General features: G+C 25.4%; 1 protein-coding gene across 1 annotated transcript; it reads right to left on the reverse strand.

Annotated features, from left to right (window-relative positions):
- Window positions 1–10,556: 10,556 nt before the first annotated feature.
- On the reverse strand, window positions 10,557–54,991 carry LOC111623141 (homeobox protein abdominal-A homolog). The gene is made up of 3 exons (XM_023365627.1): window positions 54,069–54,991; window positions 26,485–26,535; window positions 10,557–13,592 (listed from the first exon to the last, which is right to left on the reverse strand). The coding sequence occupies exons 1-3, from the start codon at window positions 54,493–54,495 to the stop codon at window positions 13,126–13,128; spliced, it is 945 nt and encodes a 314-aa protein (XP_023221395.1). The 5' UTR covers window positions 54,496–54,991; the 3' UTR covers window positions 10,557–13,125.
- Window positions 54,992–56,873: the final 1,882 nt, after the last annotated feature.

Consider the following 56,873-nt stretch of genomic DNA (forward strand, 5'->3'; position numbering starts at 1 on the left):
ATATGTCTTATAACAAAGTTATTTTCCTCTTCTGCACATGAATAAATTTAAAAATTTTTTTAGTAGGAAAAATGTATTCAATTTTAAAATGAATTTTCTCATATATTTTTAGAAGATAAATTGCAAAAATATTTATTATTTTTAAATAAAAATAACTTATTTAACATATATTATATTATTTAAAGCAATTTAATTTGGATATTTATATTAAAGCTTTCTAAAAATGTATTTGCTAATAAGCTAGTCCATTTTTTGTATTGTGCATGGATCATATTTATATTGTAGATTTTGTATTATGTATTTTTATAATAAGAAGACTAAAATAAATAAAATAAAAATAAATAAATAATTTAAATTCATATAATAATAATAATAATAATAATAATGAAATTGTCTAGAATAAAAGATTTGCTCGGATTTTTATCTAGTTTGTTAAGTAAATCAATAAAAGTAAATTATAATAATGCCGTTTATAAATATATTATACAGTACTACTACAGTTTATAAATTATAGTCCACTTGTTAAGAATGTTAATTCTATCGTTTATTCTATAGATTATTATGCGCTAATATGTTTCTATTTGTATAATTGTTATAAATGTATTTACTTATTTTTATTCTCTAAAATTTGTTCAGTAAATAACAAAATGATTTATGCTAGAATTGCGAGTAAAAACTTCTATAAAATTCGCTAATTTAGGCCTATATATAAAAATTAATGGGTTAGGTTTATTTTCAATGAGAATTTCACAACTTTCCTGAAAGGAACATTAAAAAGTCCCTAACAAAATTATTACAAATGATTACTTCTACACGAATTACTTATAAGTATTTTGAGATAAATTTACATATTTAAAAAGTATGTAACTAATATTTCATATTATTTAAATTTCACAATAAATCTTTATTTAAAAGTATACTGATATTGAGTGAATAAATAAACGTATATAAAATTGAAAATATTTTTAAACTTATAATATTAATAGCATTTTAAATGGCAAAATTCATTAGCTTATGAAGTAAATTCGCAATTCAATTAATATATAATTAGTGAACTTATTAAAATTGCGCCGTAAAAATAGTGTAAAAATTCAAAACTCCAATCGTTATCTTTTGTTTAATATTGTTTATATTGATGCTAAACTTTTCCCGTTATTTTTTCCTTATTTTTTAATGTATTAATTTGCATTTGATCATAACGGCTTACACAAATTGCCATCTTGAATTCGAAACAAATATCTTCATGAATTACTTAAAACGATTTTATCTAAATCGAAATTAATTGCTTTATTTCATGAATTAATGAAGTGGTATGGGAATAAAAGTAAAATATATGAGTTAAACCGGCAACATTTCGGTATTCTTGACAGAGAAAAATGAATAAAACGACAATAATAACAAAGAGAAATCAGAAGTTATGAAACTGTACAGATTCATTTGCTGCGAAACCAGAACTCAAAGATTCACTGGACCATCCTGTAAATATACCGTCGGACTAGACATATTTATACGCACGCGTCGCCCAGTTAGAGCACTCTGACGCTGTCCGTATATCTCCACTAACGGTCAGAGTATCTGGCAGTTCACTTAGTTCCTGCAGAACCACTTCGCGGTTCGCTCCTAACGAGCCACAAATTTCCCCTTTTTGTATCCACCCCCTTCTTCCATTGCTGGCTCTCTACACGCATGAGAAAATACACGCAACTATTCGAATTTGGATAGAAAAGGGGGGTTAGAAAATTCTTCCCTCCAAACCGTGAAAGAGAGTTTGAGGTTAGAATAATATTCTCCCCTCTTAAAAATGCTTTTTATGTGTATAAATTTTATTCAAATTTATTTCTTTAGTGTTAAAGATTAATTATACAGTTATATTAAAATTAGGGATTTTATATTAAGGGAAATAAATTATTATTTTTTTAAAAATAATTTTCGTTATAAAATCTTTTTATAGTGACAATTAAATTTAAATTTAAATTTTTATTTTTAATTAAGTTTTAACAGCTTATCAATGAAATAAACATATATATATATAAGAAATTTTCTCGAATATTTTAGAGTTTTGAGGGACATTTTAACCAGTTGTGTACTTCAGTGTAATGTGTAATAATAGTTTATCTGTCTCCATTAGCTAATTAATATTCTAAAAATCACACATATTTACTAAAAATTCAAGTTTGTTCTAGTTTAATACATAAAAACATAAACTAATTGCAAAGATTCCTATGTCACTCGCATAGTTTACAAGTAAGTTGTATACACTGCATCGGTTTACAAGCTGAAGAACACTACGAATTGCGTATTTTATAATTAGTTAGTGTGACGAATTGTAACATGAACTGTAAACAGTCACACGCTTTTTATGATATTTCATTTGATTTATTAAATATTATATTTAGGACATCTTGTTAATTAAGTAACCATAGTAGCATTACTCAATTCCTGCATGTAACATGATATATGACTAATTTCGTACAACGTAACAGATAGGCCAAACAGCATTAAATTATTTTTAAATACTCAACCTTCAGATATTTTTTTACATATTAAGAAATACTCTTTCTCGTAAATCAAGCTTTCAAATTAAATTATACAAAAATAATTCAACTAAATACAGATTTATGGAGTAAATTTTTAAAAATTATTTATAAAAAAGCGAATAAATAAGATTGTAAATATCTTATAAGTTCTCGGTTAAGAAATCGAATTCATTCTAGAGAAACTCGTACACTCATTTATTATAACGTATAATAATTATTTTCTTAACATTCTGAAAGATTTTTCTTTCATTTTGTGAGATAATTCAATTCCTGATTCAGTTTCTTATATTTCGGAATTTAGAAAAACATCTTAAATATGTGTTTTGCTTAAACATAACTCAGCATTTTTCTCTAAGTATGGAACCAATATATAACGGATTGAGAAAGTATTTCATTGGATTGGTTGAATAAATATTGATTTTCTGATCAGATCCCTACATAAGTATGAATTCAGCATTGGTTGTTGGATAAGAAACTAAGATGGCTGCTTTTAGAGGAAAATCGATCCATTCCAAATTTAATGGCGCCAAGGAAGAAACGTTACATTCACACCAAATACAGTTTTTCAATTTCCATATTTTTATGTATAAATACTGAAATTTTGTTATTTAAATTTAAAACCGTTAATTCCTACAGATAAATTAACAGAAGGCAAACATTTAAAATTTTAAATAATATTTTAAAGCTTTATAAAATTACTTATCAAATATTTTTTTGTAAATTTTGAGAAAAGTTTTATTTTGAAACTTAAAATTTAAACGNAAACGGCAACTTCAACGTAAATCATATGCAAATTGTTCGAAAATTTACTTTATTTTTTCAATCATTTTATGAATTTTAAGGTTTATTTATTTTTTAAGACATTCTAAGACAGCACAAGTCTTTATTATCAAAAATTCATAGACAATCTTCTATCTTGTTATTTAGCTTAAACAACAATTTAGACGATCCTTGTTAATAGTTCAGAAGGATGGTGTTAAATTTTTGATGATCGGAAAAAACATGATTACAAACTAAAGTTTCTCAAAAAAGAATCCATATTTATTGTTATCTATTGCTAAAAAGTAAATGAATTTACTAAGAAACAAAGTAAAATAATTATTGTTCAATTGTTTGACTTTTCACTTTATATTTTATTGTATCGCAGCATATTTTAACAAAATTCTTGTAAAGGAATTCTGAATTTTATAAATACAGTATATCGAATTTTTTTAAAATTGATAAATTAAAAAAAATCAAAATTATTAAAGAACAAACTGAATACTATAACATTATTATTGAAATTTACTACAGAATTTTATAGGCCTAATACTGAATAGATAGTTGCATGAGAAAACTTTGAATACTTGGGTTATTGTTGGGTTGCTTTGAATTAAACATCTTTCATATATGCTTTTAGTGGCACATAAAGTTTCGATAGTCGATCAAGCGACGACTAGAACCATTAGATCCGTAAAGAATCCTGCGACTCCATTACTCGACTCTGGTATTCCGACACCTCATTCCCTGCTCTTAGTCACTCTGAGCACGAAGAAGACTTATCGGTATTACACCGTCTTTGCTAACATAGCTTGAGGCAATCAGACCAGATTCCACGACTGCCTGTATTACACAGCCTAACGTGTCAGACAAGATCACCTTTCAGTGAACTCGGCCTAATGACTGCCCTGCCTAAGCCGTCTATGATGCTGTAAGGCCATGCATTGGAGACCATTTCGTTCTTCTCTCCTCTCAATTTCTCGTCAAACTTACGAAATGACCTCATCGACTTTAGGATGTTCATCTAGATCAAGATAGCTTCTTGTACCAAAAAATCATAGGCCGTCTGTAGTAGGCAATTCGGTTAACAAACTGCCCTACTATACCTGTCTCCCAAAATGGCAATGCTCGAGTTACTAAGATAGAAATTCGCTTTTTATTTTATATTATATTAGAAAATATTAAGTAATATTTCAGATTTTTTACATAATATATAATCTAATAATTCTTTTATAAATTAAAATTAATATTTAGGTTTATATTGTGAACTTTTAATTGGAGAATTAATTAGTTCTGTTAGCTTATTGACTTTTTAGATTAAGTCACTAAAAATTAATTATAATAGAATGACATTAAACTTAATCTTAATTATAAAAACAACTGAAGTGATCATTCGCTAAGCATAACAGTTAATTACCGACTTAAGAATAAGAGAATATTTTCTTTGGGGTGGTGTGCTATTTATGAAAATGTCTTTTGTCTCATCTCACTCTATTTGTGAATCCGAAGGGGATGTCTTATATTTATTATAGGGATCCTATTAGTCTTTGGAGTGAAAAGAATAAGTAATTTACACAGGCATCCTGACCAAGTCAGATAAGTTTATTATGTCATAAATTTCTACTCCTTATGTAATATGCAGGTTCTCAATGATATATTTGACCGTACTGTTCTCATGATTTAAAGTTTAATTACTCCATACCAATATTTTTTATTGTTATTATTATCCGCAGATATAAGTCGAGAGTTATATCCAAATTGTGTTATTTTTAATTCGTAGTAAAATATAAAAATAATCAAAATTTTTCGAGTATTTACTTTATTCTGTTAATAAACACTTTTAATTCTAATATATATATATATATATAAGCTATTTATTTTTAGGCAATTTAAGCGTTAAAGAAAACATTAATATGTATTTTAATAAAAAAAAATATTCGTATTTATAATGAAAATTTTAAATTAATAGAAACTTTCAAACGTTATTTATATATTAAAAAGGCGAAAAGAATTAAAAGAATTAATATAAGATAAAGAAAGCATTCTTCTATAAGTTAATCTTCTGATAGAGCAGTAGAACACGAATCCCTTACAGGATGCACTAGATTAACTTATTTTGGTAAGACTCTTTTCTCCTTATGGAGTGTCGTAATGGATCAATTTTAAATTAAGAGTGATGCACCCTTACATATATTACTGACGTCTTTCTTAACTCCATTTATTGTGCACAAAGCAGGCTGTGAAGGCCGATCTTTCATTAAATTAGGAAAGTCCCGGAGGCCATCCGGGACAATTTGTAAAGTCTTCTTTATTCTGTCTCTTTTATTTTCTCCTTTAGGGTCACCGCCTTCCTAGGGACAGGATTCTGGTTGGGCTGTATTGGAGGAAACGCTTGTTACGTAAAGAAAGAAGGTGGTCGCCTGGCAGGTGAGCTCTTCCTCTTGAAAGAAATCTCATTTCTTCACAAACCAGCTTCTGGCGAGGAGTCATACAGCCTTGAAACACGGTTGTTAAATATTCAGTTTCATTTGTTTATTTATTTATTTATTTTTTTATTATCTTTTTCCTAGTCTCTAACATTTTCTTTTTATGGTTGTCTTATTATTTATAACTTAATTTTAAAATAAACTTACAATATTGGATTTAGTTTACTTTAGTTTACAAAATTTATTTTATTTGATTGGTTTACGTTATTTTAGTCTATTTGAATTAATAATGATGTTAATGAAATGCATATACAGTTGCAATTGTGTTAAACTTTGTTAAAATAAAACTTAAAAGAAGTATTGCATAGAACTTAATAAAATGAATTTTTGAATACTTATGAATAAATAAAAATTAAAATTTGAAAGTTCAGAAAATATTCAAATTTAATCATTAATTTGTAAAAATTTGGATTGCAGGAAAACAAAACAAATTCATTTATTTATAAGAAACTCATTTATATTTTATAGTTACATCTTGTATCTTGCTTTAGATATAACCTGAGTTTATATCTCGCTTCTGTAACTTTTTACTTTAATAAAATTTAAATTTATTTTCTCTCTTGATACGTTTCTTTCTTCTTTTTATCTAATAATAATATGAAAAACAAGAAAATAAAAGTATGTTTTAACAAATAAATAAATCATAAAGATGGATATTAATGAACAAATTAAAAACAAATAGGCCTATAAGCCCTACACTTTAAATAAATCAATAAGAAGAATTTGACGATTAAATTTCAGAGTATTTTTTAAAGCTTGTTGCACGTTTGATTCTTCGTGTATTCATCATTTTCTATAACGAATTAAATTTTTGATTTTCAAATTAAATTTATGATTGATTGTTTCCACGTAACTATTTTTTCTTTTGTATTTTTTTAAAGTTAAATCTAACAAAGGTATTTTATCGATCGCTTTAACACACACAAAGCTCGCAAGTTACTAACAGTTTTGCCATAAAAAAATGAGATAACACCAATGCCATAAAATTAAAATAACGTTTCTTTTTATAAAGAAGGATATTTTATAATAGGCCTATAAATGTTACTTTTAGTAAGCTATAAAAGAAAGCTCTCTTTATTTTTAAAGTGATATACGAGAAAGATTATCCTGATTATTCTCACATCGTAAAAAGGCATTATAAATCGAATAATAATTTTTAAATGGACATAAGCTAATTATTATATCATACAAATGAGCTGGAATTTCTGTCCAATTTTAAATAGTCTATGCACTGTAATATCCAGATTCGATGTAAATCTACAATAAAGAACTATTATAGATCATATAGGCCCTATATTCTGCGTGTTCTGTTTATGATTACCTTTAGATTTATATATGTGTAAAATAAATAAACGAGGAAAGAGTTTAATTAATTAATTATAACGTTATATTAAACTATTTTAAATATTTGAAGCCTAAATGTCTAGTATGACCTATGCCTACTATGTAGAGGTTTACATAGGTATACAGTAGTTCTATAGGCCTACATTTATAAGCAGGAAAACTTTTCTGTTGGAAGGTTGTCTCTACTTTTGCTACATCGACAAGAGGTAACATGGCGATCATTCGGACTGTAGCCTCGTTTCGGTTTCTTTCCAACTATTGGTTGATTTTCTACGTGACAGTATTGGTCGGTTGATCGCTTGAATATTTATCACGTGAATTCTCACACGTTTCCAGTAGGGTCTGAAAAGTAATTTTTGTAGTCGACAGCTGTCGAAGTTGTATCTGGTTGGGCGAGCTCGTAAAGCATAGACAGACAAAGAAAATGTTGTACAGAAGTCATCTTACGGAATAACATACTGTCCGTTTCCAAGCCTAGGGCGGTGTCTTTTGTATTACACTTCGACCAAATTGTAATGCGGATGTCAACGTATACGTGAAATATCGCTTCACTTCGCTAATGGCTCTAACAACTACCGCACTATTGTTTCCAGTTCACAGTAATTGTATCCCGACCTTCATTTTTTTCTGGAATATTCTGTTATCACAGATTGTCCTAAAATTTGTTATAGTATACATAGCTAAACTAATATTTATATTATTCAACTATGTTATTTAGTCTAATTTGTTTCGAGTATTAAAGAAATTATGGAAAATCTTTATACTGTACTTCCAGCGAATTGTGACTAAATCTGACTCTCAAAATTTAAATATATAATATTTTGAATTTAGGAATATGTCATCTTCGTGAAAGCGTACTCGAATTAGACTATTTTATTGCATTATAATAATATAAAGTGTAGTAATAAAAATAAAGAAACACTTTAAAAAGATCTAAATTTTTATAAATTCTTCCAAAAAAAATCCAGTTTTAAAATAAATTAATTTAAAGAAAATATTTTATATCTGAATCAGCACGTTTGCTATTCAGTAATGGATATATTAAACAAAATATAGCATTAATAAAAATTTTTAAAAATTTTATATTTTATTTTTCATAATAATTTAGAATAAAACAAATATCTTATACACATTTAATAATTTTTTTTCAAATTAATAAGTCAAGTTTTTACATAAAATATATATTAAATAAAGTCTTGAAGCATTTAAATTTAATTTTAAAGAGAAACCTTTCAAATATAACTGTTGCGATGTTGAGAATGTTAAATTAATTCACATGTTTAAAAAGTGTTTTGGTTGGCTTGAAGTTAGGCTTTTGTCCCTTGTTTTGGTGCTCGGGAAGTGTCGCCCCCTATACCTCCCATCAATGGGCTAAAAATCTTATTTTTATGAGCAGAAACTCAAAATTATTTATTTAATATTTGATCTTGTTTTCATAGTTCGAATTAAAGTGATAAGCTCTTTTGTAATGATCGATTCTATCGAATTGGAAACTTTTCTTAGATAAACTACATTACTGTATATAGAGCATTATTAAAAACAATATTATTTTCTATTATTTAGAATTTTATAATTTATAATTATTTATTAAATTTGCTTATTAATTAATACAACGACGATTGTAAATAACCAAATTTATCTCACTTTTTCAATAATTGTATATATCGGTATTTTATATGTTAAATCCTATATAAATTGAATTCAGATAAAATTCAGTCCAATGAAATAAAGATAAAAAGTATTCGACAATTATTTAACTAAAAATTTAATTATTGTTTTATTTTTAAATTTTATAAAATTATTTTTAAAATATTTTGTAGGACTTGTAATTTATTCTGGTGTTATAAAGGTATACGCCTACTCAAGGCTGCAAAGAATCTAAGTATAATCTTTCGCGTATAGACTTATAATAAATTCAAAACTTGACAGGTTTTTTCTTTTCTTTTCTTTTTACTTGAAATTTATAAATGCTAAAATTAATTGTAATGCTACTTCGCATTACGAAACACGTTTTAAAGTAATTTATGAATAAACCAACGAAAAAAATTGGTTGTAAAATATTTCGGAATTTATTTTAAAATTTAAGATTAAAAAATAAATTTATACAATTTTTGAAACGCAATTTTAGCGTAATTTATAGAATTTTTTAAATATAAATTTGGTTTATTAACTTAACGTGCTCGATTACTATACGGTTAATAAATTGAGAAAATTCATTATTAGAAAACTTTATTCTGAATTCATTTTTTGCAAGTTATAGAAAGCCTAATTATAGAATTAATTTTTAATCAATTAATTTTTTAGATTATTTATATCAGAAATTTAAATATTGACAACTAGTCTCAATACTACTCATTCAATTTACTTTCGAACAAATTCTATTCATTAAATTTAATAAGTTTTTTATGTTATGTAAATTTTTGCTAAATATAAATTTAATTTTAACTTGATATTTTAATATTAGTAAAATATTCCAAAAAAATTTTTAAATCTAAATGTAATTAAGAAAATTTCTGTTTTGCTGATTTAGAAATGATTCTTGTAATTAAAATTAATATTACAACGCCATAAAAACGTTGAATATAAAAATAAAACGTTAAAAAAATTTCCTTTAAACTAATTTGAACTTATCAGTTATGTCCTCGGGCCTACTAGTTGGTTAATTGCACAACCTAATAGACGGAATATCAGTTCTCTCCTTAGGCCTACTTAGCTATATCTAAATAGCCATCATAAAAAATATATTATCTAATCTGTAGACCCGTCTGTCCTGTAGGTCTGAAAGATTTTTTCTTCCTTTTTTTTTTGTAAAAAGACGTTAAAATTTTACGTGTTAGGTTGTTTAAAGTGAAAGAAATGATATTAATGCTTTAAGTTTGTTATTTAAACGTCTTTTATTATAGTGTAAAACTAGACTACTGTGTCATTTTTATTTTTTGTTTTGAATCTTATGAGGGAATAAAATCTTTTATTTTTTAATATCTAATATGGGAAAATATGAATAGAAAGCTGTTACTATTTGTTCGTGTAAATCTAATGTTAAGGCCTATATATAATTTTAAGTCATATAAAACAAGTTCATAGACTGATAAAATTTATTTATAAACAATATTTATCATCAATTTTTCATAAAGGCTTATAATTATAAATGTAGACCGATAATTTTAGTATTCAAGCATAAGGCATTAATTAATTAAGCACTAAAAATGGCTCTACTCTGTATTTTAAATGAAAATTTTTATTATTTCAAACTTATTTTCACATAAGAAAATCGTAAATTGCTATGTTTATATTAAATCTAACTTCTTTTTTTTCCTTTAGATTTTAACATTTATCGACACATTTATAAAGCGAAAATTTAAATAAATTTCACGTTTATCGGAATGTAATGTAATGATTTGATACAAGAAAACAAACTAGACACACATTCTATTCTCACAGCATGTTTATTCAGCACATCATGTATATCCGGCAATCTGACGTATAATTATAACGTATTTGACTATGACTTCGAAGTCTCGGTATTCGAGTGATCTTCTAGTCACATATCTGGCTACTTAAAGCCAAAAGCTACAGCTCGGCTCAAGTAGTACCGAAAGAGGTATAGTACATGAACATACACCACCAATGGGGCGCTCGGATTGACAAAATCACTATTATCTAATCGACAAAGACACGAAATTAGCGTGAGAACTTTTAGATGTATTTAACCTGTAAGAGATTGTACAGGAGTTTTGAGCAGAGGAGGGATTACTGGTGAATTAGACATGTCACCGTGCAAGAGTAAAAGCACCTAACTATTTCAATTTTTACAGTCACCATACAACAACTGACGTGATTGGGTGCTGTGTTATGACGTCACGTTACCAATTTTACATTAATACTATAGCCGAGAACATAAATTAAAAAGGACCATTTCCTCTAAAACGTGGTTAAAATGTCAAAACTTTCATTCCATTGCACTCTTATATAAATAGATTAAATTGTAATTTATTGCATAAAATTTCATATTTTGATGCTTTATACGTGGTTTAAAACCTTCATACCATAACTAAGAAATTTAAACATAAACAAAATCTTACCCAACCAAACTCTATATTTGGAAAGTTATGATTTTTAGTTAGAAGAAAAACATTCCTCAAATTTTAAAAATCTTCTAACCGAGTCAAAGCTTATGAAAAAAATGAAATTGGAAGATAAATCACATCATCTGAAATAATCGCAACGTTGATCAATGAGATATTTAAAGATGAAATAAATTATAGTGGAACTTGTACTGCTTCGACCTAACATCAGTTTGGAGCCCGTGACGTCAGATCACATCAAACGCTTTCATAGTACGAATTCTGGATACATTTAGCCTACTGTACGTCTGGGCAAAATACAATACCCCGTTTGCAGTAGTAATTTTTTTTTTTTATTTAAGAAACGTCTATTTGCTTACGATTTTATGACATTGAACTCGATCTACAGCGGACGATGACACCAGACATTCTTTTTCGGATTAGATTAGGGCGAGGATGAACATTCACGCTATGGAATATATATTGTACGTGTATTTACGTGTTAGGCATACATATCCATATATACATCTATATATGCATATGTACACATACATGTATAATAAGAGATTAAGAGAGAGACAGATACACGTGCACTTTATATGGATACTAAGTTTTTCTTTGTTTAGAGAGGAAACGGCAACTTCAACGTAAATCATATGCAAATTGTTCGAAAACTGATATGATTTATTGCACATAACAAAGTTTCTTTTTTATATTTCATTTGAGTTTGAATAAAAATCAAATAAAACAATGCCCTATTAGATCTATAATCAGAAGTTAATATCCTATCTTTAGTAAGAAGCAACAAAGATTGTTGTAATGTTAAGAAATACTTGCAGGTATGGCACAATTGACTCGAATCATGTTGGCTCAACATACTATATGGCACCATTTAGGCCTATATTTGGCAATGATTTCGGAAGACCTATTGCCAATTTTCCAAATATTAACATTATAGAATAACCAACAAGCATACATTTTCTATTAAACTCATAGAATATGTTGCAAAACAAAACAAAAACATGATTATTATCCTTATTACTTTATTAATCTTTATTTTAATTTCGAAGCAATTCGAAATATATTTTCATTAACGAGAATGATGATTGCCGTTTTCCCATATTAAAAACATGAAACAAAACACAAAGCAAAAATATTCAAGTCCTTCAGACCATTAAAAGTTAAATCCAAAACCTTCTCTAACCATAACAATTAGAATTATTTATTTTATCACAAGAAAAGCGAAAATATAAAAGGAAAAAACAGTTTAAAAACAACTAATTTTAAAATAAGAAAAAAAGACCCTGTGCGTAAACAGCAAACAAGCATACGCCATATTAAAAACCCTGATTTTTCTTTGAAAAAAAAACAAACAAAAGGCTATCGTTACCATCAGATATAGCCAAAATATTAAAATCAAAGGGGAAAAATATATATACTAGTTCTTAATTACATAACGAAGGATTATACAGAACAACACACATTTGTATATTTGTACAAAACATGAGGATGAGACGATTTTAGATTCAATCGCCTAATTAACAGATGGGAAGCCCCAAACTGGAATAACATAATTTGAGTTACAAATGGAATTAATGATTTTAAAAATTAAAAGACTTTTAAATTAAAAATATAATTTCCTAAATAACTGCGATTAATTACAATACTGCTATCGACGTAAGTAAAATTAAAAAAAAACAAAAAACTTTCAAAAATGAAAGTAGGTTGATCAATTTCCCTGTATTATAATATAAAAGACCCATTCTTGGGGTCAGTTGAGGAGAACCAAATAAACGATTTTCAAACAAAAGTCAGCACAAATTCCAACCGTCCTTTTATATATATATATATTTATATTTATATCGAAAGTCCAGTCCTTAATGGCTAGCTTAGCAAATACGAATCGATGGTCGTCGGTAAACCGTCAACTTATATCTAAGGTTGTTGAGCGTTGACAAAATCTGGAGACTTCCCCGAAGAAGACGTTTCTTCGTTGGGCATTCTATTGACAGAGCGACTAACTACAATGGCCGCACCTGGACTACTCCCTCGGTCGGCCGCTCCCGCATCCGAACTATCTATAGCTTGTTCTTTGTTTTGTGCCTGCGGTTGATCCAGAGAAGACTTCTTGCTCTGTTTGTCGTCGTCTTGCTCTTTCAGTTTGGCCTCCAGTCGTGCTTGTTCGTTTATTTCCTTGACGGCTCTCAGCTCCTTCTTCAGCTTCATTCTCCGATTTTGAAACCATATCTTGATCTGCCGCTCCGTTAGACAGAGAGCATGAGCGATTTCTATCCTTCTCCTCCGTGTCAGATAATGATTGAAGTGAAATTCCTTTTCCAGTTCCAAGGTTTGGAATCGGGTATAAGTTTGTCGTCCTCTTCTACGGGGACATCCATTTGGTCCTAATAAAACAAAATTTATGCAATAAATTTTAAAAAATTTGAATTATTTTAAATATTTAATTAACTATAATAAAAATTTATTCATTATAATAGCTTAACAACTAGTATTTTAAGTAATTTAATGCGTATCGGAGCCGAAAATCATATTTCTGTCTATAGGCCTACAGATCTAACAAAATGCTGTTTATTAAAGAGAAATGTTTTTCACTGAGAAGTTTCATATATATTAATAATTTAATATTTATATATCTCAAATAGGATTCACATCTATAGAATTATGAAAATCAAAGAATATTTTATTACTAGTAAGACCCTGTCTACAATATATTTACTGTCACTTATTAGTCAAAATCAATTGGTAACACCTGTTTCTTATGCCAGTGATATTTCGTCTTGTGATCATATAATCAATATAAGTTCAAGACTGTTTTATTTATATAAAAGATAAAAATAAATATTTTTATTATTGATCTGAACCGATAAATTAAAAATTTTAATATAGTCAACAAATCATCTACAAATTTAACGAAACACTCCCACTTGTATAAATTATTAAGAGAATAGGTAAGAAAGAAAGACATTTTTAATTTTAAAAAATGAAACATTAAAAGGAGGAAAAAATATTGAAGAAAATTTGTCAACAAGCTAATTTATATTTAGGTCTAGAATTTCTGTGACGTAGTATATGATATTTCTATATTTAAAGGTTTATTTTTATTATATTCTTAAATGCGCATGTTAAATACGTGTTTAAATGTATAAATTACGTTTCTTAAAATAATAAATTTTACGATTTTTTTATAAACTTAACGCACATTAAGAAATACTAACGATATATTTTTCCGATAGATTCGAATTAATTTTTTCGATAGAACTTCTAATTTATTTTCGGTAAATGTATTTATTTATTCAATAAAATTAAAATAAAAAACATTAATAATAGATCTTATATTGCATCAAAACATGTAAACATCTCATTAAAAATAGGGAAATTTTACGAATAAGTTTAGCTCAGTAATTAAAAATTTAACAACTCTGAAGTTTATTATTTTAATAAATAATAAAAAGTTGTATACTGACTAGATTATGGGAATGTACTGTACTAATAATTGTGAATAAATTTCAAAACTAATTTTTTCTGTGAACTTAAATATGCTTTACAGCTAAGCTAAAGACATTGAAATACACAAGAAATTTGATTTAAAAAAGCGAATGCTATGCTGTTTTTAATTAATTAATTACATGGAAACTTTTTTCAAACGTATATTTAAAATTTCGACTAAAAATATTTATTTAATAATTATTGCTGTTAAGGCCATGTTCTCTGCAAGGATCACAAAGTACTGTAACTTAGCCTATATCCATATAAAAATTCAGAAATAAAATAATAAACAAAGTTTTTAATGAAAAAAAATAATATAAATAATAATAATGGAGTAAATTTATCATTATAGATAATAAATTCAAAACCAAACAAGAAGCAATTAAATTACGCGTGAGGTTGCCAATATTAATGAATCATTATTTAATATTAATGATTATTTTTAGAAAACACTTGTAGATAAATTTTCTTAAACTGGTTGCTCAAACGAGATTCCGACAAGCATCTAACAATATAAACAAGGAAGTGTTATTACGTCACACTCAGCTGTCTCATTGCCATGCACTGTCCATCTGTTCCAATTTTAACTGCCGACGTAGAGACCACTAAACCTCGTGACGTCATCTTTACGATCCATGACGTAGGACCATAAACATTTTACAACCTAGACATAGGCTAACCCGATAGCTTAGTTCCACTTTCCATACATTCTACTCGACATTTAAGTACTATTGTACACTTTAAGATCTTTTTTATATTTATTTTCTAAACGTATACGAAACTTACATTCTTCGTCTTACTGTCGCATGATCTATAAAGTAATTTCTTAGCTTTGAGTATATGAATTTTGATAAATGAATCATTTATCATTAGTTAATATCCTCTAAGCTTTATGAGAATTAAAACTTTTCTCTTGATCTTACTTTATAAAGGATAAACCTAGTTTATCAAACTAATTAGTAATATTTATCTGAATCAATCAACACTAAACTTTTATGTTTCGATCTATATTTTTATCACATTAATCCTAGATTTTTAACCATATAAATAATAAATTTACACTGTTATAATTCAAGATTTTCCATTCCATTTACCCTACAATACAACTAAAGACTTAATTCATCTAGGCATAAAACCTAATATTAAGTTCAAGAGAAATAATTTGAAATCAAGATATAATAATATAATAAGAATATTTTAATGTATGAAAATTTCTTAACGTCGGGGCGTATATTTAAATTACTTATATATATAAATTATTTAAATATTCTTAATTTAAGTTTTCAATGTTGTGAATTATGTTTTCACTGCTACAAGTGTTGGTACGTAAAGATAATTTGTTTAAGAATATTTGTAAACTGTAAAAATTGATATATATATTAACGAAAAGATTTCTTTAAAAATTCACATTATCCCAACAAATTATTTAGGCCAACATTTTAAAATTGAACTGTGATAAATCATTTATAATTTAATAAAATTCAGCTACTATTTTCTTTAAACCAATTGAAAAGTCTATTACTGACTTAATAAGTTGAATTTCTCATAGATTTAATTCGATTAAAAGCTCTTGATATCCGATAGTTAATAATTTTTATTAAATTAAGATTAGAAGCTTAAAATTTGAAGCTTAATAGCTTAAAGCCATACCATTCAACTTTTCATATAAAGTCATCTTTCTCAAATTTTATGACTAATTCTCATCAGTTTTATTTTCTTAAAAAATATTTTAAAAATAAAATTCAGTGAGATTTATATCTTATTTAGGATTTCGGTTCACAAGCCTAGCTTATATAATTTCATATCAATAAATTTTTTATTCACTATACAGTATATTTGAATATTCTAAATGTTTACTCATATATTGATGTTAGATCATTAACTGAATCTTGATTTATCTTAGCCCATAGGCTGAATAGGATGAATTTCATATAATACTTAGATCAATGTCAATAAAACAATATTATAATATTTAAATATCAGTATTTTTTAAGATAACGAATTTTACTTTATTTTGAATGAGTATTTCACGTGAACACGGCTATTTTGATTTTTAAAATATTTAATTACATTAATTACAATAAGAAGAGAAGCACCAAGTTTCAGATTCAAACCTATTACATCCTGCGCCATTTCTGTTTTTGCTCCTTACAATGACGTCAGAGCAACACGCCCGTAAGGAGGCTCAGCCAGTCCCACAGAGAGTGGAAGTCCCCTGCCATTGGAGGCCCAGGAACTGGCATATCGTTACTTTTCTAAGAGAAAGTCATTTTGCTTCTCAATTTCTCTTTTTTCTGTACACGGTAGAACGTAATTCAGTGAATCAGAATGCATTAGGAATCAAGAAAGGATGAAAAAAACAGATATATTATTGCATGGCGAGCTAACTGAATTACTCGAAATCCCCATACACAACACAGACACAGCTATTACTCATCTCCTTGATTTGATTAGCAGTCGAGAGGGAAGAAGTCGGCAGATGTGTGCCGGGTTAATGGTTCGTAGTGTGATGAAACGACGTGGGCACGATGTCCATCGCTGGAAATCACGTGCCATCATCCGTCACAAAGATGCGCTGAAATGATACACTCGCGTCCCCTTATCAAATGCATTTCTCCTTTTTTTTCCTTCTTTAAGCAACGCTTCTGCTTTTATAAGGTCGAAAAATAAGCTTCGATGTTTTCTTCTTTAATATTTAAACGGAAACTCGTTTAATGCGAACTAATAGATATATTTTATACATGATCGACTCCAGCAAAGATCGTCGCAGTTGCTTTGTAAAAACGTTGTTAACGACACTTTAAAACTTTAATAGAGAACATAATTCTTTACTTAGAATTTTTCTCAAAATGCTACAAATTCTATATAATTTATCATCAACTTGTACTCAATTTTTTAATTTTAAATATTTAAAAAATGAGTTTATAAGATCTGTCACTATGTTAATTGTATGTTTAAATTTTAAATTAAATTTAGATATAAAGTTTAAACACAGTTTATACCCATTCACTTAAAATTTATTCCATAAATTTATATATAAAAAAACAGAGAAACAAAAGCGTTTTTAAGACGATTCATCCTTCTAATTTACAAAATTTAATTTTATTAATTTTAAATATTATTATTTCAAATCTAATCTCATTGAAGATTAAACGTCAATGAGATAAGATTTTTATAGATTAGACTTAAAGTATTTTCTTTAAGATTTCACTATCATTATATTGTTTGTGTATATTTTGATAAATCATACGAAAAGTGTTTTGCAATTAAAAATTTTACGAGAAAATGTTAGTTAATAAAAATATCTGACCTTGGGTATTTACATTGAGTTACACATCCGATTTTTTAAAGACATACCTACTAATAACTTCTGTTATATATCGTAATCAGATGTTGCGATAAGAAAACAGCTGTTTGCAACAGATGTCATTTGAATTAATAGAATCCAATCGTCTTACTGTCATTGGAATTTCCTATAATAATTCATTATATATAAAAAGGGAAACAGTCCAGTAGTAATTGTTTATTATTGGTTAAAATTAACTTACGATTTTACGAGCATATGAACATTGTATGCAAATTTTAAGAGGTGAAGCGTGCCTCCGTTTATTCATTAAATTAAGATAAGGTAGACAGATGTTATAAACCAATCATTAAAAAAGATTGACAGCCAGGTTTTACGAGAAAACCAAAAATTAACTATTTCCATCCTTTATGATGTATATAGGAAATCTGACTTATTGTGAGACCGGATAAACTTAACGGAAATATATTTTGTAAAAATCATTTCAGTTAAAACTATATTTAATTAATTTTTTATAATATTTAAAAGTATATTAAGAGCTGAATACTACTTTAAATGTCGTTTAAACAAGCATTAACAGATCTATCTCTCTAAATAAAATTTGATAAATCTGATAAATAATTTCATTGTTTATTATTTTCTTAATTATATTCCATAGTAAAAATATTAATTATATTATCGTTTAATCGCTTTATATTATTTAATATACTATTCATATGCAGTATATCATATATTTTAACATCATGGAGATAGGGAATCATAGTCCACTTCATTGGTTTCTCTCGTTAATAATAATCATTTAAAAAATTTTTAAAATGTAGAACTTTATAATTCATTTCTAGTTGTAGGCCTATAATTTTGTTTAATATTTAAAAATATGAATTTAATATAGGCCTGAAATTACATACCTATATAAGTTGGGCAGTTTCTAAAAGACACGAGTTACATTTAAAAAGTATGGACTATAGTTTAATAATATAGTGAAACGTTATTTCCTTTTTTTTTTAAATTTAATTTAATTTAATTTTTTATTTTATATTTTAAGGACTATTGAAAATATTAAGCATTTAAAGTAAGTTAAAGATCATAGGCCTACATTGGTCTGCATTTTATCTTTACAGATTTATATGCTTCTATATAAGCATAAATTATTATTATTATTAACTAAATCAATGTTTTCTAACATGCTTCACATAAGTAGAATGTCTTTTATTAAAAAGTACTATAAAAATTTTAAATTTATTCGCAAATCTTGTAGAGTAATAATCCAAGTAGATGAGGAAGGAGAAAAAAGACTTGCCATCTTTAGATTCCAGTTAAGATAAACACAATTAATATTTAAAACATGTATTTAATTGTTAGTAAATATCTAAAAATAAAGAAATGTAATTTTTAGTGATAATAATTATGTTTAAAACATTTAAAACAATACAAATTATATATATTTTCTTACATTTTCTCTCCCGAATTCTACCCCTGACGTTATTATATAAGAAAATAATATAGCCTATATATATATATTTTTTTTAAAAAATAAATTCCTTTAAATTAAAGTTAAAATAAACTTTTTCCCTCATTAAAAACATTTAGGCTAATGGTAAAAAGTATTCAATGATAAAATTTTATACTTACAAAACTATAGAATGGTTATGAAACAACTATTCACAGATCGTTATAGAATTAAAACATTCTTAAAACTTTACATTAAAAATATTTTAAGCTTTATAATTATATTACATCCTGTAAAAAGCAGTTTATAATATCTATTAGTAGAAATATTAAATACACGTTTTGTTTATGCACTTTTCCTGTAGGCCTATATATTCTACATAGTAAATCAATACAGTCGCGAATAAAAATAGTTATACTGTATATATAAGTCTATGCATATTAAAAAATAGGTTTATATTTTATTTCAATATTTTTAAAAATATTTTACAAAGGATGTAGGCCTACATATATAGAAAAATTTCAATAAATTTATTTTGTAAAATAGACTAATCGGATAAGATTTTTATTTACATAAATAAATATCTTATTTATTTTAATAAATTGTTATGTATATGCATATATATATATATATATATATTTTAAAGAAACAATACACAATTACAAGAAATAGCCTAAATAATTTAGGAATAGCTATTGCACTAATTTAAAATTTAGCAATTAAATTTAAAGCAGATTAAGATTTTATAGATTCTAGATAATTAAAAATTAAATGATTTTAATGACTGAAATTATACTTTTCTTGTATTTAGTTACTTTCAAAATGATAAATTAAGTTTAAATTAATTGAGCTGATGCTAAAATCAAAAGTCATATTTTAATTATTAAAATAATTCAAATTCTTCCAACTTTTCGTTTTAGCAATCAAATCAAAAATCACAGAAATTACAAAATTCGACAAGTTTGCCAACAAATCATTTGTCAATTAAATTTGTTATCGACTTTTATAACCTATGTTCTTTCTGATTTGATTATAAATTGCTAATTTAGATGCAAAACGAAAAAGTAAATTTACTAGAATATTACATGTTTTGACTTAATTATTTGCTGTACTTTTTTTTCTTTCTAGTTTACATAAAATGTACTGTAACGTATTTCAGAAAAATCTATTATTTATAACTAAAAATAATTTAAAATACCAAGAAAATAAGCCTTTATATAAATAAAATTATTAAAATATTTCAATGAGAATTTAGCTTAATTTCCAAATTCGAATACAAAAAAATTATGAAAAATATTTTAAGTTCCTTCTATTGGAGGAATTAAATTATCAAGTGTATTTTAAATTCTTATCCACTTATCTTTTGTTATCGTTTCTATATTTTTATTTGCTTATCTTTTCTTTTAATACCTAGAATTTCAGATCAATTCTTACTTTCATAATAATGATAATGCAAACATTGATATACTACTTGAATTAGTTTCTTTTTAATCGCCGTTAATTAAAGACACTTGGCAATGGCAATAGAGAATTAAAAAAAATCAACATATCACTCACAATTAAATAGAAACTTTAAAACGTTGACGTATGACGTAGCCTATAACAATAAAGTAAAGTAATTAGCGGTAACATTTGGTAAATCTGGTGTTAACACATGCAGCGTAAGACGATCTAAGACTGGCCTACTGGTGGCAAGACGAAAGTTCGACTCGTCTTTTCCACTCGTAAGCATGTTCATAGCTACAATAAAATCCGACACTTTACGAGCTTTGGCATTTAACAGCCTTTATATTACTTGTTTTTGGTGTAATAAATGGAGGTCAAACTACTCGCTACTACCATACTGCAGAGATTCGAGCGTCGTGTGTATTGCATACCTTGTACAATCTACAACGCCGTACGTCCATCGTGGGGACAATTTTCTTTCTGGTTTGTCTACTACAGTATACGATTTGTCAAGCATCTGATTTGAAAGTGCGATAGAAATTTCTCATCCTACTTTCGGATAAACTATTCGATATCACATGTTTAAACCATTCCAACTACGTTGTATCTTTTAAATGATACTGATTAACGTCGTGTTAAGATAAAAATATCTCATGCATACAATCAGCGAATAGAATTTTTAAACCATAAAAAATATCAAATTGTAAATAATCTTAAGCTTACAACTTATTAAAATATAATTAACAAGTTTTAGTTATTTAACAAAAACAATTATAAGTTTGTTACTTCATAATATTTAAATATTCTTATTAAATAAAAACATTTGCGTATTATGATATAAATTATATTTTAATGATTATTTATAACACTTAATGCAAAAATATTAAGTTTAGACCTTATTAAAGAAATTACGTTTATCCAGAAGCGAAAAGTGCATGCTATTTTTAGATTAAATGACATTCAATAATTAAAAATTTACACTCTTTTATCGTGTCAATCTTCCCTAAAATTATTAAACATTAATAATAATAAAAAACACTATAATAGTAGCAATTAAAATAGCAGATAAAAATATTAAAGTCACAAAAAAAAACTGCAGAGATAGCTCTAAAGAAACATTTTTTTTTAATTTAAAAAAAGGAATAGATGAATCTTTATAATGAACTAAGTAGACTAATTTTCAGTTTTTCTGCATAATTAATACGATATATTTATTTAATAAGTATCATGTATTAATTATGAATAAGTAAACATGTTTTCGTGAAAGTATAAGAATAAATTTAATTACATGCTACGAAAATTTTTGGTTAATATCACGTCTGAAGCGTTAGACTAACCTTAATTACTGGTTATCTCATCAATTTAAAATGGCCTCACCAAATTTAAAAATAAAATTAAATCAATTTATAAATTTTGATTTTCTAGAATTTGATTTATGATAAAACTTCTCATTGATAAATTTAAAACTATAATATTATAATAACTTACGTTAGAAATTATAAAATTAGATTATAAAAAAATTATCTATTTGAGAATTTATTTATTATTATTATTTTTTTTATTAAACTTGCATTGATAAGTTTAATTGCAATTAAACTTATCAATGTAGAAACTTTCTAATTGTACTTTAAATACAAATGTAAGTATAATTAACATAATAAATACTGTTAAAATAAAGAGTTATAGATTATTAACGGTAACTTATAGAGCAATATATGTCTTAGGCCTATGTAACTATAAAAAAAGCATTTAAAAATTCGAAAATTTTGTAGAAAAATATTATAGAAAATTTATGATTCATCAGTTATCAAGTTATATGACATTTAGATTTAATATTATGTATTTTAACTTGTAGATAAATTTTCTTAAACTGGTTGCTCAAACGAGATTCCGACAAGCATCTAACAATATAAACAAGGAAGTGTTATTACGTCACACTCAGCTGTCTCATTGCCATGCACTGTCCATCTGTTCCAATTTTAACTGCCGACGTAGAGACCACTAAACCTCGTGACGTCATCTTTACGATCCATGACGTAGGACCATAAACATTTTACAACCTAGACATAGGCTAACCCGATAGCTTAGTTCCACTTTCCATACATTCTACTCGACATTTAAGTACTATTGTACACTTTAAGATCTTTTTTATATTTATTTTCTAAACGTATACGAAACTTACATTCTTCGTCTTACTGTCGCATGATCTATAAAGTAATTTCTTAGCTTTGAGTATATGAATTTTGATAAATGAATCATTTATCATTAGTTAATATCCTCTAAGCTTTATGAGAATTAAAACTTTTCTCTTGATCTTACTTTATAAAGGATAAACCTAGTTTATCAAACTAATTAGTAATATTTATCTGAATCAATCAACACTAAACTTTTATGTTTCGATCTATATTTTTATCACATTAATCCTAGATTTTTAACCATATAAATAATAAATTTACACTGTTATAATTCAAGATTTTCCATTCCATTTACCCTACAATACAACTAAAGACTTAATTCATCTAGGCATAAAACCTAATATTAAGTTCAAGAGAAATAATTTGAAATCAAGATATAATAATATAATAAGAATATTTTAATGTATGAAAATTTCTTAACGTCGGGGCGTATATTTAAATTACTTATATATATAAATTATTTAAATATTCTTAATTTAAGTTTTCAATGTTGTGAATTATGTTTTCACTGCTACAAGTGTTGGTACGTAAAGATAATTTGTTTAAGAATATTTGTAAACTGTAAAAATTGATATATATATTAACGAAAAGATTTCTTTAAAAATTCACATTATCCCAACAAATTATTTAGGCCAACATTTTAAAATTGAACTGTGATAAATCATTTATAATTTAATAAAATTCAGCTACTATTTTCTTTAAACCAATTGAAAAGTCTATTACTGACTTAATAAGTTGAATTTCTCATAGATTTAATTCGATTAAAAGCTCTTGATATCCGATAGTTAATAATTTTTATTAAATTAAGATTAGAAGCTTAAAATTTGAAGCTTAATAGCTTAAAGCCATACCATTCAACTTTTCATATAAAGTCATCTTTCTCAAATTTTATGACTAATTCTCATCAGTTTTATTTTCTTAAAAAATATTTTAAAAATAAAATTCAGTGAGATTTATATCTTATTTAGGATTTCGGTTCACAAGCCTAGCTTATATAATTTCATATCAATAAATTTTTTATTCACTATACAGTATATTTGAATATTCTAAATGTTTACTCATATATTGATGTTAGATCATTAACTGAATCTTGATTTATCTTAGCCCATAGGCTGAATAGGATGAATTTCATATAATACTTAGATCAATGTCAATAAAACAATATTATAATATTTAAATATCAGTATTTTTTAAGATAACGAATTTTACTTTATTTTGAATGAGTATTTCACGTGAACACGGCTATTTTGATTTTTAAAATATTTAATTACATTAATTACAATAAGAAGAGAAGCACCAAGTTTCAGATTCAAACCTATTACATCCTGCGCCATTTCTGTTTTTGCTCCTTACAATGACGTCAGAGCAACACGCCCGTAAGGAGGCTCAGCCAGTCCCACAGAGAGTGGAAGTCCCCTGCCATTGGAGGCCCAGGAACTGGCATATCGTTACTTTTCTAAGAGAAAGTCATTTTGCTTCTCAATTTCTCTTTTTTCTGTACACGGTAGAACGTAATTCAGTGAATCAGAATGCATTAGGAATNCTTAAAATTTAAACGAAAGTTTATTAAAATTTTTTTATTTTAAGGGCGATACAAGCTTATTTGTATTATTTGTTAACAGAAATATTTGAACAATTCCATGCCTTTTTCAATTGAGAAAGGATAAGTATAACTTACATTGTGTATTTTGGAATTGAAAAATTTACAATGTTACTTCTTTACTTATCAAAAAGAAGATAAATTTTTTTTGAACTCCATAGCAAACTCAATACAAAGGGATATCATTCTTATGCTTAATCACGGACAACTGTAAGTAAAACGTGCCGAATGTTCTCTGTCAGTTAAAATGGCCGTTTGTATTCAGCACTTTGTGTAGCATCTAGCACATTGTCCTGATGCAGATGTCTATCGTGATCAGGAAACTAGATAGAATTTTAGCGATATATCCGAATGCTAATATGAGTAACATCACCGAAATAATTCTCTAGAGATTCTTTCTATTTTTTGAATTTGTTCTTTCATACACCTATAAGTCTTCTTGAGGCTTTAATAATTTTATTCAAAAGCACGTTAGTTCAATTTATTTTTATAGACTCCTCTTAATAAAATTGACTAAAGTTTCAAATTGGTTTAATTTTGTAGTAATATAACAAAATAATATACACATATTAAACTTTCTACTTTGTTTTTTAATTATTAGCCAATGAAATGCGTTGATAAATCAGTTAAAAACGAAATCAGTAAACTAATGTGCCTACAAATTAGGTTATTGAATTCAACGAAAGGATATTGTGATCAGGATAAGTTTGATGAATACAAGATGCTAATATAGTTGATCTTTCGCATAATTAAACTACTTTACGTTCGAGTTAACATAAAATTCGAAGATTTAAAGTGAAACTAATAGGCCTAAACTTTAATATAAAGATTATAAAATATTATAACTCTTCTATTTAATAAGCTGTATTCACACTTCATAAAATAATTCATTTTAATATGAACTGCTAAAAAATATATAATTTTGTCTAATAGCTTTATCTTAATATTTACTTATTTTTTAAAGAATTAGATCAATTTATATTATAAATTTAAATTTCTATATTATGTACACATATTTTTAAATAAAAATAAAATAAATTTCTATATTAAATACTTTAACAAAGTTACTTTAAAAAAATAAATTATATGTGTATTTTACATTAGAAACTAAGTTTAAAACGATGGGAATGCTTCAAATTTCTAATATATGTGCACACTAAAAACTAATTATATTATATATAATATTATTAAAATTATTATAACTTATATTCCTAGTTTAAATTTATAAATTGTATACGCATAAGACTGTTGTAAATTTAAACTAACTGAGGTTTAGTTATCCAAAATTAAGGTAATGTAACAAATAATTAATTTTGATTTTAATAATTATAAATGTTTAGGATCTAATTACAAGCAAACTATTTTAGTAAGAACATATCTAAATCTTAAACAGCTACAATTATCTTAAAATAATTAAATATTGAGTAAACAAATACTATTATGTATAATTTTCTTAAAAGCCGATATTATCGAGAATTATTTTCATTAAGATGATAAAATTTATTTCTTAAAACCTAGGCCTATATTACATATTATATAAAAATTTTTTAATTGTTTTATATTGTTACTGATCATTAGCTTTAGCATTAATATTAGTAAATTAACAAGGAAAAGCCGAAAATGTCCCAAAATTTTGATTATGTATCCCGTGCCAAAAAAATAAGGTAAATAAAATAATATAGGCCTTACTTATCGTCTTAATTTATATATAATAAAAAAAGACCCTGAAATAACAACATGTGATGCTAGATGATAAAACTTAAAAGAGACAAATAAGAAAAAAAGGACCACACACCTGCAAACGGGAGATGGACGGAAAGGCCAAAGTCGCCATGACTTCTTAAGCCTAAAAGAAATTAGTGGACACATTTCAAATAATGCCAAAAATTTTTGATTTAATTAAACAAATAATTTATTTTTCTTTTTCAGTTTCGAAATGATTTCGTTTAATCATAGCGACTGATAATATATATAAACATATATAAGCTTATAATATAGCTTTATTATTTACATTAAAAAAAAAAACTATACAAAAATCATTATAAAATCAAAAATAAAATCTATTTCAAGGATTATTATATCTTATAATCTTTAATAAGTATACATGCACAATTATACGATAATAAATATTTTGTATTTTAAAAAAATGTTTATAATGTAAGCTAAATGTTATAAGCTTATATTTATTATTATTATTATTATTATTATAAGTAAATTTAGTTTTTATTACTTCTTAAATACTTATAACTAGAAAAGCATATTAATTATATTATAAATGAGCGATGAGCAATTAAAAATATATGATATAAATAAATTATAACACAGAATTAGCTTCCTTAATAAATTATATATAAAGTAAGTTGTTTGGAAAATTTTATGTGAGTTTTCTGATTTATAAATTTGGTGTTCGGTTTAATATAAAACTAGGGCTGAACGGGTATCTTGCCTAGTGCAATAGGAAACAAGAAAATATCGACCTTCGTCCTGGCGGCTCTAAAAATATGGCGACCACTTTAGCATCTTCAGAAAAAGCAACTTCCATTAGACCAAAAACTTACATGTTTAAAAATAAAAATATAAGAAGTAAAATTAAATTTGTTATTCTTTTATTCAATAAAAAAATATTTACAGTTTCATATTTTAGTCTTTCTCTTAAACTTTTATATTTTAAAAATAAGTTTAAAAATGATTATTGTTACAGAGACTTTGTAGTTTTAAATGTTCAAGTTTAGAATTAGAAAATACATATATATATTTCAATTTAAATATGGTAAATAATAATATCGCAGGATAAATATTTATACATTTTTTAAAAATTTTACACTGTTTTAACAAAGTTTATGAAAAATTTCATTTAAAGTAGTGATTTTATTTCTCTCGATATTTTATAAAATTGGGAATTTATTTAAATTTTTCTACATTTATACGATATCAGTTCAATATAAATCACACAAAAATTGCTTAACTATAAGCTTATTGAAGTCTGTATTAATAAAAACAATGTAACAAGTATATGAACTCCGGCCTTTAAAAAAATTTACTTTCAACAGTAAAATTTAACGGTTTAAATTATTTTAATTTTCCGTTTTTACTGAATTGTTTTTTGTTTCTATAAGTAAAATAATTTTAACGATATTTGGTACAATAAAAATGTTTCAATAAAACTTTGCGCTGGAAATGTGATCTGTAATAAATTATATTTTTATAGTTTTGTAGAAACAGAGTAAACGAGTGATGTTTTAATCTATTAGGCCTGTATATCATTATTAATTTATATTGAATTATAAAAGCATGTTAATAATCTCATAAAAAGAAGTTGCATTTAACATTACTAATATAAATTTATTTCTTTTTCCAGTTTTGAATATAACTTAGAATGTTAACTATTTAGTTACACTAACGTTTATAAAATCTGAGTGCAATTCAAATCATTATTTTCAAGTACATCTCAATTTCAAAGTGTTTATTTCGAATAATCCATTTTTAGATTAGTGTATTTTATTACTTTAATCAAAAATTATTTATCAATAACTAATTTACTTTTTATTAAAAAAAAATTCTTTATTTTTCAGATAAAAGGAAACAGCATTTTCATCTAAGAGAAACAAACAAAAGTTTACATAAGAGCCTAGAGCTTTCTTTGCAATTAATAAACTGAGTGAAATTTCTTCTTGGATCAATGAAATTAATTTTTATAATAGTAAACATTAAATTATTACAATAACGTATTAATCAAGAGTATAGAAAATCCATTCATCTCGGACTTTACATTCATGAAAGTCTCAAATTTAATATTTTTGTATTTCTGTTTTCATATTTCTTCATTTTTTAAAAATATAAAACCATAAAAAAATAAAAGAAAATGGCTCGTATCGCCCTGAATTTCTACGAGATTTCTCGTATTAATAGATAAAAATACATATTTTAGCTTACATCTATTGTGTTAACTTAAATACATCATCAACATTAACAAATTAACAGTCAATATATAGAATTACATAAATATACCATAAGTTACAAGAATACTAATATAATATTCTTGCAAATTATCTTTAAAGACATTTTACAAGAATATTTTTGAGTATAATAAATTTTAAACATTGCTAATATTACAAACCTGAAAAATTTAAGTCAAATCTTCAAATAATTTAATGTAAAAAGTAAGAATTGAATGTATGACAAAAGATTAGAATTATAAGTATTTAGTAGAATACTATTCTATGGAAAAGAAAAACTTACAAAACAAAATTGAGACGGACTGACCTATAAATAAGGGACAGTTGGAAAGCTGCGATTGGTCAGTGAGGTCAAATGAACATGAAAGAAACTAATGGAAGAAAGCAACTAATGGCAAAAAGAAATCCAGATTTTACTACCTTATTATTGCACCCTTCATTCGAAGGTGAAAGAAGAAAAAGCCTGTCTTAGTTATAAAATTGATCACATACTATTTTTCACAAAATCTTATTCACAATTTGAAAAAATTAAAAAAGAAATATTTCTAATTATTTCTTCACATATCAGGTAAGATTAGTTTCGATTTCGAAAGGATATTATTTAAGTTGCTTACTTTTAATAATAAGTTATTCAATATACATGAGAAAAACGATTTTAATTTAATTAATCAATTAACGTGACCTTATTTAAGAATTTAGATAAGAACAGAGATATCAATTTTGAATTTAAGAAATAGCTTAAAATCTAGTAAACTTTTAATAATTTCTATTGGAAATTGCTGATGAAATATATCTGATAAAATTTTCTAACATTGAAGATAAAAACTTGTTTTGTTCGAAGGTGAAAAACTGCAGCGATTTCTAACACGGAAAAAGTTTGGAATTTTAAACAGAGTCAGCAGTAAAAGAATTCCCTATGTAGGCTACTTAGGCCTAGTTTATATACCGATTTTACTTTTACGACGAAACAATGTTTTTATAAACCTCTTTTACGATGGTTTAATCGGCTTCGAAAAATGTTACTGTTATAGTTCCAAAGTGATCTTGTGAAGTGTTCGATTCTCGATATCCATTTCTTGCAATGGTCGATTCTGGAAACAAACTGTCTTTCGAAAAGCCTAAACATCACTTTGTTACTGGCCTAATGGGTTGTGCGTTAAGCTCGGAATGACAATTAATCCACAGAGAAATGCAGACTTTGACAGGTCAATGCTGACATCAGATTCTCCAGATGTCCTCCTATAAAGGCTCAACCTGTAATGTCTCATTCATTAAAGGAAAGTGAAGAACACTGTAGATCAATAACCAAAAATAACTAAGAATGAAACAACAGAAAAATGTAAGAACTTAACAAATATTTAAATAAATAATTAGAACAAATTAAGAATAAGAAAACTCAGTGGTTTCAATAATCGGAATAAATTAATATAATTTTTTGTATTTAGGGATTAAATTTTCTTTCAAAAATAATGTATATAAATCTAGCAAAGGTAACTTATATCTTATACTGAAAATAAATTAGATTTTTATAGATTTGTTAGATAAATAAAAACTGAAGAAATCGAACGTTAAAGTCAAAAATGAATAAAAGTAAAGTATTAGAACATTATCCTCATAAATTAAAGAGAATTTACTGTAATAATTTTATAAACATTTATGTAAACTTAATCGTAATCAAAAGTAGGAAGTAAACGTTTATTAAATGATCTAACTGTAGATTGAACCCAATGCTAAGTGTTGATGAAGACAATGCAGCTTTAGTGTGTAAAAACGTAAGAATCTTTCAATCAGTAAATTGTTTAAATTCATACCGTAAACATGAAAAGTAAATATTTAAAATTCTAGAGTTGGATCTAATGATCAAATAAACACGTCCACCTTTTAAAGGTAAACTATTGAAAGTGAGGCTTTTAGAAATCAGGATCAGTTTAGACTAATTAAGTTTATAGAACTAGATATTTAAGCTGTCAAATAATTTTAACTTTAAAGCTTAGAACTATGATTAGATTGCACCAAATAATGCGGGAATTCTAGTAATACAGTTTCAGCAATAGTAGTAATATTTCTCTATTATTTAAAGCAATCTTTAAACGTAATATTTGTTGCAAGGAAATAACATCATTAAAAGCAACATTATAGAATTTGAAATACGCATAAAATAATATTAAGAAATTTACATTAAATGTAATTTATGTTACATTCATTATTATTAAGAAATTTAGAGTAGAAAAAAAGTTATTCTAACACTTAGATAAATTAAAAGGATTTATCTTTGATAATAGAGTATTTTTTCATAAATTTACATTAGATTCGAGTCTAATAAAAAATAAAACATCAATTTAAATATTAATTAAATATTTAAAACAGCATTACACTATAAAAACAAGTTTAAAGTCGGTAATAAAATTGCACACATGGCAATTTATACGTATGAAATTAATTGTAATAAATATTTAAAATATTTTAAAGAAATATGTAAAAATATTTCAAGTAAAAGAAAATATCCAAGACAAAGTTGTATTGCAGGTATTTGGATACGATAACATCATAAACCATACTTCTGGTATGAGTGAGCGCTAGGAGCCGGTAGCAACGAGATATTTATTAGCAGGGTTTCGCACCAACCATCAATGCGAACATAAGCCGTTTTACACGTTCCGGTCTGGGTAGCCGTATCATGTTTATTAGACTAGGAACCAGTTATGGAACTTATTAATTTACAGCAGTTTCACTCAGCTTCCAAACTTCCGTTAATGTAGTCCTTTGCACAATATATAGATACGAATATACATTGATCAAACTTGTACTGCTTGACGATAATTCGAAAATAAAACTATCTGGAAGTTGTTAAATGAGTTCAGAAATTTTTTCTCCACTATTTTAATAATGTGAAGATTTACAAACCATGTGTTTTTTCCTTCTTTCTGTAACCATATTTCGCAGTGCTTATTGTAAATACGCGTTTAAATATATTCAATAAATTGCTTACAGATAAGCAATTTTCATTTTTTTAAAATTATAATTGCTATATTTATGTAAAAAAAATTACATTATTTTTATGGTTAATAAGCTACATTTTTTTGCTTTAAAGCATATTTATTTTTTCTGGATTGAATAATTCATTTAAGAATCTAGATTAATATAAATTATTACTTGAGAGAATTAACTCTAATGTTAAAATAGATCTATCATATGATAAATAATCACTTTTTTCATTAAAATTCATTATATTCTTTTTCAAAATGATTAATAAGCAGATTTAGTTGATTACAGTTTCTTAAGAATTTTATTTATCTGTCATGTGGTCATATGTCACTTGGAAATAATATTTTCAGCATTCGTGGTTGACATACGCTTAAACAAGCAAATTTCTAGAACATCTGTAAAAATAAATCTGTGCACTGTAGTAGGCCTATACTTTCAACTCTGCATTTTTCTTTCTTCTTTATGTAGCAGTTTGATTCTTTTTATGTCCACCAAACTTAAAATGATTATAGAAAATCTGTACTTATAGTGAGTTTTACTAGTAAAGGATAATTATATAAAATAATTAATTACTGCTTTAAAATCATAGTTTAAATTGATTAGGTTATAACAAAAGTTTTAATTTAGGTAAATGTAATGTAGACTTATAAATTTTACTGATAAAATTACATTACGAATTTTCTATATTTTTGTTATTCTTTTAGTAAAAAATACATGACATTAGCTCCCAATATATATAGCCTAATTTTACTAAACATAACTATTTACTAATATAACAACAAAAATATAGAAAATTTGTAATTTGATCAGTAAAATTTAATAAGTAAAATAAAGCCTAAAGAATAAATAATTATTTTAGAAAATTTAAGATAGAAATAGAACCTAAATCTAAACCTTATAATTAATTCAAAGAATATAATTTTAAAAATATATATATAAGCCTAAATTTCCTGATACAAAGGTGTAAAAATTTAATTAGCAATTTGTAAGGAAAATATATATATATATTTTTAATATTATTCTATAAATTAGTGATTATGCCTAAATTTAGATTTCTATTTCAGATGAAATTTAAATAATTCTACCATAAATTTTCTGAAACAATTATTTATTGTTTAGGCTTTGTTTTAATTATAATTAGAGGGAAAAACCTATTATTATTTGTTCATATTTTGCATAAAAAATTGTTGAATTTTCTTTAAAATTAGATCTAACTAGTAATTTGTAATGAGAAGAATCAGTTATGCTGCTGTATTAATGCAAATTAATCTTGTAACTTAACGCTAGGCCATAATTTTGAGAAAGCTTAGAATAATATAAGCCGAAGCTTAGAATTAGCATACAGAGTATTATCATATATATTCTAAACTTGAATTTGGCTATATCATTATCTTTATCGGTTTCTATATGTACACAGGCCTAACTTGTAGATTTGTAATAATATGTAAATCCCAGTACAATTTAATAAATATAGGCCTATATTATTTAACATAATAGATTAGGCTTATGTATGCCTATTTTAACACTTGAATATGACTTAATGATAATTTAAATAAAAAAATATAGCCTATATAATTAAAAATTATTCAAAAATTCGAAATTGATTTTAGTGTAATCAAATAAAATTTTATTCGTTTCATTAGCGGGAAAAATACATTTAGCAATAAATAGATTAAAGATTTTTATGAAAAATTAATATTTTGAAGCAAGAGAAATGCATTAAAAATTTAATTTTTTAAAATAAAAATCCGATAACCTACTTATATAAAAAATGGAAATTAATTTCGTCTTTATATATCAATTTATTTAAATAAAATTAAATAAGCTCATTATCAACTGGAAACATTTAAACATCTTTAAAAAATTTACATGATTTCTCTGAATTTTATTTTATTTTACAAGCGACAGAATAATGAAAATATGTTTTAAAAAATTATAATTTAAAAAAATATATATATAATTTATTCTAACAAATAATACAGGATGCTGCGTTTTCATTATTCAGCATATATAAATTTAGGACGAACATTCAAAAATATAATTTTTGAATTTTTGTAGCTCTATTAATATTTATTTAAAGTAATTAATTTTATACATTGGATAAAGAATTTAAATTTATTTATTAATTTGGTAAATAATATTAATTACATACGAAGAGAGTAATATTTAATGAATCAAAATACATCTTGTTAAGAAAACAAGTTTATAGGTCTAACAGACCACTAAACGATTTTAGCAGACAATCTTGATTAATTTTTCTGATAAAATTTTATAGCAATTACTAAATATGTTTGTAATTAATCTTTCCTCTTAACATAAAATTTTGAAAGTAATAAAATTTGAATAATCGCCCTACATTCATTATTAAGTTAACATTGAAGATATTGGAGTGTAGTAAAAGTTTTAAAACTAGAAAACAATATCCAGGATATGATATTTTTAACAGTATAAAATCTTTATAATTTTAATGAAATTGAATGAAAATATAATTTTAAAATGCACCAGATTGTAATCTTGATTGCAGGTTTTTTTTTATTAGGGAATGTTATTTAACTTCTGTTTTATTTTATATAAGTATCAAGCATCTTTTCTAATTGAATAGTTAAATACTGTAACGATTTTAGCAATCTTCTAATTATTCTCTCCCTGTTATTGCTTTTAAAAATGCAATATATATGAATTCTTCAACAATTGGAAAGAAAACAATCTTATAAATAATTCTCCATACTTTTTTAATTTCTAAAGTACTTTTAGTTTCCATTTCCATCCTTTTTGGAACCACACATTTTCTATTCTCAGCTCACCTGATGTCTTCACATTTTAGCTGCATTTTAATATCATTAAGGCATTCCGGCGTGTTTCTGCGATAATTACATTCTCTCCACTAATGTTCTGAAGTTTTACGAATAACTCTGAAGCAGATTAAAAGATCACAGGGTGTTAAGACTCTGGAGTATCGTATGCTGTAAAGTATGCTGGATACGCTTTCTGCGAAGAGCAACGTGTGTCTGTGGATAGCTTGCCAAATGGCGAGAGGAGATTTAGGAGACGTTAGTACTACGTCTGGTGTTATTGCACGAGAGAATCTGTTTGCATATCTTGTGTTTAGAGAAACTTCATTAAATTATTCTAATGAGAAATCTAGACTACATCGTGAGGATGAATATATCTCAAGCGATATACCTCATCCAACTTGGTTGCGCATATATGAACTTAAGAAATAAATCAGATTGAAAGTTTGCTTAGATTTTAACAAGAGATGAATGATCTTATTCGTTTTTAAGTTAAAAATATTTAGTTTATATTGCAACTTAATAATCTATATAATGATTAAATGACTCACCTACATTATTTAATATAAATATATTTTGATGAAGAGAGTTAAGATTAAAACGTTCAATTCTATAGTTAAACTTTACTATTTAAAAAGGATAATTAATTTAAATTAACAGTTAAAACAGTTAAATTGAATATTTTATGCATACAAAACACAAATATGAAGGCATATAATTTGTAATTATACGATATTTAACATTGCACAATATTAGATAACAATCATTCTTAATTTAATTTGCATTGAATATGTTATTTATCTATCTGAAGTTGTTCATTTTATAAAAAAATTGTTTTTACTAGATAGAATACATGTTGAACAAATTACTACACAAATTTCGTTTTTTGCTATGTTTTGTTTTTATAAAATGTTAATCTTGACTCTTTGTGATCCATAGTGAATTCTGTTGATTTCATAGAACTATACGGCTCAATTTAACAAAATTACTACATGTTAAGTAATATAATTTCTGTATATTATTAAGTATATATATATTAGAAATATTATAGAAATGTAAAACTTATTCAGAATCCGCCAGTCTCTTCCATTAGAAATATGTATATATATATCTAGGCTATATGTAATGATTTTAAAGTTTATCTTTACATCTAACCTCAATTCTCATTTTTTTTTTATTAGTGCTCAAAGGTCATAAATAAGTTTTGTTTTGTTCAAAAATCAAAAGTCTTTAACAGATATTAAGCTGGAAATAAGACTAAATAATGTTGAATGATTATGTTGTGTTAGCCTTCATGCCTAAATTTAGATTTCTATTTCAGATGAAATTTAAATAATTCTACCATAAATTTTCTGAAACAATTATTTATTGTTTAGGCTTTGTTTTAATTATAATTAGAGGGAAAAACCTATTATTATTTGTTCATATTTTGCATAAAAAATTGTTGAATTTTCTTTAAAATTAGATCTAACTAGTAATTTGTAATGAGAAGAATCAGTTATGCTGCTGTATTAATGCAAATTAATCTTGTAACTTAACGCTAGGCCATAATTTTGAGAAAGCTTAGAATAATATAAGCCGAAGCTTAGAATTAGCATACAGAGTATTATCATATATATTCTAAACTTGAATTTGGCTATATCATTATCTTTATCGGTTTCTATATGTACACAGGCCTAACTTGTAGATTTGTAATAATATGTAAATCCCAGTACAATTTAATAAATATAGGCCTATATTATTTAACATAATAGATTAGGCTTATGTATGCCTATTTTAACACTTGAATATGACTTAATGATAATTTAAATAAAAAAATATAGCCTATATAATTAAAAATTATTCAAAAATTCGAAATTGATTTTAGTGTAATCAAATAAAATTTTATTCGTTTCATTAGCGGGAAAAATACATTTAGCAATAAATAGATTAAAGATTTTTATGAAAAATTAATATTTTGAAGCAAGAGAAATGCATTAAAAATTTAATTTTTTAAAATAAAAATCCGATAACCTACTTATATAAAAAATGGAAATTAATTTCGTCTTTATATATCAATTTATTTAAATAAAATTAAATAAGCTCATTATCAACTGGAAACATTTAAACATCTTTAAAAAATTTACATGATTTCTCTGAATTTAATTTTATTTNTATTTTTCTTTTTCAGTTTCGAAATGATTTCGTTTAATCATAGCGACTGATAATATATATAAACATATATAAGCTTATAATATAGCTTTATTATTTACATTAAAAAAAAAAACTATACAAAAATCATTATAAAATCAAAAATAAAATCTATTTCAAGGATTATTATATCTTATAATCTTTAATAAGTATACATGCACAATTATACGATAATAAATATTTTGTATTTTAAAAAAATGTTTATAATGTAAGCTAAATGTTATAAGCTTATATTTATTATTATTATTATTATTATTATAAGTAAATTTAGTTTTTATTACTTCTTAAATACTTATAACTAGAAAAGCATATTAATTATATTATAAATGAGCGATGAGCAATTAAAAATATATGATATAAATAAATTATAACACAGAATTAGCTTCCTTAATAAATTATATATAAAGTAAGTTGTTTGGAAAATTTTATGTGAGTTTTCTGATTTATAAATTTGGTGTTCGGTTTAATATAAAACTAGGGCTGAACGGGTATCTTGCCTAGTGCAATAGGAAACAAGAAAATATCGACCTTCGTCCTGGCGGCTCTAAAAATATGGCGACCACTTTAGCATCTTCAGAAAAAGCAACTTCCATTAGACCAAAAACTTACATGTTTAAAAATAAAAATATAAGAAGTAAAATTAAATTTGTTATTCTTTTATTCAATAAAAAAATATTTACAGTTTCATATTTTAGTCTTTCTCTTAAACTTTTATATTTTAAAATTCGATATTAATAGCATATTCTAATCAAATATCAAAGGTTCTATCACATCTACATTAATGATATAGCCTATCTAATCTTAAAAAATATTCAGTTTAATCTAAAAGACTTTAAAATGAATTTTGATAAAGGCTAACATTTAAGCAAGATAAATCAGTTACCCTTTCTAGATTTTTCTTAAGATTTCGCATTTATTTTACATCAAAATTCAATTATATTTTAGTGTGGAGTTGATTCTCTTCTCTGAAAATTTTGATACTTGTAATAAAATTTGAAGTTTTAAATTATAAAAATGTTAATTGTTGAATTAAAAAATATATTATTAAAATTTATTTTAAATGTTTTTAATAAATACAAATTATATGAAGCAGATTTCTGTATTTGCATACTGATTTTTATCTGTTTTAATTTGAATAATGTTATTATGCAAGAAGTCTAGTTCAGCATATTGACGTTTACCATTAAGTGAAAAATTATAATGACCTACAAAACACATGTGATATATATATTTGGATTAGTACAATTGTAATTGAAAGCGATTAAACAAGTTCTTTAATTAGATCTAACTTTTCTAGTGTTAGAGACAACAGTACCCCTATCATTTATGTTGGAAAAATGTACTGAAGAATCATGAGAAGTAGAATCATTTGTGAGAGAATCCACAGGCCCACAAAAATAGGAAGCAAATGCCTAGCATTTCATAATGAAAAGCTAATGGTTACTAGTTATTGGGAAAGTCTATTGCATAAAGACAGTGAGAGAAGGGTTGGTAGGATGTACAGTACGCTAGCATCAAACGAAATGAACTACTCCACTAGACTTCTATTCCTCATACCTTTATATCATACCCTCCGACCGGTAGTAGAGGTCCTCTTGGGTCAATAAAGTAGTGTTTTATTACCTATATTAGATCCATTTTACGATCACTAAACAGGAGGTAAATAAAAAAATTAGTAAGGTAGGTAATTATCGACACCCTTGGGTGAAGAAGTAGTTATTTATGCTCTGTTTGTCTTATTTATGAGTCTATTTGATGGGGTTGTAAAAATGTTATTGGGAAATAAAATTTTTATCTGTTTGTCCCAACTCACAGTTCTCCTCTTTACAAAATATCTGTGTAAGAGGCAGATACTTTCGACATCAACAAGGTGTAAATGGACAATCAATTTTACGAAGTGTTAAACCAGCAATCAAGTTGTTATTGCTTACTGGTATAATATTGTCAAGTGTAGGTGTTTAATTTCATATTTAGCACTAAGGTTAAGTGATCCTTAATTTTTATTTATATATAATAAATATTGAAAATGTATCATAAACCCTTTATTAATCAAGATACTGTAGATAGGAATGCATTAGTTTTAGCTACAAGTGATCATAAACTTTCAAGAGAATTTATTTACATTTAATAATATTTTTCCAAATATAATATCTCCTACAAATATACTTTTTACATTTAAAAGTAATATTACATAGCGATTCCATCCAAATAAATGTTTTCTAAAAATAATTTCTAAATCATGTTTCAAACGGAAATTAATTTTAATTAAATATTCAGATTATGTAATTGATGAAAGTCATTACGAAAATTTACACAAAATATATTTAATAATCAAACAATTCTACCTGAATAATAATAATAATAATATTAATATTCAAAGAGGAAAGCTACGTCTAAAACAGCCTCTCACTTGCTGCTAGAAAAGATCAATAAAATGCATCAAAACTGATGCGGGCTGTGGTATAAAAAATAAATTAAGACAGATTTTATTTGCTAATTCTGATTCATATTATTCTTAGTTATTATCTGAACAATCCAGATTAAAATAAATTTATGTTGAAGAATGATATACTGCTTTAAAACATTACCAATAGAATAAACTGGTTGGGAATTTATGTTGATTTAAAAAGGGTGTAAACTTATGACCATAAAGGGAATACTCGTAACTGAAATAATAATTGTAATGAAATGAAATCGTGGTAAAATACTCGATAAATAATAAATAATACCGAAAGGAAATAAACTTAATATGGTTCGAAATAAATCCTTAAAAATAGTGGAAAAGTTTAAGGTGGACTTCATATCATATGAATTATGGGCTCTATGAGAAAAGGTAATAGGATGAAGATATGAAGACTGTGTGATGCAGGCAATCTATATAGACTAAACGCATTCTTACTATATATTTATTTTTCTATTTTCTAAAAGATATTACTTCAACACAACAAAATAGCTTAGTTTACGTTCAACGAATAAAATTTATTATGTTTTATATGCTATATTTCGTGAAAATACATTTATTTAATTTTATTTACCGTTATAAAAGTACAGTTATAAAATAAGCTAGTAAACCACAATGAAATTGGCAAATAAAAATTAAATTTTATTTTCTGTAATAAAGTTATATTAACAGTTTCAATTTTAAAACAATAAACAAAATGTTAATCTCTTTAATAAGAAGGCAAAATCGTAGCATTTTTAAATTACTGATTATAAAAGAAACTGTGATAATTTAAGAAAATAAAAATAATTTTAGGAATGTTAACGAAACTTTTATTTAATATTATTTATATGATTCCGTTTTGGGGATTTAGTTTAATTTAACGTAGCCAATCGGTATAAATCCAATTAACCTATTTCTATCAAGAAATTGTTTATTTATATTAGAATTTATAGACAAGAATAAACTTAATTTTACACTAACTTATAAGAACAATTTCCTTTCCACTAACTGATTTTAGTACATTATTAATTTTAAATGATATAGTTTAAAATTCAGAATAATAATAAAAAAATTAATAGAGTTTTACACGTAATACATCATAATAATTTCGTTAATTAATTAATTAAATTTGAATAAAATAAATAATTAAATAAAATCAAACGAGTTAAAACTAAATACAAAACTTTTATTTATTTAATATTAAGAAATAAAATATTGATAATTATACTAACAAATAATAGAAAAGTAAAGTTTTATTTGCTGAAAGAAAAGTTTAATGAATATAACTTTGTAAAATATTACAACTTATTTATATTTATTATACAATAACAAATAATTGTAACAACATAAGTGTCAATATATTTGTTTACTATTAACCAATAAATACAAGAAATTTATTTAAATATTCGGATTTAAGAAGTATTAACATTAGACAATTCGGTAAAGTTAATACTTGAAATGACGTTAGTTGCTTAGTTGTTTCTTCTCTCAACATTTATAGGCTTGTAATAACGAGTGGGAAGAAGGATCTTAAAAGTGACGTTTATAACCATTTTATTGCCGTTAGACCTATTTGCGGATCGTAAAGAGAAACTACATCATGCAAACTGTAGATGGACATTCGTTTCGTCAAAAGCAGAAGTCAAAAAGTTTCTTAGTTTCCACTACTTTTTAGTACTAATTATTCTCTGGAGCACCCTTCTTTCCAATTTACATTTACTCTTATTGATTATTGATTCGGCAGAGTTTTAAAGGTATTCTCTCTTAGAAGAGTCTACATCATCCGAAGTAATTACTAAAACCTGCAACTTTAAAGAAAGTTTTAAAATAATTTATAAAAAATTAACATAGTTTTTTACTGTAAATGTTTAATATCAAACTTTCTATATGTGTTACTTTAATCTAGGAAAATATATTATCTAAAATTTGATTAAAAAAACAAAACAAACTTACTTCTTGTATTTTAAACAATTTTTTAATATAAATCTGGTGTTATTTAATGTACATTTTGAAATTATTTATAGGATAAGTATCTTATATAATTATAACTGAAATCATTGTAATAAATAAAATTACAGTGCACTGCAAATCGATAACTTCTTCCTTCCTCTTTTTTATTACGGTGAATAATTAAATTAATTTCGTATAAGCCAATAAAAACTGAATAATTTTTCTTGATTTTGTTTATTAAAAATACTACAGTTTTTCTATGTCAAAATATTTAATCGTTTTCATTACTTTAAACAATATCGAGTCTATTTCTACCAATCAGAAAATGAGAATCAGATGATTTCTCAGTTAAATTGAATATTTTAATCTAATATTCATCCAGAAAAAAAGAATAAAATATAAATATTTATGTTTGATTCAATAATTTCAAAGTGATNGTTTTGTTCAAAAATCAAAAGTCTTTAACAGATATTAAGCTGGAAATAAGACTAAATAATGTTGAATGATTATGTTGTGTTAGCCTTCATATATTAGATTTCACAATTACATATGGTATAAATATTAAAATATGGCACATTAATAAAATATTTAAAAAAACGATTTAAATAAATAAGCGATGTTTAAATTTCATTATAGAAATATATTTTTTTAAGTAGCCTATACATTTCAAAACACAAAATTAAGTTTCTACCACCCAATAAATACGCTTAAAGGATACACGAAAATAGTTAAGAACATTCACATATCAGATGACTATAAGTATGCAAATAACTTAAGAAAAAATAACTGAAGTAATTTACACGTTAGTCCTCCAGTTGGAACCGAACCAAATATCTTTCAATGTGTTCGGTTACTATTGTGAGATAGATTTCTCTAACAAGTTTTCCTGTCTTCGTTTGAATTGCCAATTTATGTCATGAAAACTTTTTCTCGTACTATTGTTTTGATGTCATTTAAATATATTTATTATATCTTTCATGTATTATTTTCTAGTGTTTAAATTTTAAACAAGTGAAGGATTCGATTCTTTCAACCAAACTTAGGCTATATAAAACTTTTACTTATACCTAAAGGCTTATTTTAATTAAGAATATACATTGAGAATATTGCAAATATCCTAAATATTCGATATTATAATTGATATTTTACTCAGACAATAGCACAGAAACCTGAATTAGATAGACCTAAGTTTTGTATTGTACAGTACATAAAGGCCTATTCTGAATTCTACTAATTTGAAGAAGAGCTAATCAAAAGAAGCAATTTACTCTTTTATGTAACAATAAATACATCCATTAAATCAGATGAACCAACAAAAAATGGAATCTGAAAGAGGAACAACTATATCTTAAGTGACTAAAGGAATTCGTAATCATTCAATAACGTAATTGACGAAGTTAAACAAAGTATTCGAAGAGATATTCGCTTTATAGAATATTTTATTTATATTGTATCATCAATTTAATGCATTTATATACGATAAAAATAAAATAAATGTAAAATATTATTAGTTTTTCTTTAAAAATTATCTATGAATCGAGTGGAATTTTTTATTTTTTTATTTTTACAATAAGTCGGAAATATTCAGTTGAGGAGAAATTATATATTTGGAAAAATACTAATTACGGCGCTCCCGTACTAATAGATTAAAGATAATTATTATCTGTTTCCATCAGAATATACTGTAGTCCGAATAGGAATCAAGTGGAACACATTTGATAAACAGAAACTGAAACTATACACTTAACAATTGACAATGATTGATATGTATTATTATAAAAGATTAGAATTTAAGTATTATTTACGCTAGAAAGTATGAAAATTCTTATTCTTTCCCATCAGAACGAAAAAAAAACTTTCTACATGGATAAATTTAAATCATTACAATAATAAATAAAAAGTGAATATTAAAAAAAATTGTAATTTTCTTAACTGTCTCTTTGACAATTATTTAAAAAACATTTATAAAATTAAAAATATTTTCAATCTTTACGTTACTAACATATACACATCATAAAGTTTGTTAGTTTTATTATCATAAATGTAAAAATATTTTAACATAAAACTTAAAAAGGTAAGAAACAAAGTTTCCTGTTAATCAAATAAATTAGCTATAGTACAGAAGTAAATAATTTATATTTAATCTTTATATAATTTTAATTATTTTTATACTAAGTTCAGAATAAAAAAAGTTAACTTCAAGCTAATCTTTGAAATTTTGAAGCAGTTTTATCACAAATCCATCTGTATATTAACTTACAAAATTCTTTTTAATTAATTTAAATTTTATATTTTAAAATTCGATATTAATAGCATATTCTAATCAAATATCAAAGGTTCTATCACATCTACATTAATGATATAGCCTATCTAATCTTAAAAAATATTCAGTTTAATCTAAAAGACTTTAAAATGAATTTTGATAAAGGCTAACATTTAAGCAAGATAAATCAGTTACCCTTTCTAGATTTTTCTTAAGATTTCGCATTTATTTTACATCAAAATTCAATTATATTTTAGTGTGGAGTTGATTCTCTTCTCTGAAAATTTTGATACTTGTAATAAAATTTGAAGTTTTAAATTATAAAAATGTTAATTGTTGAATTAAAAAATATATTATTAAAATTTATTTTAAATGTTTTTAATAAATACAAATTATATGAAGCAGATTTCTGTATTTGCATACTGATTTTTATCTGTTTTAATTTGAATAATGTTATTATGCAAGAAGTCTAGTTCAGCATATTGACGTTTACCATTAAGTGAAAAATTATAATGACCTACAAAACACATGTGATATATATATTTGGATTAGTACAATTGTAATTGAAAGCGATTAAACAAGTTCTTTAATTAGATCTAACTTTTCTAGTGTTAGAGACAACAGTACCCCTATCATTTATGTTGGAAAAATGTACTGAAGAATCATGAGAAGTAGAATCATTTGTGAGAGAATCCACAGGCCCACAAAAATAGGAAGCAAATGCCTAGCATTTCATAATGAAAAGCTAATGGTTACTAGTTATTGGGAAAGTCTATTGCATAAAGACAGTGAGAGAAGGGTTGGTAGGATGTACAGTACGCTAGCATCAAACGAAATGAACTACTCCACTAGACTTCTATTCCTCATACCTTTATATCATACCCTCCGACCGGTAGTAGAGGTCCTCTTGGGTCAATAAAGTAGTGTTTTATTACCTATATTAGATCCATTTTACGATCACTAAACAGGAGGTAAATAAAAAAATTAGTAAGGTAGGTAATTATCGACACCCTTGGGTGAAGAAGTAGTTATTTATGCTCTGTTTGTCTTATTTATGAGTCTATTTGATGGGGTTGTAAAAATGTTATTGGGAAATAAAATTTTTATCTGTTTGTCCCAACTCACAGTTCTCCTCTTTACAAAATATCTGTGTAAGAGGCAGATACTTTCGACATCAACAAGGTGTAAATGGACAATCAATTTTACGAAGTGTTAAACCAGCAATCAAGTTGTTATTGCTTACTGGTATAATATTGTCAAGTGTAGGTGTTTAATTTCATATTTAGCACTAAGGTTAAGTGATCCTTAATTTTTATTTATATATAATAAATATTGAAAATGTATCATAAACCCTTTATTAATCAAGATACTGTAGATAGGAATGCATTAGTTTTAGCTACAAGTGATCATAAACTTTCAAGAGAATTTATTTACATTTAATAATATTTTTCCAAATATAATATCTCCTACAAATATACTTTTTACATTTAAAAGTAATATTACATAGCGATTCCATCCAAATAAATGTTTTCTAAAAATAATTTCTAAATCATGTTTCAAACGGAAATTAATTTTAATTAAATATTCAGATTATGTAATTGATGAAAGTCATTACGAAAATTTACACAAAATATATTTAATAATCAAACAATTCTACCTGAATAATAATAATAATAATATTAATATTCAAAGAGGAAAGCTACGTCTAAAACAGCCTCTCACTTGCTGCTAGAAAAGATCAATAAAATGCATCAAAACTGATGCGGGCTGTGGTATAAAAAATAAATTAAGACAGATTTTATTTGCTAATTCTGATTCATATTATTCTTAGTTATTATCTGAACAATCCAGATTAAAATAAATTTATGTTGAAGAATGATATACTGCTTTAAAACATTACCAATAGAATAAACTGGTTGGGAATTTATGTTGATTTAAAAAGGGTGTAAACTTATGACCATAAAGGGAATACTCGTAACTGAAATAATAATTGTAATGAAATGAAATCGTGGTAAAATACTCGATAAATAATAAATAATACCGAAAGGAAATAAACTTAATATGGTTCGAAATAAATCCTTAAAAATAGTGGAAAAGTTTAAGGTGGACTTCATATCATATGAATTATGGGCTCTATGAGAAAAGGTAATAGGATGAAGATATGAAGACTGTGTGATGCAGGCAATCTATATAGACTAAACGCATTCTTACTATATATTTATTTTTCTATTTTCTAAAAGATATTACTTCAACACAACAAAATAGCTTAGTTTACGTTCAACGAATAAAATTTATTATGTTTTATATGCTATATTTCGTGAAAATACATTTATTTAATTTTATTTACCGTTATAAAAGTACAGTTATAAAATAAGCTAGTAAACCACAATGAAATTGGCAAATAAAAATTAAATTTTATTTTCTGTAATAAAGTTATATTAACAGTTTCAATTTTAAAACAATAAACAAAATGTTAATCTCTTTAATAAGAAGGCAAAATCGTAGCATTTTTAAATTACTGATTATAAAAGAAACTGTGATAATTTAAGAAAATAAAAATAATTTTAGGAATGTTAACGAAACTTTTATTTAATATTATTTATATGATTCCGTTTTGGGGATTTAGTTTAATTTAACGTAGCCAATCGGTATAAATCCAATTAACCTATTTCTATCAAGAAATTGTTTATTTATATTAGAATTTATAGACAAGAATAAACTTAATTTTACACTAACTTATAAGAACAATTTCCTTTCCACTAACTGATTTTAGTACATTATTAATTTTAAATGATATAGTTTAAAATTCAGAATAATAATAAAAAAATTAATAGAGTTTTACACGTAATACATCATAATAATTTCGTTAATTAATTAATTAAATTTGAATAAAATAAATAATTAAATAAAATCAAACGAGTTAAAACTAAATACAAAACTTTTATTTATTTAATATTAAGAAATAAAATATTGATAATTATACTAACAAATAATAGAAAAGTAAAGTTTTATTTGCTGAAAGAAAAGTTTAATGAATATAACTTTGTAAAATATTACAACTTATTTATATTTATTATACAATAACAAATAATTGTAACAACATAAGTGTCAATATATTTGTTTACTATTAACCAATAAATACAAGAAATTTATTTAAATATTCGGATTTAAGAAGTATTAACATTAGACAATTCGGTAAAGTTAATACTTGAAATGACGTTAGTTGCTTAGTTGTTTCTTCTCTCAACATTTATAGGCTTGTAATAACGAGTGGGAAGAAGGATCTTAAAAGTGACGTTTATAACCATTTTATTGCCGTTAGACCTATTTGCGGATCGTAAAGAGAAACTACATCATGCAAACTGTAGATGGACATTCGTTTCGTCAAAAGCAGAAGTCAAAAAGTTTCTTAGTTTCCACTACTTTTTAGTACTAATTATTCTCTGGAGCACCCTTCTTTCCAATTTACATTTACTCTTATTGATTATTGATTCGGCAGAGTTTTAAAGGTATTCTCTCTTAGAAGAGTCTACATCATCCGAAGTAATTACTAAAACCTGCAACTTTAAAGAAAGTTTTAAAATAATTTATAAAAAATTAACATAGTTTTTTACTGTAAATGTTTAATATCAAACTTTCTATATGTGTTACTTTAATCTAGGAAAATATATTATCTAAAATTTGATTAAAAAAACAAAACAAACTTACTTCTTGTATTTTAAACAATTTTTTTAATATAAATCTGGTGTTATTTAATGTACATTTTGAAATTATTTATAGGATAAGTATCTTATATAATTATAACTGAAATCATTGTAATAANTTTTTTTTTTTTTTTTTTTTTTTTTTTTTTTTTTTTTTTTTTTTTTTTTTTTTTTTTTTTTTTTTTTTTTTTTTTTTTTTTTTTTTTTTTTTTTTTTTTTTTTTTTTTTTTTTTTTTTTTTTTTTTTTTTTTTTTTTTTTTTTTTTTTTTTTTTTTTTTTTTTTTTTTTTTTTTTTTTTTTTTTTTTTTTTTTTTTTTTTTTTTTTTTTTTTTTTTTTTTTTTTTTTTTTTTTTTTTTTTTTTTTTTTTTTTTTTTTTTTTTTTTTTTTTTTTTTTTTTTTTTTTTTTTTTTTTTTTTTTTTTTTTTTTTTTTTTTTTTTTTTTTTTTTTTTTTTTTTTTTTTTTTTTTTTTTTTTTTTTTTTTTTTTTTTTTTTTTTTTTTTTTTTTTTTTTTTTTTTTTTTTTTTTTTTTTTTTTTTTTTTTTTTTTTTTTTTTTTTTTTTTTTTTTTTTTTTTTTTTTTTTTTTTTTTTTTTTTTTTTTTTTTTTTTTTTTTTTTTTTTTTTTTTTTTTTTTTTTTTTTTTTTTTTTTTTTTTTTTTTTTTTTTTTTTTTTTTTTTTTTTTTTTTTTTTTTTTTTTTTTTTTTTTTTTTTTTTTTTTTTTTTTTTTTTTTTTTTTTTGAGGGGGTCAAAAATTAAATGAAGTCTAATTAAGTCGTGTGCTTTGAAGAGAGTTTTAATGAAAATGAAATAATAAATTCTTAACAAAACAACAAAAAAACTCATTAGCATTTAGTAAGAGATTAAATATTATAGCGTTACATACGTCTGTAACGATTACCGGAGAACAAAGGATCGAAGTTTCATTTTGAGAAAGAAATACGTGACTTTCAAACATTACTCGCGCGAATGTACAATAGAATCGACTGAAGATGGACAGCACGGCCTGACATAACCATTTCGACGATCTTATCCAATATTACAGAAAACATTACAAAAGCGAACCAAGAGAATCGCGACAAACATCGTTATTTCCTTCGCACGTTCGAAACATTCTTTCTGCTAACATATTAAATTCCCCACAACCTTATGGCACAGCGAGGTAGGGTAGGTTTGGTATATTCGACCGATCGAACTTTCTCTCGTTGGGAGGGGAAACTAAGACAGAATCGTAACGTAAAAGAAAAAGACCGTTAGACAGGACTAATGCTGTCGTGGGAATTTCAAATGGCGACCGTTTGCAGACAGTCTAACGATCTTTTTGTCGACGGCTTTTATTGTGATCGGGGATCCAAGCGTAAATTTCAGGTGTACTTCGACCCACCATTAGAGAATGGTGTTAGTGCGCCGGAAATTTTCTTCTCCTATTTCTTCTTCTGTAATGCTGTAAGGCTGACAATTAGGCTGTTTTATCAATCGCTACACCGCATCACACACGTCCTAGCTACAAATTTTTACTTATCGTTCTAAAATATTACGTTATTTTACAGAAAAACATTCGATAAATATAATTAAATAATATTTATATAATCAACGTGGCCTACGCTTCGCTTATAGCGTATAATTTTTCAAGTTTTTCAAGCTTTGAGGCTAACATACTGATTTAATAAATATGTATCCAATGAACTTAAACAGAGATTTGATTATTTACTCAATGAAACTAATCGCATAAAGATATTAGTTTCGATTATGTTAACGGTTTTGCATAGCCATTAACTGTAATAATATTAATTTGTTACATTTTTTTCCCTCCTTTCGGCTATTAAAATAAATCTTAGTGAGACTTTCGTGTTGGTTAGTCGAATCACTTACCCTGCTGAGTAGAGATAACAAACCCCAGGCGTTTCTGATTGGTTTACTTGCATAGAATATTAATTTCTGTACGGAAATATTAAATAGGCTGTTACGAAAGTCTCTCTTAACAAATAAAGATCATAATTATGTTCAAAGCTTTAATAATTTCTTAATTTATGCAACTATTTAAATAATTTAGCAAAGCATTGTAGTCATTGAGATAAGTATATAATAATTTTTTAATAAATACTTCATAGAAACTTACCCCATTTATCAAAACTAGTGATGTTTTTATATTAACCTCATCCAACTTGGTTGCGCATATATGAACTTAAGAAATAAATCAGATTGAAAGTTTGCTTAGATTTTAACAAGAGATGAATGATCTTATTCGTTTTTAAGTTAAAAATATTTAGTTTATATTGCAACTTAATAATCTATATAATGATTAAATGACTCACCTACATTATTTAATATAAATATATTTTGATGAAGAGAGTTAAGATTANATATTATTACATTAATTTTTAAATTTTAATATGAAAAATTTAAGTATCTAAATTATATATAAGCTTATATTTTTTAAGATAAATAAAATATTTATGGCTTGTTAAATGCTTTAAAAATATTAATTTTATCTACAATCAATAGATCAAAAAGAAAATTTTTAAGTAACTTACAACATATAATTAAAACTTTTTAAAATAAACTACAGTTTTATTATCTACTAGCGCTTCTGTCTAGTCATTGTGAGACATTGTGATCTTAAGGTAATTAATATTTTTTCCGAAACAAGAAAATGCATAATTTAAATTATTAAGTTTATATACCTTATAAACATATTAAAAAGTAACCATAATAATTTTTCCTTTATTTTATAATTAATTAAATTAAAACAATTGTTTATATAAAGTTTATAATTGTAAATAAAACGTCTCGAAATTAAAATGATTTAAATTCTTTTATTTTATGAATATTCGGAATGTTAAGAATAATTGAATCTACATGTGTTATATATAATTCAATAACGTTATAAATATTTAATTTTAGATAATAATACTTAAAGATACGATTTTATAAAGAATTTAAGATTTAAATGGATTCTAGATCTGTTCAGAATATTAGATTTTGAATATTTAATCGTGTAATGCTGATTACAACACATTTATTAATACAACAGATTAATCTTATCTTAATGAGCAATTTTAAATATTATAACTGTACACGCAGGACTTTAATGTAATATTATAAACAGTAAAACTTTCCTGCGAGATTACAGTTACGACTTGTAGATACTTAGACCTACGTATAAAAATTTATTGGTATTTAAATAAAATATAATGGTTTACGTAAGAAAAATGTAAATATCGATTAGTAATTTAAACTTGGATGCGAAAAATGATCTTTAAAAAAAATGAATGAAGAAATAGCAAAGTTGCTATCAGATTATAAAATGATGACTGTCATTTTATTCTCCCTTCGACTATCATCAAGACTATGAAATGATTTTAAAAGAATACTTTTCAGATATTAAAATCTCTCTCTCACACGTTACAAAATGGCAACTGAAACAATTTGTTCTCGTACTTCAGGCATTAATAAATGCATTTTATAGAAATTTCGCTTAGCGTGTGATATAATATTAAAATATTCTCGATGTTTAATGTATTTTTAAGGAATGATATCCCGACTAAAATACCTTATACGCCAATGATACTCTATATAACCTCATTTTAAATGTTAAATGTTCTTCGTTTCTTTCCTCACTTTCTATCTCATTTTATTTTATTTTTGTAGATGAAACAAAGACTCAGTTTAATTATATTTAAAGTTTAATTTCAGAATTCAATAAAAATCAGCATTTCGTATTGAAAATTGCTTTTAAAACTGTTAATCATGCTTAGAATTGATTGGTTCGAAAACGATTGCCTAAAATTATACATTTCAAAGGTACAGTACAATACTCAAAAACTTAATATACATTTACTTATTGTATATTGGTTTCATGTCATGTTATAAGCATGCATTTAAATTAATCTTACAACACACACTTAATGTATGTTTCGAGTGTGAATAATCGCATAAATAAAGACATTTACAATTTATCAAGTTGAATTTATGTAAATAGCACAAATTCGATTACTCGTTTTAGTTACTCTTTTGGTTTAACAAACCGTAAAAGATATTAAACAGGCAAATTATTTGGTAAACACATGTCAGATTTGTCATCTTGAGGTAACACATTCATAAACGAATTTAATAGGAATAACACAGGATAAAAAGCTTTTATGTAAAGCTCTAAAATTAATCCTGTTGCAAAAGTAAATTGATCGAACATCAAACAGCATTGGGACTATAAGTGGGATTTAACATTACCGGATGAGATTGGTGTTTTCCTATTTGATCCTAAATACACCACAGAGTTTAGTGTCAAGAACCTTTAAAGTATTCCCTAATCGGGAAAGTAGGGACATCTAGCGAGCGATTGGGAAACCATCTGGGACTCCCATCAAGCCAAACATTCACGAGAATGTATGAGGACTTTACCGAACTCGAACCTATTTTCGAATAAGTTTGTCACCAGACTTGAGGATTGCTGCGAAAAATCTCTATTTCTCTCTGTATTTATATATATAGAAATTGACAATATTGAGAATATGGACTTTGAAATGCGACTGACATAATTTTATCCGGATAGATTGTCGTGAATTTCTAACAGTTTTCTCTGATAGGGAATATCGGAATATCTATATACTGTATATATTTTAACTCAAAGTTGACTATATTGCAATCCGAAAAATGAATAATTTATATTTTTTAATATTGTTTAATAATCAACAAATAAATTCAATTATTTTTAAAATTCAAGATCGTTTTAGGCTATAGTGAACAGTCAACTTTTTATAGTCTTTATAATGTATTACATATGATAAGTAGGAAAATGACAAAAACTTCGTGTTTAAATTAATGATAAAATGTATTAAAATGACGAACAAGCAATTAAGATTTTATATATAAAGTTTAAAACAGAAATTTTATTTTACAATTTTTTTATAAAAACTATAAATTCGTTTTAAGTGTAGAGTTTTAATTTATTTAAATGATTTTTTTTAATTTACAAACTTTTATTTAGCAAGTTTCTTAATATATTTACATGCATTGATACAAACTTTCACAGATTTAGAAAAATCATAATTTTAATCGCTAGAACTTTACAAATGATAGAAACAATTAAAATTAAATAATTAATATTTATAATGAGAAATTAATAATTAAAAATCATGACTGATTAATGTTGCATAATAGAATAATTAAATGAAATTTTTAGTAATATTTTTAAAATAACAGACTTCTTAACTTTTATAATGAGTTGGAAAAAAGGATATAGTTTGGAAGAGAATTTGAAAATTATAGGCCTATAAAATTATCCAAGCTGCAAAACGTTTATTCTAATGTATTTAAAGAATTTAAGTTCAGTTTAAAATGTTAATAAGACAAGACTGGCTCAATGTTGTAAGTTTTGACCTAAATCACTACTTAGTAACAAGTGACTTACTTATTAATCCAGCATTATTCGCAGTTTTTTAATCAATTCTAACAATAAAACACTAAGCCATTTATTAAGAATAATTTAATTCTTACCTTAACGCAAAGAATTAAGAAATTAATAGAATAAACTAATTTTTCAAATTTAATTCAAGTTAAAAAATTCATATGTTTATGTGAAAATATTTAGTACACAAATCATGTGTTTCTAATGAATGAAAGTTAAAAATAAACTGAATGTTTTTAAAAAATAATATTTGAAGAATTTTTTTTAATATCTCAAACTGTTAATTATTAAGTATTTAAATAGGTAAAGCTATGTATTCAATGTAAAATAACCAATTTATTATTATATAGCCTTAAATGACCTGGACCTAAATAATTATGAAAACGGGTTAGGAGAAGAAAAGGGTTATCTTGTATAAGTTACGCTAAATATTACTATTTTAGAAAGACCTAAAATATTCGATTTTTTCATAATTAAACATAAATTTGACACTAAAAATGTTGAAATAAATAAACTATATCTTATTATATCTAAAGCATTTTAAAATTTTATTTAAATTATAAAATTAAATTAAATAATTTAATTTTTAAATCGATTTATAGAAATTTAAATTTAAAAAAATGATAAACGGAGACAATTTTTAGTTATTGCGTTTATTTTTATTAAATAAATTATAAAACATTTTTTAAAAAATAATTGAAAAACTTTATTAAAATGAAACATTTTCAGATTATTTTATTTAAATAAATAAATAAAATATTCCTAATTTAGGATTCATGTGAAATAGGATTACACTAAACTTACTATAAAATAGCTTAAGTAAAATAATTCTTGATTAAAGTTAGAAAATATACTCAAAAGTATTTTCAAATAAGCTACGGTATTGTTATGTTGCTCACTTTCTTAAATTATATGCCAATACGTAATCCTGACATTTTATAACTTTACAGCCAGTCAAGATTGAATGGTGAGATATAAGACTATGCAGCATGACATGCATACGAAGTTTATTTTTAAATATATCTATAGTGACTTTAGGGCATTACTTTCTATGCAGTCTCTCATAATAAAAACTGAAGCTTAATTGAGAGATTCAGAAAAGAGAAACTTAAACTGGATGAAACGACATTCGCAAAGTATCATCAACTCCACTGCCTCTTTTATAGGAGAACCATTAAGTGCCACTAAAACTTAGCCAACAAGACAATAGTAAGCACGTGGTTCTCAACTTTATTTCTTCACATTAATAGATTTTACAATTAGTTTAGTGTTTTACAATATTAATATTAAACGCGATATTTATCGACGTCTACTTCGAAACTATGGACAGCGTTAGTGATTTAATATTATATATAAAAAGAGGATTATATACAGTGTAGAAGAACACATTTTTCTTGTCTAACTCGCTACTCAATGAGATGAAGAGCGAGAGAAAACTGAAAGGTGAATGGGAAAGGGACGCAACCCACCAGTTCCTGAGAAGGGAATAAAACAGATGAGAATGAAACTATCGTCCTCGCAGCCGCCTCTTTCTCACTGTCTCTCCCCACAAGCTGCGAGTCATCATAAGGGCGTTAGGCCTAAGGGCAGCCATTTTGAAATGCACACATTCTATTTTCCACACAAGCATAAATACACGTAATAACATATACGGGGAAGGGAGTTATCTAAAGAAATAATATACGACTTACCGGCTATTGTCATCCATGGGTAGCGGGGCACGTCCGGTATGGGATCTGCTTCCCTGATCGCCAGTTGCGAACAAGACGAGAGCGGAGAACCCAGGTCGGGACTGGCTGGATGCGGTAGGAACTGGGTGGGTGCCATCATGCCAGGGGTAGCGGTGGGACCGCAGTTTGGCAAGCCGAAACTATACCCCGTACCACACATGTCAAGGCCATTTCCTTGACTACTCGAGTATCGACAAGACTTGGCCAGATCTAAATTTGACGTGTAGTAAAGATTGCCTGTAACAGCTACTGACGACTGAGGAGACAAGGCTGCGTATGGATACATGCGGTGTTGCGACGGTCCATAGCTAGACAGCGTGGCCGGTGGGGGTACAGGATCACCAGGATACTTGTTCCCCAGGAGTCCGTCCATAAAATTCGTACTCATTTTTACATCATATTTTCTGGAACGTTTTACACCACACTCAAAATAGACTAGCTTTACCACACTTCGTAGATGGCTTCTTACCAGTAATGGCTACGGCAGGGACCAGCTGCCGAGCCCAGCGTAAACAACCCAAGCCAATCAAACGCTTCAAGCAACCCGACGACCAATGAGTAGCTGTTTCCGCTTACGGACCTACTTCCGTCAGCTAGGAACGGTGAGAGATTTTTTCACCGAGTCTTCCTGGCTCTAAGGGGGGCGTACAACACAAACCCCTCAATAATCTTGCAAAACTTTGGGCGTATTCCGACAATTTGTGATCCTTCTTGACCTTCGACCTCCACTAACAGGACCAGTGTGGGAAGATACAGGCAGCTTTTTTACTCTGCTAGCAGCTATCGTTCAGACAGGATTCTGCATATTCATCGCTGGTTTTGCACGGAGTGATTTAATGAACGTATATCCGTTATACTTTCGGAGCGACGTCGATGTGTTGCGTGTGCTTCTGCTCTCTTCATCTCCTCCATTGCTCTCGCTTTCGCTCGCTAGAGAGCGTGGTATGGCGCGCCAGAATGAGAAAAGAGAAAATAAAAAGTGCATGGCGTCAGGAATGTCCTAAAAGCAAAACAAAGATGGCTGCTTCGATAGTTGAATTAATCAAATATATATATATATTTTTTTTATTTTAAAAATTCATCTTTAATTCGTAAAGATGTTGCACGTTTTTAATAAAAAATTTTTAAACTGAAAGTTTATCGAAATTGTTTTTAAAGCAGAAAAACTAGGTTTAAATCACGACAATGACCTAATTAGAAAATATTTGCAAAAATATTAAACTTTGTCAGTTTTCGTTTAACTAATTTAATTAAAAGAAATTCCATAACACTAATTAAGATTAATTTCTTTGATTTATAAATGAAAATTTTATATTATTATTACAAATGAAAAAAGTAATAAATTTACAAGACTTTTTGATAGTAAATTTTGTGTAAACTTTTATATTATTACTATTTAAAAATAAAAATGACGAGTCTATTTACAATATTATACGCGCCGAGTTAATAAAAATTACAACTTCATCGAAAACATTATTAAAATTCGAGGCATTTATCTAAAATGTATTTATCAAATATCAAGACTTCTATTTGTTTTTAATTTAAATATTAAAGTTAATTTAAATGAATGGTTCGTTTTAAAATATCTTATCAACACAGTTTCATAATTCCGTAGAATAAAAATAAATAATAAAATAAACACTATAGTAATATATTACGTTATATTAATTTTTAAAATTTGATATCAAATTTTTAGCAATAATTTTATATAATAAATTTTGATTATGGATACTTAAAACAACGTAAAAAAAACATTTCAAATTAAACATTCTATTTCAGTTGGATAAATTCCAATACATGATAATGATATTGATATATTACTAACTATATAATTCGTTCTAGTTCATATTTTAAAATTCAATATTTTTAAAATATTGTACAGTGTTTTTTAAATAATAAAATCGTTTTTAAGTTTATTATACGTGTTTAGATGTTATCTTAATATTAAATTTCCATAACATTGCGCATTAAAGTATTTAAGTAATGTTTTAGATGGCAATAAAAGATAAATGCCAAAAAGCATTTTCCAAATATAGGAAATTCTATATAAGCCTGTATCTTGTAATAAATGATGAAATGATAATTTCTCTCTTGCCAATCGATGTTTGGAAGAATATCATGGCTTCCTCTTTCTAAGCATTGACTATGCCATGGTGGAAAGGCGCCCTCTGGTAATAAAAGTAGGCTTCATTTTGTGACGTCATTTCCGAATTAATTTTAAAATTTGATTAAAACGTAAATTATCAGTTAAATAAATAACAATAATATAATTTATTTTCTTTATTCCTTTCTATTGAAGTTATTTTTTTATGCTTAAATCCCCAGAACTATATCTGCGAGGATTACGGTCTCTAAGGAAAAAAATTGTTTTTAATAACAATTCTATAAAGAATACCACTTTAATTCAATTCGAAAAAGTCTCTAAATAAATTCGATTTTATTTTTATGATAATTAAATAAATTCATTAAATTTCATTAAAATTTATTTATATATCTATCTAATTAATTTGGTAACGCCTGACACGATTTGAATTAAATCGGAATTGATTTTAAAATTTTCAGACATTTAAATGAATTATTTACTTATTTTGTATTCCGTAATATCAGTTGTAAAAATAAGAAAAAACATGAGAAAAAGAAAACAAATATAAAAAACGAGACAAACGTTTAAAGAATAATAAAAACGAAAATAAAAATTGCATAAAAAGCTATATTATTTATTTAAAAAATGGTGTAAAATTATATTTTATAATAATTTTATATCAA

This window comes from Centruroides sculpturatus, unplaced genomic scaffold (genome assembly GCF_000671375.1).
Source record: "Centruroides sculpturatus isolate CEXI.00-Female unplaced genomic scaffold, Cexi_2.0 scaffold144, whole genome shotgun sequence".
NCBI lineage: Eukaryota > Metazoa > Arthropoda > Arachnida > Scorpiones > Buthidae > Centruroides > Centruroides sculpturatus.

Excerpts from the sequence above, each read along its gene's own strand:
- LOC111623141 (XM_023365627.1), bottom strand. The coding sequence starts at position 54,495 with ATGAGTACGAATTTTATGGACGGACTCCTGGGGAACAAGTATCCTGGT. Across the intron at positions 26,536-54,068 it reads CCCATGGATGACAATAGCCG|GCTTAAGAAGTCATGGCGAC; the intron begins GTAAGTCGTATA and ends AATTTCTTTTAG. Across the intron at positions 13,593-26,484 it reads CGTCCATCTCCCGTTTGCAG|GACCAAATGGATGTCCCCGT; the intron begins GTGTGTGGTCCT and ends TTGTTTTATTAG.